The sequence below is a fragment of the Melanaphis sacchari genome, unplaced genomic scaffold, assembly GCF_002803265.2.
Source record: "Melanaphis sacchari strain LSU unplaced genomic scaffold, SCAv2.0 Contig305_pilon_pilon, whole genome shotgun sequence".
NCBI classification, from domain to species: domain Eukaryota; kingdom Metazoa; phylum Arthropoda; class Insecta; order Hemiptera; family Aphididae; genus Melanaphis; species Melanaphis sacchari.
This window is the reverse complement of record NW_020271179.1, coordinates 1-72,089: the sequence shown is the minus strand read 5'-3', so window position 1 is coordinate 72,089 and position 72,089 is coordinate 1. Positions and strand designations below refer to the sequence as shown.

Here is a 72,089-nt window from a genome sequence, read left to right as displayed (position 1 = left end):
GTATAATATATTATAAATATTATATGGTTTAATAATTATATTAATATTAAATAATATGATAAAAGAAAGTTTTTTAACATTTTTTTATAGTGTTTTTCGCTGCTACTAGACAAATTTTTTTTAGTGCGATTACTACGTTTAAGCTATGTAAGGAACGGTCTTCCTGACTTTTTCCAAATTTAATTTTTTTTAACTGTGTGATAATAATATATTTACTATAGCAACTCTAGCATAAAATTTTGTATGAAACGAGATGTAATAGAAACGCGATGAAAATAAATAAACAAAATATGAACACTGTCCGGGCAGCTAATTATTGATGTTATATTACGTTAGTTGAAATTTTTTTTGTTTCTTTAAAAAGAAAATAATACAAAACCGCCATCATAACCTAACCTTCTATACACACTACGCGTACAGGAGAAAGTGCAGCGGTCTTTCGCGCATTTCGTTTTATTCGTTTCATTATGTATTATTATTAATCGTTCGTTTTTGTACAATTCGCGAAACCGAAACAGGCGTTCCCCTCCAAAAAATAGATAAATGAATAAAAAATACTCGTCTGGGCTCCGTTACTTAAGTCTTCCTTTATTTATTTTTATTATTATTATTATTATTATTATTTTTTTTTTTTTAAACGTGAAATTATCAACAATATTTGATGAGTATAAAATATGTTACCCGGGTGATAAGAAATAATAATTAAATGATACAATTTTTTAAGCAAAAAATAATAATTGGTAAAACCGTAGTTACGTTTATATAATAATGAAATTATATGAATATATTTTATTAATATTATTACGATACGAATAAAAAAAATTATATTGTATTTTTTTTAGAGCTTTATTATACTGATGTATGAAGAAAAAACATATGTATTCGCTAATAGAAATTGTTTTTTTTTCAATTGAACATTACTTTTTTTGTGTAAAATATTGCGAATGATAATATAATACATTTTGTTATTCCTTAAAAACGTTGTGTTTTGTTTTTAATTTATTTCCACACCTTTTTGCAATAGCAAACATGAAAACTGTTGACTTTCCTCTCCTTTATTGATTTTTATTATATTTCAAATTTTTGCTGTATATTTAAAAGGGTTGAAATGCGAAACGAAATCGTAACCCAAAGATCAGTGATTGCAGGTTATTTAGGTCTGGTGAAAAAGAAGTACGCAATGATAAATATTACGATGTATAAGTAGATAGTACATATCATGCATGTGCATTAGACTACGTCCCGATGACGGCGGCGGATAAGTGCAAAAGTTGTATAGGGGATCAGCGGAGGACAATTTTTTTATTCGCTTTAAGTAGCACATCATACGATGGTTTTTAATATCAACTCTTGAATTTATCAAATCTATCATTATATATGATGCAATTTGACTAATACGTATTGAATATTTCTAGTTTTTAGAGTTTGAATATTTTATATGGTTTGTATACATAGAAACTAGAGTACAAGTATTGCGCAACAAGTACTTCGGAACAGTACCTACCTAAGTTGCAGTGATGTGGTAAACTTGAATTGGTCTTAATGGGCACTTGTCCGGAGCTTTGGAAAAAAATTATTGGTGTGGCGTGAGAAGAGGGTTGGTCCACGTCGCATATACTATTGTGTATGATAATTTATTGGCTATAGTCATTGTAGGTACCTATATCGTGAAATAACGTTTAATCTATTATAGGTATGATTAAAGTAAGTATTTAATGTAAATTATTTTGCTTTGCTCATTGAAAAAATATCACTTGCTACACCACTGGTACCGACGTGTAATAAAACATTGTCACAGTGTTCGACCTTCGTAGATATTGTTAGCTGGTACACACCGGTTGACAATTCCAGCGGTTTTATATAACGATTGTGCCTAATAAAAAAAATGAATCATCAGTGTAGTATAAGAATTAAAAACAATATCGGTGTAGTTATTAAACTTGATATAAATGAGTTAAAAAAATTAGCGAACGTTCGATCAAAAATATAAAATAATTATTGAAATATTAAAATATAACAATGCGTGTTGTTGCAGAATGGTATTGTTAGGAAGACGCAATACACTCATAGCCGTTAGTTATGTGCATTATAAATGATACATAAATGTGCGTGGTTCTAAAATTGATATTGAATGATACCTATTCTTTCCTTTAAATTTGATAACAGATAATATTAAAAATAATAGAGTTAAGAGGATTGTAAACAGACAGTTATTAAGGAGTTCAATATAGGCAATTTCCTAAGTGCATGCGTGATAGTATTTTAAATGCTAGCGTAGTAAGTGATCATTAGTATATTGTAATGTGTGGAGGGACTGTAAAATAACTATCGGATCGCGCACAGAAAAGTCACCACCCTAAAACTACCTTGTTTCTCGCTCGTCAAAACTTGAAACGTTTTTTTTTATAAATTATACAGAATGTTGAGTATCGATCCAACGTCCAGTATTTGTGTGTCTCGATACCTTGAAAAAAAATTCTCCTCCTCGAGAATAAGAAATCAAAAATAAGGATCCAAAGACAAAGTTCCTTGTGAAGAAAATTGTACTTTGAGAACTTTTTTTTTTACATTTTATTTTATCACTATTTTCGTGTTAAAACGAATTAATATTTATAAACAATTTCAGTCAACACAGAGTCGAGTACGCTCGAGTTAATATTAAAGGATTATATTAATCAATTTAACTTTAGTTTATTTTTATTGAAAAATTATTTTGAATCATTATTTTTAACCCAAGTTTTAATTAGTCGATTTTATTGATAGGATTACCGTAACCACCATCATTGATCTCATAAATAATTACTTTTTCATCAAAGAATATTAATTTTATTAAAACGTGTTATGTAAATCTTATTATGCCTTGTTGATAAAATCTAATTTTTGATACAAAAAAATATTATAAGAATAAAAAAAAATAAAGGACCTGTAAACAAGGCATAATCGACTACAATGAATTTTCATACAGGCAATATTTTTCTCAAAAAATGCGGAATAAAAGCATGCAAAATGAGTATAAATAAATACAAGATCTATATTATTATACTTAATATTTGAATAAGCAAAATACGGAGAAACATACAAATTACAAACGCGTATAATCCTATATAAAATATTGACCACGTGCTGTTTGTTTCATTATTTACTGTGGATACAAAACAAATACATTGATGATAAATCGATAAAATAATAAATGTAATAATTGCATTTGATAATATAATATTATAATGATATTGTATCCTACCAGTGGTGGGTAGTGGTGTTCAAAGTGAGTGGTGTGCAATTCTTGCAAAAGTTTATTAGAAAAAAAATTAAGTCTTTATCTAAAATATTATTATAGTACGATATGTATCAAAATATTTATACAAGGTTTTAAAAAATAATTTATGTACCTTCGAATATAATACCTAATAATATGCGTAAATTGTACCCTATTACAAATTGCATTAATTAACAAAAAAAAAAAAAAAAAATTAAACATTTTTATACACGAATTCAAGTCTTTTTCCTGTAAAATTGTAACCGATATGGAACGTTGTGGTTACCGTTGTGTGAAGCGACCACTGCACACCACGGTCCACTTAATTTTCGTTAACCCCCCACTCAATGGTCTAACATTTACACAGATAAACGGTGCTCTGATTGAGCTGCACACCAAATGATGTGTATTTATTACATAACTTCAATAAATTGTAGGAGTAATATTTTCAGGTATAATATAAGCGAATATAATTTTTTTTTTAATTAATACAATATTGTACAATAATTTATTATAGTTAAACTTAAATCGAATAAAAATTGTGTTAAAAATTGAAAATTAATTTTTACTATTTTATCTATATTAATTTATTTGGTGTGCGTACACTTTGCACACCTAGATACGAGCCGCCATTGTATCTTCTCTTATTCGAGTTATCGATCGCAAGTATCGCACTGTATATCTTTGAGTACCACACCTATTTGCATAAGGTGATACACTAATTATATTCCTTCTCAATTTTTCCTTTATTTATGTATTCATATAAATTTTGACATCTGTAATTTTTAATTATACTTAGGTTTAAATACTTAGAATTTTTATATCATTCAAGGAGTGTTTTGTAATTTATTTTTTTACCATTTTTAATCTAAATTGTTTAGTAGACGATTTCAAACAAGTTGCTTCTAAGTTATAAACTTTAAGTAAAGGGCACTATAAGAAGTAAGGATAATAGTTTATGATAATAGGAACGCCAGGGTTGTTTTAAAGTTATAGTAACTATATAATATTAATGTTAATTTATGTTATCCATGTACAACACATATAACTATTAACAATATATTTAATATATATAAATATATTTTAATAGAAAATTTGATAAATATTTATATTTTTGTGAAATCATTGTTAATAACAATATTACGTCTATACCTATAGACTATAATTTTTAATACACAATATATATACACATATAGTTCAATAGATAACTAAGAAACTGTGTACTTACGAATTTGAGAATTCGAATAAAAATTATTTGAAATTGAAATTACTAAAAAAAAACATTTGCTTAAAAATTTACAATAATGAAGGTGAGTTTTCATTTTGAAAAAGAAGATTAAATTGCCCTAAAAAACTTTTTAATATTTGAAATGGTATACAAAAATTTAAGTATTTGTAAATATTGTCATCCTTATAAGTTCTGAAAATCAGAGTTTGAATAAATGCATTATTAAAGGTTAGAACGGGGGTGAACATATTTATAGTGAAACACCCACTATATATTATATTATATTATGTTGTATGAGTACGACTGTGTAAGTGTAATGTAATGTACCTACACAATATGTTTAATTTGAATATGTCTAGTTTAAAATATAATTGCAACACTCACTACACTTACGAGTTTTTTTATTTTATAGTGCATTAATGGCGGCGAAAATTTTACGTTTCACATTGGCGATAATGTTTTGCAAATAAATAAATTAAAACGTGATTAACGACAACAGCGGCGCTGCAATGTATATGGTATTATAATATTATATACATTATTACGACGGTATAATTATTGAAATAATATTATTATAATGTATCTGACGGCAGGCCGAATAACAAATATTATTTTGTAATATTAATTAAACAATGGAAAATGAATAAATTAGCTATATTTAACATTACGATGATAATATAATTGTCAATACTATGCTAATAAATATAATTAATTAAAAATTTAAATATCATATATTTGTCAATAATACGACGCTGTTTTTTTGGTATTATTACTATCTTATTAGTATAGTTATATATTAGTTGATTTGACAAATACTTTGTTAGCAACAAGATTGTTGTCAATTCTAGATAATTTTTTGTTAATATAATCAAGGGTTTTTATCAGTGTGTTATTCGAGTTATCCTTGTATCATTTAATAATATGTTGGTCAGTTTGTGTATTATTATAACGTATTGTGTTGGTATATTGTATACTTAATTTATAAAATAATAAAAAAAAAAAAATAATAATAACAAGTATAAATACCAAAGTAATAATAATTATATTAGTTTATAAGGTATTTATGGCGTTTACACGGTACCTTATTATATTAAAAACTATTAAAATAAATATTACTTTTAAAAGAGTAGTTTATACTTTAGTATATTATATAATCTGAAAAATCCGTGCAATTTTTATGAAAACAATTTTTGAAACAACGTTCTGGTTGTAAAAATATATTCGGTAAAATAACTGAACAAATATTTATGGTGAGTGTTTTAAGCTTATAAACTTTGAAGATTACGCTGCCAAGAATTTCGGGCCATAAATAAAATATTTTAGTTTATTATATTTTGAAAAAAGAATAGTTAGTTTATAATAGCTTAATAAGTTTTTATAATATTATATTTGAGTGCATAATATTATATCTTATATACTACCACGCAATGTCACGGTGAGATATACAAATCTATTATTTAGACGTTTTTGACTCTCTTAGTTTTTATATATTTAGCAAGCGTTGTTTATAAATATCTAACGGATGCATAGTATACGTTATATACGTACAGATTTTAAATTAGTGATCGAGGTTAAAAATTGCATTTTAAGAAATCATTGAATCGTAGTTATTGCAGCGATCTAGTGAGTTCTATTTTACTAAGCATGTAAATTTGAGAACTTCCCAATTTTTTCATTAATGCTATTTTGCAGATATTTCGCGTATTTTTAGGACTATTTCAATGTTAACTGTTAAAAAAAAAAATTAATGCTGATATAAAATGTCGTGAAAATTAAAATAGTTTAATTACTTTTAGATAATTTAGTGGATAATTTGTTTGATTTTTGGGACAAAAAAAAAATAATTTGTTTTGTTAAAATTTAAAAATAATCCAAAAATTACGTAAATTAATGAAAATAATACCTATGAGAATAATTTTCGAAAATTCACAATAATGGAACTGATGCTGCCGCTGCGTGTATTGTTATAATACACTAAATCATAGAGTTGTATAAATATAGGTAAATATATTAGTACGAGTACCTAAATATTGTCATATATTTGTAAATCTATGTATAAAATAAATCTTATTTAAAAATGAATATAGATTTTAAAATTAACAAATTCTACAGCGATTACAGTAATGTACAGTATAGAGTGTAGTGAAACGGAAGATGTTTGAATATTAAAAGAAAAACAAAACCCATTTCCTTGATAATTTATTGTGTTATATATAAGAAACGATAAATACACGATTATATATCATTTGCATCATCTTAAATTTTATTTTATAGATTAGTATTCATTAAGCTGTCTGGTTATGTTGAAATGATCATGTTATTTATTGATAATTGACACGAAAGTTTTTTTTATGACGATTTAATTTGAATTTTTTTGGTTATCAGGTTAATTGCATCGCAAGAATATACTGCATTAGTATTTTTGCATTTAATGTGCAGTGAATGATATCGTATTCCTGAAAAACAACGTTATTTCCTTAAATGTGTATGAGTGTATGTTATTTTGTGTTATCAGCCTTTGCCTCATAGCTTGACGGTTTGTGATTTTTAAAACTTAAAATTCAACTAAAATACTACTTATATCTTACTATTTTGTGTATAGAAACCAGAAAAATTATTGTTTTTATTGAGTTATCGTATTTATTTGTGTTTTATGTTTTTGCGAAGACTAAACGACAAAATAAACAATAAATATGATGTATGATTACAGCCGGTGTAACATTGACAAAATGTATATATATGTGTACACGATATTTAAGTACATTATATTATTGAGTTCACGTATTGTAATATGATAACTTATAAGTATATTAAAATGAAACTTTTGAAATATGAAAATGGTTCAAGTGGACGATTTCTCATATATTACCATCGTTTTGTTGTCCGTCGAATTTCGATGTACCTATATAATCTCAAATCTGCAATAGTGCGTATATTATGAATATAATAATAATTATTGATATGTGTTTGAGATTCATTCAAAATTATTGTTAATGTGCTTATTATTATGATAAATATGATAAAAATTATATTGTCTACGTGGAAATAAATTGATTTTTCGTGTATTAGCTATAAATTTATAATGGTTTATTGATTAATTGATTTTTTATCAGTTCTCATGACGGTGTTTCGTGTTCAAGTGCAGTGATCCGAGTGGCACGTCGGTATTATAGTACTTACTATAAATTACAATAGTATAAATTAGAAACCCATCCAGTTGTCTGACGATACATTATATTAAATTATATGTGCATTTGCCGTTTTCAATTCGAAAGGCGACCTATTCTTAAGTGTAACCAGCCGCATTTGCCATCACAATGTTTGACAAGATACTATCGTCATTCAGCTACGTCCAGCTTTTTCTTCTTTGTTTGCAGCTATCGAACTTCGGTAAGTATAACTGTAAAGTTTAATTTTCATTCTTGGACTTTATACTGGTATTGAAGAACATTATTTTTTTTTGTGGCTGTTACGTAACGAATAAATTTCTTTTTTAAAACTGGTGATTTATTTTAAAGAGAAAAGGAATTATTTATTAAATCATGTATAATTTATGAAATCTATTGATGAGTGACGAGATGAAACATCAATTTCCCGTTAAAAAAATGTATGTATCTATCAAACTAATGACAAATACGGAATGTAAACACGATATTATTTTCAACGCATCGAGTCAACGAAACTGAATTAGTACCTACAATACTTATCTATAATATTCGTTAATGCGTGGCATATTTTTACTTCAACTCTTTTACATAACATGAATGTATATTATTCGCCAAAGAGAGATAAATCTGCGAAGGAATAACAAGTGGTGAGAGTGTGAGATTATCGTGTTTGTTTGTTGTACTATAGTAGGTACCTATAGCATAGCATGCGAGTAAATAATGTTTCTATACTTATAAATGCACTAGATTATACATGTGCATTACATTATAATACAACGTTTTTAAAATGTTAATTCCCCAAACGTTTTTTCAAAACAAATTTTCAAACCATTTTGTTGACCTCACAAAAGCCACTTCTAATATAGCAATATTACTGCTGGTTGTATTATAACTATAACCGTTCCGGTGCATAATATTATTATATTATCGGGTAGATAAATTGAATTATTCTGAAACAATAACGCGGTGGCGATTCGCGGTGTAGTAGGGCAAGAATAGATCCGGGAAGAGGTCATCAATTTAAAATGTAGATCACGCACAGATATTTCCCCATTCGGTTTTGAATAGTTTATATACAAGTACTTCATATGTAATACATTTTTTTCTTTTTTTTTTTTTTTTACATAGGTACTTCTTTTACAATTAATTTAATATCGTTGTTTCCTGGATTTAAGATAGTTTATTCAATTATTTCAAAATCTATTGACGTCACTGTTATAGTTTTTTAATTTACAAAGAAATCGATTATTGTATTTTTTGTTATTTATTAAGCACTTAATATGAATAATTATAATTCCTAATTATAAATTAGACACATAGTTAAATACTTATATCTTTAAATATAGGAACTTGAGTCTTATAACGTCATAAATGGAAGCCAGACGTTTGAGATGGAGAGTATATTTAGATAAAATCGTTAGTCACGTGAGCGTTCTATGCTAGGTAGTTTTTTTTATTCAGTTAAATAAAAAGGTAAGTTTCAAAACCTAAATAGTGCAATTATGAAATATTCGAATTAGTTCATGAGTATAACTGGTATCTGGTATAAACTTTAAGCTTTTAGTTTCTAGTACGTTTATTGGTTATTACATTATTTATGTTGTGCAATTATATGTGTATATAGACACAAGAAAAAAAATTATACGTGAATAATTATATTTAGTATACATTTAGTATTATTTAGAAATGTTAACTGTTGTTAAAGCTTATTTTTTTCATAGGTCATACTATTAAATTCATAATTAAAACTCCAATATATATATATATATATATATTTAGGAATAACGGAAAAAAGTGCTCAGTTTAAGATAGATAAAATCTAATTTTACTGTACGAATAGATATTGATTAATTATAAAATTCTAAAATAAATTAAATAAATAATACATTTTATTTATTAAGTTTTATTGAAATATTAATAGATAAGATGTTTGTTAATAATACATAATATGCAGAAATGAGCGGAGAAAGTGATTGACTTACATACAATTTTTTTTTACAAAATACAAAACAATTCTCGTTTTTCACAAGTCAGTTAACATTCACATTCAAATAAGTAATAAAAATTAAGATTAAATTACTTATTATAGTAAAAATGGTAATATTACTCAAATTGGCAACGTCCTAATAAATACGTTATTGATCATAGACATAAAATGTAGGCAACATTTATACTATTTAATTGTTAAATCATATTTTCTTAGAATTGACTTGAAGGAGTGTATCCACGATGTGATCCGCAGCCTCCCCAGCCACCAATATAGGTTTTGGTAAGGGCAATAAAAGGTGTAGAAGCATTCCTTAATTACTATTCCAAGCACATGCTCTTATCATGTATTATTTTTTTTTTTTAAGGTGTAATATTTATGGTTCTTATAGTAGAGATGGTAGCTAGGTGTATTTACAATATATATCTATACAGTATTTATATATTATATATTTATACTATTTATCGACTTTAAAATCAATTTTAAAAATTACAAGTTTATTTGATATTTATACATTTATACGAGTACACTTTTATATAGATGCTTAATATTATTTTGTGTCTAGTTCAATTTTTTATTTTCTATCATACCTAACAGTCACAAATTTGTTCCTGTAATTTAACTTTTTCGACAACGGTGATCTTGATTTTTCGTTACTTTTTCTCGATTTTTAAGTGATCTTACAAGCCTCGGAAATCTTTATAGCTATACTCGTAAGTACAACGTTTTTTTAAACCACTGATGCATATATAACCGTATAGGTTTTTAGTACAGATACTATTAATATATATATATAACATATATAATCACCATTCACTAGATAATCCGACCGCCATGTATTGTGGGGAAATTTTTAAGGATTTTTATAGGACTTAGGATCGATTGGGCCGAATCAAATGTTATCACTAAAAGCATATAGTATATTCCTATATTATAAAATAATTAAATTACCCAACTCCTCATGTTTCAGCATGAACTGCTCTAATGTACAGCTATCACTTGTCACACTGCTAATGATAACATAAAACATCACGATAACATTAGCTTTTATTTTGATAATAAATCATGATCGATATTCGATAAACGTGTTTTGTATAATCTACACTAATTCTGCTATCATTCTGACTGTGATAAGTTGCGTATATTATTATGTAAATATTACCAGTGCGTGACAAATGGCGACCGTGCATCGGAGATGAAATCGAGTCGGTTGTCTAGTTGCTTTATATTTGCCTGTGCGCATTCCGAACAAAAAGCTCTCTGCCCGGAATAAGTGAAGACCACTGTAATAATAATAATAATAATAATAATATATACCTACTACCTATATCGTGCATAATTATATGTACCCGCACACGTAAAAGCGAATACACCTATACAGTGTAATGTATCAACGCGATTTTTATTTTTCTCTACAAACATAATGTTTTAATGCCATCAGTATTACATATTATTACATTGTAAAGTTATCTTCGTTACATTCGTTTACATGCGCACGGTATTGGCGCTTCGAGAGTCGGATGTACACACGGTTCGGCAGATGCTGCGAGTTTTTGAATATAACTTAAATCGACAAATCGCGCGCGCGCCCGCTACAGCAACATACGTATTTGCAATCGAACACGCACTGCCATAAATTATGATAATATTATGGTATTAAAAAAAAAAATTAAAAATAGGCGATAGTTGTACCGTACATTGTAATATGTGTCGGTGTGGCGTGCGTTATTGATCTACCGAGCGGCGTGTGAGCGTAGTGTCGAAGGCTTCGACTCTCTCGTCCGCCGCCGTACGCATTAATACCACTGTATTTACTATAATATTATCATTTTATATATGCGCGTATTATTATGACGAGCTTGGTCGTATTTTATGAAAAAATATTATTACCGTTCGTGCGGGTGTAGTATAGTTTACGAATACACCGCATACACATAATATCCGCACAGTTTATATAGTACTATAGACTAGCTGTATCCATGTACATATGCGTTTAATACATTATTGTTGTTGTTATTATAATCTATTTTATTTAATTTTTTTGGATTTCCGCACGCGTAATGGGAAACTGCAGCCTTCACTATAGTTAGTTTAGATCTAACGACAAAAATTTAACAAAAACACACTTGTTTCGCAAAAATATAAAACTTGAAAAAAATAACCTTTAAATGTCTTTAGAAAAACGAGGAATTTTGCACGTCTGCCCCGAATGCGTTTATAATAATACCTTCCATTTATATTATTGTTTTCGCCGAAACCCAGAACTCTCTTCCTCTTCTATATCTCATAAAAAAACGTTAAACATATTATATAGGTAACCTCAACGCACGTAACCCGACGCCTTATCGACTTTTTAAAACGTAGTAAACTGCAGACGATAGTGGAAAACGTGTACATACATTATATTACTATATGATACCGAAGGTACGATCAAGTATACTGTGTAGTGCATACGTATCGTTTCATTTTCATTTTCAATTTTGGCGATCGATGATACAATTTTTATTTTTTTTATTTTGGAAATAACAGCTAACAGGATATTATTTATGTTTTATGTATATAATAAACAGGTAGTCACGTGTCAAAATAGCTATTATAATACAGAAAATTCTTGTAAAAATGCGACGAGTTGTTATTTTTACTGTGGCGTGCCATTAGTTGGTAACCAAGGCGTAAGACACTGCCAATGTATTTGTCACAAATTCTAACCGAATAATGTAATTAAATTACTATAGATATCAGCTTGATTTGGCGTCGATGGTTCAGTCGTCCGTCTGTGGTCGAACACATTTTTAGTAGAAAAATGTTAATATTTGAACTCATGGTTTTTGTGAAGGTCTCGATGACTGTAACAATGTTACTCTGGGGTTATACTCTGTTATTGTTAATTAACAGAATATAATATACCTTCGCTATTCAACACTTAAAAAAAATATTGTCTATAGGATTATATTATACATCAATACGAGAATTAGTATAAGCGTAGAAGTTTGAATGGTAAATTCATTAGAATATCGACATTTTTATTTTTTCTCAATATTACCCGACCAACAATTAATTAATTAATCTATATATATATAGATATATAATTTATACCTATATAATACGTAGCTATATAGCTTCTTACAACAAGAACTAATACATTATTACATTTCACATCGAAACATAAACAAAATGATCACGCTGCAAATAGCCAACGTGATTAAATAGTAATTATCTTGTTATGAACTAAAATTATGTATTTACGAGGTTCTATACGGGAACATTAAATTTGTTACTTATACTATTATTTTAATTATAAAAAAATTTATCTCAGCTTATACTATTTCGCCGTAAGTACATAATATAATAATATGATATTCGCCATATTAGATACTTGTTAATTGACCATAACATTTCACTTTTAACACATACGAGTACACGACACGTATAAATCCATTCCGGTAGTATGTAACCTTGACATAATCAATCATACATCACCGTTCTATGTATCTAGATAATGTATACAATTTATTTTTGCCAGCCGTGTTGACTTTCGACACTACATACAAGAGTATAATATGACATAATATATTTTTGTTACCAATGTCGTTGTCGATATAATCACAGTATCCATTATGTGTTTCAATGGGACTTAAAAATTGTGTCGTAGACACACACACACATTCTGTAGGATCTAGAAATAAAAAAAATAACGGGCTAGATACAAATTATTCACCTATACCTATTAAGTCATATATACAATATAAACATAAATAAAAAAATCGATTACAGTGCTCTAACAAGTGATGAATCATATCAGGTAATAGTATATAAGTGTTGTTCAAGAATATTGGGTATCTATAGGTTATAAGTATTTCATATTTTTTTGGTAAATAAACTAATATCAAATTAGAGAGAATCCTTCAAATAGAAGGGGGGCTTCAACCACAATTACCACCACTTGTGTAATCACCCCTGTACACACTTTAACATTTGTATACAGGTATAATTGCAGCGTTTTTAATGTACTTGCTGCTAAATACGTTTAATAACATGTATATATCGCACAGTAGAACAGTATAATTTTTAATTAATGTATTGCACATTTATTTATATTGTTATTAATTTATGTTATTACTTATTTACCATGCATACTTGTGTATATCGTTCCATATTAGCGTCTATTATAGCTTATAACATAATGTATTATATAGTTTGAACAGACTGAACGTATTGAATTCGATTGGGAAAATGAATAATAGGTATGTTATTATTATATGACGTTAATGGTTGGTTATAATATATCTTATCGTATTTTTGATTAATAAATATTACGCGTATGGAAACCAGGAAGTTGGAATGATTTTAGATTGTGTTTTTCCTCACTTCTTTCATGAGTTTTGAATAATTGCTATAATAATAAAATATGATAATGATATTATGATATCATACAACAATAAAAGATAATAATGCAAAAATCGTTTTTTTTAAATGAAAGAATTTGAGTGAAATACCCACGAAAACATCTAAATAAAGGTATGAATTCATAAATCAGGTAATAAGATAATTGTATTTTTTTTAAAAGATGATCTTATTATCATAATAACTTTGCCGATAAGCATTTAAATATCAAAGTTGAAATTTTTTGAACAATAAGGCATATGTCATAAATAAAATGTATAGGTAATGAAAGTCGTAACACTCGATGCAAAATCATAGCAGTGAAAATACCAAAATGTGTAACCTTAAAATATCGAAAAATAAAGCGGTGTACCCACGCATATTATGCGACATTGTGCTGTCATACGAATAATCATCGTGGGCCATCAACGCGACACATATATTTCCAATTATAAGATAAATATCGTTCACCATGAATGTGCGCATGTCCTTTAGACAAGGGAAGCAATACCGTAGTTGGGGAAATTCAAATAACCAAATCGTGATGTTTTTTTAACTGATTTGTTTATTAAATTGTTTTTTAAAATACAATAATAATAATACTAATTTGTGTTCAGTAGATTTGACCTAAAATATGAACCATTTAAAGTATAAACATTATCGTTACTCCTTAGTATATAACTCATTGAAATAAAGCGTACCTGTTATATGATCTGTTTAAATAAATTAATATTAAATAGTAAATTTTTTATTTTAGATATTTGTTCTAATAATATATACAATCATTTAAAAGGAAATGTACCTATCATAAAGCAAATGTAATAAATAATAATGTTGTGTTACACATTACTCATGTATAAGAAAAATTGTAACTGTGTACAATTAACTTAGCTTAGGGCGTACGTGTAAATCGTAGATACAAATTGTAAGCTTTTAAAGTTTTAATGCATTAACTACATTTAAACTTGTCAGGATTAGGTTTACGTTTAAAGAAACCTTGTAATGTTTTTGTTCTAAATTTATTTGTACTCATATTATTTACTAGCTGATAATAAAATCATTTAATACAGATAATTAATAAATTAATATTATGATTTTAAAATGAACATTAATAATAGTATATAAAATATAAATCATTAATAATAACTAAAATAACACAATTTAAAATATAAAATAACTACCATATTATAACTTTGTGGTTTTTCATTTGATAACAATATTCTGGCGCTTAAATTGCATTATCAAATTTGAGTGTTTGACTGGTTTGAGATTAGGTATACCGTATGTGTATTCGATATATTGAATGTGCTATCGGTTTTTTCATTGAGCAAACCAGTACAATCATACAGCTGAAGCTGTTTTATCATAGGAAAAAAAATACATTATAATTAATATATTATATTTATAATCATATTTTGATTGCACATTGAAATTTTTTCTTTAAAATAGCGATTACTTTAATAGATTTCGATGAGAGGGGAGAATAATCTAGCAGAGGAGCCAGCTGCCTCCCTTGCATACCCCGTGTGCATGCATATGCGTTCAATAAATCCTTTTTTTTGTCTACTAAGAAATCGTAAAAATATTTATATAATTTTTCAATGATGAATTATTATAGAACGGCTAGCAAGCTAAAACTTGGTTAACATCTTTAGGTTATTGACTATTGTGAATGAGTTAAATTTTTAAACGCATCCTCAAAAGAAAATGGTCACGTGATCTTTTCTTAAATTTACATTATACATTTATTCTTATTGTTTATGTAAAAAAAACAGAATAGAATATTTTCTACTGAAAAAAAAAATTAAAAATATCGCTTCAATGTATGATTTAAATTTATATAATTTATATTGGCATTCGTCATCGTTATATTAATGGAGGCGGTAGTGGGACGTGGGTGACGCGCATTGTCACTATATAATATCTTATATATTATGCACATTCGCACAGACTATTCATCGAATGCGACATTGACAATAGTCAACAAGTGTCGTTTACCATACGAGATAATATATTTTGTGTATAGGAGAGGTTTGTTTCGTTTTAAAAATGTCGATGCAGATACGTACGTGATGCAGATGTGTACATTTTCATAATATTAAACATAATATGAGATTTGAACGTGTATATTACAAAATACGAATGTATTATATTATTAATTATATTAATGTGACATTTTGTGTACGTACACAGTTGTGGTGGTACTATAATATTATGTAAAAACCATTATAGTGAAATGTTTATTTTATTCTTACAGTGTCCTCAACTCAAGTATACTCATATGAAAATTTGTTTCACGGAAAAATAACAGAAAACAACGAACTAGACCAATACTCCACGACAGACTCCCATCTAATCGAAGTAAACAAATCTGTGACATTCTGGTTGTATACAAAGTAAGGGATAGGGATGAAATTAAATCGTTGTTTTGTTCCAACGGCAGCTATTTTTTTTAAGTTTAATTTATCAACAATACAGTTTGAAGCAGTATTTGATTAAAATAAAAAAATTGTTCATAAGTAGGTACTTTATCTGCTGACATAGAAACAAATTTTTATCCAGATATAGTTAATAAATATATGCAATACAACCATTAGACTCTTTTCTAAACCTCTTCAAACCCCTTCAATTGCTTTTTTCATCTAACTAGGTCATTAACAGTTATTGGTTTTATTAAATTAAAAGGGAGTTTACTTCTGTAAGACTCCTGAATATATGATATATAATGATTTATATATTTATAATATTATAATATAATAATAATAATAAAATATAATAAATAATAATATTTATATTTATAATGATTGAAAGACTATAATAAATACAGTTTTTCAAGTTCTTAAAAATCAATATAAATAAAATGCTTTTCTATAATACTAATTTTTTTTTATGACTTTCTTCTTTCATGAAGAAATTTTGCATACGAGCTTGATTATACAAGATTGTAGAGTAATTTATTATTGTTTAGTTACTTATCACATTTTATCTAAATATTAAATGCATAATTATCATGCATTATTATACTTTATATCAACATTTAAGCGGCATATTTTGTATATTTAAAAAATGTTTCACAATTAAAAAAAAAATAAAGGAAGATTTGTGAAAAATGTTATTGTCCCAAAAGTGGAGGTTTACTGAACCAAAATTGTATTACACTTTAATAACGATTTATAAAAAATACTACAAAGTAAACGATTTGAGCGTATATGGACGAATTAAAAAAAATTATGTTGAATTCGCGATTTAGATCATGTTTTTTGAGAAATAATAATGAGATTTTGTGTCCAATTTCTAGACTTCGGCGAGATGAAATTTTTGAACCTCTCTTTCCATTTGCGTAATATGTATTATTTTAATCCTCTACATGGCAGATGAGAGCAAGTTTGAGTTCACTAACCGTTGCTTATACTGTTTTTAATACACCGCTTGAATTTCACTAGCCAATCGCGTTATCATAATATTTATAATATCCCATACGGGAAAGCTTATAGAGTGGTAGAGTGTTCTGTTGCACTGGTAGAGGATCGCCACCATTCCTCTTTTAATCTATAATATCCGTGGCCACACGATTTATTCTTGTACAGTATAGACGGTCGGTATTCATTATGCCGTCTTCATCACGGGAGCTCAGATTTTCAAAACGGAAATACGCGACAAACGCGTTTGACCTCTATAAAAAAATCTTACTCTCACTATTTATGCGTATTGCAAAAACAGTATACGCGCATCTCGTTGCGATACACCTATTAATAACCTGATTCGCGCATTTGACTAATTTATTATCCATCTCATTGAACCTAAGTTGATTTGCTCGTTGCTCCGTTTTTTGTTAATTAAGTCTATCAATAACGGAATCGTCGGATAAATATGTTATTAAGTTTAATATTTATATATTTACAGAGATGTGTGATTGAATGAAAAAAAATATTGATAAAATTTAACAATAACATATTTTGGTCACCTAGCCTAGTCTTTCTAGTCACATATGACAGTGTAATGCACCAGGTACTTCAAATTTGTAGAGTAATAAGTGTACGACGTAGTAACTTACCTGTAAACAGACACACGTGAACACGAAAGTATTTTTACTGTTAAATGTAATCATTTACAGAACAGTTTGACATTTCTTGGAACGGCTAGCGCTATCTACACGTTGCGGGCGTAGTTTCAACGCATTTAACGGTTTGTGTATTTTGTTTGTAGAGAGCACCCCGAATTCAGTCTCAGGCTGGTGCCCAACGACCCAACGTCGTTGTCGTCATCGGGTTTCAACGGCAGTAAACCGACTAAAATCTTGATACACGGTTGGTTGGGTGACAGTGAAAGCGAGCAGAGCGTCTGTTTGACTTTGAAGTCTGGTGAGTCCTTATAGACTAAAATATATGATATAGTTATTAGTTAACAGTGATGGTGCACATAAGGAGCCAAGCTTGAATTGGGTTAAAGATCGGTGTAAGATAATTCAACGGGCCAACGGTAGTTAAACGCTTAATCCGCTTAATGCAGTGCAAGGTTAGGTTAGGTTAGGTTAGTGTTATACACAGCTTATAGATACGGAAAGTACCTCTATTCGAATATTGACTAACGGAGAAACTAGGAAATTGTTTTTAAAGATAGTGTCGGTCGACATAGTGTGTTCAGTACGGGGGTGGTTAGTCGTCGGCATTGCAGTTCGTTGATCTTATGGTTTTTAGAATGGCTGGCTATGACGTGGAACGCGCGATTTCTCCCCTCGGATATAATTGGATCTCGAGTCAATATCGATTTTATTTGGCCGTCGATAATAAATCGCACGCCCTGTATCATAAATTAATAATTTAGATAGGTATCAATAACTATACTTTGTATACAGTTCCGATTTATTACGTTTTATTTCGGGTTTTACTTCCCACTGTAGGTTATAATGGGACATGGGTGTGTTGGTCGGGAAAATTTGATTTGAGTCGTAGTTTTCGTGATAAAACTAGATTATTTCGCAATCAATAAATTCAAGACTCTAGTTATAAATATATATCATATAATATATAGATACATTCGGTAAATTATGTCGATTAGTTCGATCATTACTGAGAATAGGCTGTCAGGCCATCCGGTCGAGTGCGCCAAACATCCAAGGTTATACGTTCGATGGAGATGTGTGTCAACAGCATATTATGAAAACCGTCAAACACTGCACAGTACCTATAGTATAATAATATATAATAATATGATATATAATGCGTTGTCCAATAGTATAATAAGCGATTACTAAAAGAAAACAATTTGACATGTCTTGATAAAATAATTATAAAAATATCACCTATTCTCTTAAGAATTTTAATGGAATTGTATTTGCTTATTGTACTTAAAACCAATTGGTGTAGATTACTCACAGTTGGTTAAGGTGATATTTATAAATATGACACAACTTATATCTTTGGCACTCGAATAGCCATTTGTACTAAAACAAATCGATAATTAAAACGGGTAAAATAGACAATTTATAAATTTATAATATTTCGACTTTGAAGTTTTTCTATTGGGAGGATACTTCATTCCGTAATGAATCGTATCCTTTTTTCATACACAAAATTATATTCATTTTATTTGATATAGATATTTAAGTAATAGATTGTGTAATTAAAATGTAAAAAAAAAAAAAAAATAATACCTACTTGCACGGAGCAATATTGAGTAGCGAATAATAAAATAAAAAATACAAATTGACCTTCTGATTTAGTTTTGACTTAGAAGTTTGGCTACTTTATCTTTTATTTTATTTTATTAATTGTCATGTATTAGGGCTCCAATTTCTGAATCTTAGTTATTATTTATTATGAACATCGTGCAATAGTACACTATAGATAAATCCAAAATTTTTATTTCTTTGGTTGTATTCATTTACAGGAAATGAGTGAGTTAAATTTACTGTACCATTTATACATCTATTCGAGTAAGGTATAAGAAGATATTGTTAATGAAATATTATATTAAGTTATGCTTAATGGTTAGCGTGGGTAGAAAAACAATAATTTATTTTAAGCGCAATGATAAATTCTAGGTAGCAATTCATCTATAAATTCACCACTGGTGGTTTTTAGTTTTGTCAGAATTTTTTTTCAAACAATGTTGATGAATTTAAAACTTTTCTAGAATATTTTGCATTGTTCGATTACAATGTGGTGTGCGTGGATTGGAGTGTTATTGCATTGGATTTTCCGTACTTTACGGCCTGGTTGCGTTGCAAAGAAATCGGAAACTATATAGGGGAAATGATAACGACGATTACGGAAAACACGTCTCAGACCAATGACCATATACATATAATAGGTTTCAGCATGGGCGCCCATATTGCTGGTTTCGCCGGTAAACGGCTCGGAGGAAAAGTACATAGGATCACTGGTATGTACATATAATAATTCTTATCTTATATCTAAGTTTATAACATATAACATAAATGTAAATTCAATATCAATAACTATTAATTGTTTTTCATGATATTAACAATTTTCGATGGAATAATAATAACAATGTAATATAAGACAAGAACTGACAAGTACTTATCTGCATAATATATAATACACTGCTACACTGCAGGCTACGTATTTGAACAAAATATGTATTTTTTCTAAAGAAAATAGATTTTTTTTTTTGAAAACGATAATTTTGCAGATTAATTTTACTTTATGTTTCGTAGTATTTTATTAAGTACATAAATACATAAGTATTTTTTTAACACATTAAAAGTCTCGAAATGATTATTTTTTTATCTAATAAGAACAGTCAAATGTGTTTGAATAATAATTATACAAATAAAAAACCTGAATATTTGAGGAAAATTTTGTGCTATAATATGTGCGAATATAATAGATATGTTGACTTAAAAATATCTTTAAAAATTATTTGATATATTGAGCGGATATTTGACAAAAGATTAAATTGTTTAACTCAATATTAATAACAAATGGCAAAATAAAAACAATAATAGCTTTGTAAAAGATTGGGTTAATGTGCATACAAAATTGAATATTTTCATAATTTTATTCCGATTTGTGTTTGAACGGAAATGTGCATATTGTAATTTTAAACAAGCCGTACATTTTCAAACAGTTATAATTTGTCATTGTTATACATAGACAATATATAACTTGAATGGGTTCCTCATAGATGTGGTTTGAGGTTTTAAATTAGAATGAAATAAATACAACTCTCACACACTCACAAATACTAAATCTAATTTACTGATGAATATTACTAGTAAATTACATGAAATACAAAATTATGAAATATTTAAATAACATTTTTTTTTAGACAAGCTTTATTTTTACAAATATAATTTGTCACTAGCGATTGTTTTATTTAATATTGTAAAATTATTTACAATTCTTTATCTTGATAAAAAGTATTTAAAAATATTTGAATGATACAGTATCATACAAAAATATAAAATACTCACGCTAAATTAGCATTAAATAACTTAATATTTAAATAAAGTATATAATACCTTGATAAAGTAATATGTCAACCGCGGTGATAAATGCATTAATATCATAAATACTTCTGTTAAAAAGTGTAATGTTCACATTTTTGTGAAATGTTTCTGACTTTATATAGTACAGTGATGGACAAATTACGTCTTGTGCTTGGAATTGCGTTTACATTAATTTTTACACACTTGCACAGCTATTATTTAATATAATATAGACATATTATAGTTTAATAGTAAATTAATTCAATTTATTTTTACTCTTACATTTTTAAAACAGGAAAATAATCGTGTTTTATTCCAAAATTGTAAACTGCACGTATATATAGGCGTTTCTAACAGTATACTTGTTTGAGATAGAACAACTTAACCGGTAACCTTTCGAAAAAAATGTGGATATCTACTAATGAATATTATATAATGTACTTCATTATTTAATTAATCATTTAATGTAATATATAAAAATTATAAACTTAATAGGTTGGTATATAGTAGTATGATAAGTCGAAAGCAATAATAAATAAATAAAACAACAATTTTACTAAGAATAATTATGTGTAATAATTGAAAATTTATATATAAGTAAAAGAGAAGTTTAAATTAGCTATAATGACATACATCGGTGATTATCCTCTCGGGATAGTGTAGGAGAGTCAATCGTATGAAATGGGTAAGTGATTTTTCATACATAGGTGACGAATTTTAAAACCTTAGGTTGAACGTTGAACACTTTGAATTTTACAAAGGCGGTATCGAAATCCTATAGAACAGAAACATATTTTAAATTTCTAAATAGTCTTACAATATTGTAAAATATATGGTACCATTAAACAGTCTATGAAGAGTAATGCATATAATAAAATCAGGTTCGTGTTGTTTTAAACGAGTTTTTTTCGTTATGTATGATGAAGAAAATAATAATCACATACTTAAACAACATAAAGTAAATAGTAATACGCTTAAATCAATGATAACGTTTATACTTTTACTATGAATACTATTATGAAAACATAGCATCGTTCGTTTTTCTGAGTATACAGTATCATTGTTAACGACATTTTTTTATACGTCTAAAAATTTGACTAACCCTGCAGCACTATATTGACTTAGTGCATGTGGAAAGTTTCACGATTGAAAATGATTTATTTTAAACACGTGTATACACGTTCCAGGCTTGGATCCCGCCAGGCCTTTGTTCTTCAGTAAACATCCTACCGAGAGACTTAACCAAACCGATGCGCAATTTGTGGATATCGTGCACACGACAAGTTTGGTGTTGGGGCAGCATAAACCGATAGGAAATATCGATTTCTATCCGAATGGCGGCATCACCAGACAACCGGGCTGCAGATACGATTACGGTATGAGCGTACAACAATATTAATGACGATAAATATTATTGTAACATTAACAAGATTATTTCGTAATGTCAAATTGCGCAAGGGGTGTAAATTAACGTTATTTTTTGGAGATTGATTTCCAACATTTCTTATCTGTGTTTATTGATCAATTATAATTTTATAGTTTAAATATGCATTGTTCCTGAAAATAAAGATACCGTACATATTATATTATATTTATTTATACACTATATTTAAATATTATAATATTTATAAACATTTTTTGCCAGTATTATAAATTGGAGTGTTTAAAACTTTTTATTATTATTACTAGATATTATATTTAAATTTTCGTTCACACTTTTTCAGGCTTAGAGTTGACAGTATTTTTACACGCATTTGATATTTTTTGATGTAATTGCATACAGATTTTTTTCTTCTTTTACATTGCAAATAACCGCGTTCATATAAGAGATCAGAATTTTCAATCTAATTTTTAAAATCTACTATTATTGTTTTGTATAATTATTTAAAAAAATATGTTGAACATTTTAATCTTATAAATAAATGTTGTTATTAAAATCTTGAAAACAGAAAAAAAATTAGTTGCGTATAAATCAGATACAGATTTAAATAAAACTGCTTGATGATAATAGTCAACAATCAATAATTAGAATAAATAAATTTATTGAACCACCAAAAAAATAATAATAATACTTTATTGTATTATAATATTTATAAAGAAATGTGTAATTTTAACTGAAATGAATATAAATTATATTACTATTGTTATTATAAGAACTATGTATAATAATAATGAACTTTTAAACACGCCAGTAAAAATTACTGCCAGTCATAATTTTTAAATCTTGAAAAGTGTGAAGGAAAGTTGAAAAATATATCCAACAATAAATAGTAATAATACACTTTTGAACTCACAAGTATACACATATATTTTAATGATAAATATTACATAATATTAATATAGTTTATATAATGTATCTTAGATTGCATAGATAGATACTCGTGTAGGTCGAAATAAATTAACTGTAAATGGCACGAAAAATGTGCTGTTTAAAAATAATATTTCACTACCTATACTAAAAATAATCAAAATATTCAAAAAATAATGTATACGATAAAAAATTGTGAATTGATTGGTGAAAGACGTCGATTATTATTATTAAACGTTAACCGGGAGATTTCTCTGTTCAAAATCGTGGTTTGTCGAGATTATCTCAAGTTTTATGAACTTATTTTAGTGTACGGCGAGGTGTGCAGTCATTTTAAATCCTATGAGTTTTATGCGCGGTCCATCCGGTCTAGAGACGAGTTCAAATCGATCAAATGCGACAAATGGAAAGATTACGAGCAGTCCAAATGCGAAGATTCTGAGAATTACACGTACATGGGTGAATACGCAAATTTCAAGTAAGTGTTTTGAATTTATGAAGTGATAACTACGATGCATTATTTTGTTTTATTATTCAATTGTCGAATTGCAGTTTTCAAACGGATTTTTTTTATTTTGCTACGATACCATTATTATTATTATTATTATTATTATTCGTTCTAAATATTTTTAACACATATTATAGTTTTATTGATACTATTAAAAGTAAATAATGGTGAATTTAACATATATTTTTTTCAGTTTTTCTGGCAGTTATTATTTATCGGTTCCGTAAGCTGCAGTAGTGCCGAATGTATCCGTTATAATCATACAAATATTATTAAAATTTTTTTTTTTAAATGGTTTTGTCTATACATTAATTAATATAATACGCATAATAACTACATCAGTTTTACAATGTTATGGTGTATGTTTTATATGTATATTGTTTATATTTTAATTAATATCTGTATTCTAATAGTTTTAATTTTGTATAATCATTTATCATTGTTTATTATATTATTATGATATTGTTCATGCAATTAAAAAAATATATTATACATATACTAATAAATAATTATTATTATATTAGTTAACATTTCAAGAAGCGTATAAGCTCACAGGTTATCGATATAACTAAATCTGGGATTTTAATGACCCAAAAAAATCTCCAAAAATGCGAAAATGATTTTAAAAAACACAAAATATGCAAGTTAAAAATGCATTTTTATATATTTATAGTAGCTAGGTTAAATATGTCGTACAGTATATGCTATATTTTACAGTCTTTGTAACAGGTGCACCAGTGAAACGTTCATTTTTAAATTAAAATTGATCAACAATTAATTATAAAGCACAATGTGTAAAAAAAAAAATTAAATGCACTTGGAATTCTATCTATAGAAAACGATCAAGCATATAAATTAAATTTAACAGAAGTAATTAATAATTTTGCAGTACAAAATATACGCATATGAAATTTTAATTGAACTGCATGTTAATTTTATTGGTTAAAAATTTAAATGTATAATATATACTAGATTTTCAAACGGTTTCATTATTTTAGAACAAAAATAGTTATTTGAATTTGAATTTATGGATCTATAATTATATTAATTAGAACTAAAAAAGAAAAGGGCCCATTTTTGAGATGAATCTCCACTGTTTACTAATTACCTGCACTAGTAAACATTTTTTTATGTGTTTTTGGTCTTTGATGCTCGGACCATGTATACTCATAATTCATTATATGTATTAGAGCAGCGGTTCTCAAACTTTTTATTTCGCGTACAACTTAAGTATATTATTAATCAGTCACATACCACTGATGATTAAAAATCCTACCACCATGCGGCCTTCCGCGTACCACCATGTAGTCTTTTGCGTACCACAGTTTGAGAACCGCTGTATTAGAGTCTAATATATTTTCCTAAATGTTATCATTGATTGTCATCTTGATTTATTAAGAATTTATAAATAAAATATATTTTTATAATTTACCTAAAGAATTATTTTTTATTTCATTTTTATCAAAAAAAAAAAATATATATATATATATATATATATATATATATATATAATCTGTAATTATTTGACACAGTATAAATGAATAAGATGATAATACAATATACATAAAAAAGATTATATGAACACATGAAAAGAGAAGTTATCCAATGATGAAACTTTTCAAAAAAATTGGTTTATTTATTAACTAATTTTAATCTCGCTTCAGTGAGTTTTGAGGCGGTGTGGATGGTTGTTAGGAAGAGTGCGTGATGATAGGCGAGAAACCAAAGGGTTAAGGTGGTGATGAAGTTTTAAGTGAAATATTCGGTAATGGCTTTTGGTAAACTGAACAATAGTTTTCATTTTAAAGTCTTTGTGTAAAGATTCATTTGTTATGTACCAGGAGGGAGGTTATTAGGCAAAAAGTGATAGACTGAAGGGCGCGTTTGACAAGGTTTGTCGCATCCCGATATTTGCATACCGTAAGCTAAAATAGGTCAAAATAAATAATATACGCATGCGTGTAATGTATATATAATATTTTATCAATTCTTTTAAAAATAAATACCTTTTGAAAAGTATTAAAGTTTTTGAAAATATTTTTTACATAACTTGAAGTTAGTATAAGCGGTAAAATACGATTGAGAACGCTCGAGGTTTTTTATTTTTTCTAACGTTGCCAAATGTAATCAATCGATAATATGAGAAAAATAATCTGTTGATATTTATTAGACTTTTGTAGGTTTAGTTAGATATTAATAATACCTAACTTAGATACCAGATACGAGAAAATTATATAATAGTCAATTTTACAGCTCTCATCCAGCAATATATATTAAATAGTTATTAAAGTTTTAATTAAAACTCAAGTAGAAACAATATTGAAAATTGCTACGATATAGAGTAAATAAAAAGAAATACCTAAAAAACAAAAGAATAAAATACTTAATATTCATAGTAAATATATTTGGTATGTGGGAAATAAAAGTTTTAATAATTTATTAAAATATTTAGTCTATTTAGAGTATGTTGGCTTACGCTATCCCGATATAACTGATATATAGGTAATTAAATTGTTATTACATAATATTTATTTATTTCATTTTTATAAATATATATTTCAAAATTTTATAAGTTCTACATATTTAAAATTTTTTATTTATATTATATATTACATATTATTAGGCGCTTATTTATATACGATTATAATTATTAATTTATGATTTTTTTCCAAAAATATTTATTTTATGTATACAAATTTTTTCAAAATCCAAATAAATGATATGACAACGTTGCACGTAAATTCGTTCTCAATCGTATTGTTTTTTTGGGGGTCAGGGGTAAATTCTTTGTTAATTTGAAGTGTTCTAAATCGTTCGGTCAAAGAGGTATAACGTTCTCAATCGTTCGATAGCCAGTATAAGTTGTATTTTTTTAAAACAGACGTAGAGTAAAACTAATACGCAATACTTATCTTAAAAAAGAACTTGAAGAAATAATATCTAAATTAATTTTTTATTATATTATATACGCATAAGTAATTAATAATTACTATTTACTACTATTATATGTATAATACAGTTATAATAGATTTCCTTGTTTGATCAAATAATGTTATCTAAATATTATCTTAATTGTATAAGAATTTAATAAGACTATGTATATTTTATTATTATTTTTTATAAATTCATATTATTGACATAAACACAAGTGTGTTTTAAAAAAAATTGTTTGATTGAGATCGGTGCTTTTGTATTTAGTCTTATTTATGACTGTTTGATTATCACCGACTACAATTTAATATTTAAACACCGTGAAAACGACTTTGTCGAAATGTTAGAAATCTTAAATCATCAAATTTCAGTAATAACTTTGTTATGCATGATTACCGTTTTGGTTTTTACCAACGATATTTCATCGGAAAGCGGTAAGTTGTTTAATTAATTTCACATTTTTACGGTATAAATTGTACTAGGTAGGTTCTTGATTGGTACTACATAATATATGTTATATAAAATAATATAATAATTTCAAGAATTATAAGAATAATTGTTAATATAATCTTATTGGTACCAAATAATTATTGTTTATATTAGATAATTTAAGTTTTGGCTTTAAGTTTTAGATTTTGAGCGGAGCGATAAATGTATTGATTGTATTTTAATATACGTTATTTTTCTTGTCATCATCTTTTGGTGCAGTAAAAATGTTTCAATTTTTAAGTTTGATGATAGTTTATGGTAGTAAATATCCAATTTGTAAATAATTCTTAATAATTTTCTTAATATTCGGTAAAAACAAAATAAAATAAAAATTAGAAAAAGGAGAATTTTTACGTTAAATAAGATTGATTTCTTTATTTTATTAGAATTCAAAAATCAATAATTTAGAATCTCGAAATTTTCTTAAATTTATTATAACTTTCTATGTATAATATTTAACAAATATTTTAATTTTTTGAGCAATTTATCAAAATTAGAATTTTTTTTTTCTATAAATGTCAATTAAACATTTTTCACTCACTTAAAAAGCTTGAAAATCTTAGTCAAGGTTCTTAATATTTAAGTTGTTAAAAGCAAAAAATAAGTATAAGATCTATGAAAATTAGCTGGTTCAAAATTCTTGAAAACTTAATATTAAATCCTACAAAATTTTTTTATATTTGTATCAGAATATTGAAAATATATAAGCATAATTTTTATAACTAAGATTTGAAAAATAAATGCTATGGAACTGAGACTAAAATATTAAAAAAAAAATAAAATAATTTTATATTTGAAGTTAAAATTTGAACGAAATTAAATATTTAAGCTTTTATTTAAGTTATTAAAATAAAATATTTATTATTTTGTCATAATTTAAAAATATTATTCATGGGAACTTAGAACTTATATGTATATAATTTATTTAATTATATGTAAAGACATTTTCAAAATATGTAGATTGATTTTAAGATATTACTTGTTTAAATCATAAACCTATTCACTTTGTTTTAATGTAAGGTGGTATTGATTCAAAAGTTGTTATAAATATATTTTATACAATAATTAAATATTAATATTATAATATATGTAATATTTTAGGCAAAAATTAAGTAAACTTATTATATAATACTAATAGTGAAATAAATTAATTTGATAAAAATATCAAAAAGATAATATGAAATATACTCAGTAATATAGGCTGACAGGTCCGTCTTCACTCAGAATCATTTTTCGTATATAATGATTTGTTATTGAATTCAAATTTAACACATTCATTTTAGTAACCTACTCGATACCTAATGTATACCAAAGCGATACCGACTTGTCCACCTTTTAAATGTTGCTTTAAAAAAAACTAGGGTAAGTCTTTTATTGAAGTATGAAATATAATATAGTCATTAAAATTAATTAAATATATAAATATGTTACGTGGAAGAAATAGATTATAATTCATTTTTTTCAATTATATTAAATTTATTACTATTAGTGAAAATAGTTATACTACTGAGCATGAAAAGATAAAATCAAAAACGGGTTTGACTTGGATTAAATTCACATGCGTTATATGCACTTGAATAATAATATATAACTATATAAGGCCCAGATTTTTATAGAACAATTGTTAAATATGCACATATTTATGCACTTAAAATTAAAAATTATGCAAAAAATTCTTTATTGTATGTAAAAAAAAAATTAAACATCTTAAAAAAATTACAAAACATATTATGTAAAAAAAAAGAAATACAATTTAAATATCAGTATACTTCTGCTTGTAAATGTATATAAACTATTATATCTACTGTTTAATTAAATAAATGCAAAATTAATTATGGAAAATGTAATATCTATTTTAGAGCAAATACCAGCGTGAAAATACAAAATGTTATTTTAAATTTTCGAATTGGAAATTTTTACGATTGTCATGTAGCATAAATTTATATTTTGAAAAACTTCTTTTTACGTCACAAGACACGATAGATATATATTTAAAACACGAAATTTCTTTAGGTGACAAATCTTCAATGCCTTTCTTATCGTTGCTTATTTCTTCGCTTAGTATTCAACAAATTTTTATGATTTAATAATATCCTGGATTCTTTGATAATACTTGCATTAGTTTAAGTTTAGTGAATTCCATCTCGTTTACATGACTTTAATATTTTGAACCGATGAGATGGTTTTTGTTAGTTTACGTCTGATTTTTATATTTATCAGATGGTTTCTGTGATGCATTGAAAATTAAATAATATTACTGCAAGTTAATTTTTATTGAATTCTTTATAATAAATCTTGAAATTTTTGAATAGATATTGCATCGTTTTCATTAAATATATTGATAATTTCTTTGACTTTATCAAAGTTCTTATCATAATAGTAAGATACATTAAGCTGTGTTCCTCAACTAGTAATAACAAGCTGTGGCAATAAACTTAAATTTTGAAAAATTTTTTTTAAAATATTTAAATTTAAAAAATAAATAAATGTATTTAGTGAATTAGAGCAAAAATAAAAAAACATCAATTATTTAAAAAAAAATTAAACTTTTAAGTTATTTTTACTAAAATATGCAAAATTATGCAAAAAATGTTTAGTCATAGAATTTGCATGATACAAAATGTTAACATTTTGAAATAAAATAATTTTAGGTGAATTGTAGAAGAATATGCATTTCCATAAAAATCGGGTACCTAATAATATAATTGAATATTAAAATATTGTATAATATCAAATATATTTTTAGAATAAATATTAATTTTTACATTTATTCAGGTTCAGTCGATAAAGAAAATGAATTTTATGTTGGCCGAAAAAATTATCACAATGATGAATTTTATCATAAGGAAGTCAGACTTTACCATACATCGAAACATGTATTTTACTGGCTTTATACAAGGTTGAATTTTTAAATAGTATAAATAATATTTAATAATAAATGGTTAAATTTGATTATTAAATAAAATTGATTGTAATTTTTTCAAATTTAAGAGATTTTTTTTTTTTTGCATATGGAAATTTAAGAGATAACACCAGCGGTCAACTTTTAAACAGAAGTGAGGAACATATGATCGAGTCGACGACGTTTAACGAAAATAATCCAATTAAAGTTATAATTCACGGTTGGCTTGGCACTACTCAAGAAAAAGAGGGCGTTTGTTCGTACAACGTAAAATGTAAGCTTTAAATTTTTTATATAGTAGTGATTGGAAAAATATACTTTTTGACTTTTTCCTAATACTTATTAATAAATAGCTTATACCTGATTTACCTATTATTATCAGGTATAGTCTAGACCATCTAGAATTTTACAGGATCTCGTATTTTTTTTTAATGATTTGTTATTACTAATTTGTATTTTTTTAATAACAAAATTTAATTTTTGAATTTTTAAATTATTACTTATAGATTATATTTTATAAACCATAATTTATGAATTTCAAATATAAGTTTTAGAAAAATAAATATGTCTATACAGTGATGTTCCTACCTACCAAATTTGTTGAGTGTATACTCGGCACAGTCTTAATAATTTCAATTGAAAACAATAGAGTGCTAAAAAAAAAGATTTTCCATGTACCGCATGGCGTTATTTTCTAAATAACAATAATAATTTTTTTTATAAAATTAGATTTGGTCTATTCAGTATAATTATGTCATCATCATAACATTGGATATACAATTTTATAATTATTATCGGTATTGCCAGTTAATTATGTACTAATATATTATGTTACTGTTGTTTCTAATCGACGACAAACAATGAATATCATCATAAGGTACAGCTTTCGTCAGCCTAAAATAATTTCCGTACTCAAAAAACAATATACAGTGAAACCTCTGAATAGCGGACACTCTTGGTCACCAACATTTTGTCCGTTATTCGGAGGTGTCCGTTATTCAGAGGGGATACATTTTTGAAATCTATTTGTATAATAATGTACTATGTATGTATATATACATACATACAGTGGCGTTTCCTGACTTTCGGCGTTAGGCGTTAATGTGTGAGGAAAACAATTAGGAAAACTCCCCTTACGGGAAATAAATTCGTATCAACTATTAACAATCAACATATTATTAAAATTATTTATTTTAAATACTTTTAAATTTTTAAAAATACATCCAAATCCAACATCTATAAAATTAAATATAATATAAAACTGAAAATGTACAAATTAATATAATAATGAATATATTATAGACTGATTTTTATTTGAATTCAAATTCTATTCTTCTCTCTTTCTCAATAAATTTGTTTATAACATCTTCATAAAATTTACTTCTATTTGCTCTTAATTTGAAAACCAATTCTTTTTCTATCGATATTATGCTTAAGTTGTTCATCCTTTCTTGAGTTTGAGTTGAACGACAATATGTATGGATTCTTTTTAAAGATGAAAATGATCTCTCCACTGAAGCGGTGGTTGTTGGTATAGTAGATATTAATTGTGCCAATTTATACACCTCGGAAAATCCACTAATTAAGCTCATTTCAGAAAGATAATTCATAATTTCAATAGGGCTTTTATCAGATGATTCGTTTAAGGTGTACCATACATGAAGTTCATTTTGTAGTTTACCATAGTTGAAAAAATCGCCATAAATGTCTTGTAAATTTTTAAGTAAATTAGATGGAAAATTATCTTTTTTTGCAAAACATTTAATTTTTGAAGGATTAAGTAAATTAAAATATTGCAATTTTTCAAACGATTTAAAACGGATATTAATTTGAGTTTGTATATTGTCGATTATTTCAAAATAGAGACGTCTATAATAATCTTTTTTATCAGTTTCTGTTTGTCTAACCCTGCGATTACTTACAAGTTCGTTTGAATTTTCAGTAAACGATGCCCATATAGTATCAAAATTTTCCCTTTCTTGGTTTAATTGATTTTTAAAATCAAGTATTTTTTGACTACAAAATAAAATATCAAAATTTTTTGATTGTAAAATATTGAACAATACGTCAGTAAAAATAAGAAGATTAGATAATATTTGTATAATAAAAATGTTTTTATTTTCTTGAAGAAAGTTTGCAAATCCTTTTGCTGTCATTCCAGTAACATGATCAAAATCACCACTTTCATAGACAAACATAAAAAAATCAACCAATGATGTTCGATGATTATGAACTGTATGAACTAATCGTGAAGTAAAGTTCCAACGAGTAGTAGCCAATGTGGGTAATTTTTTAGTCATAAATTCTGAAAGTGCTTTTAGTCTTTTGGGGGAATGAGAAAAAAAAAACAGGTAAAGAGTTAAGACCTCGAAAAAATATTTTAAGTTCCTTGTTGCATTCTAATGATTGTTGAAGTATTAAATTAATAACATGCGCATAACAATGAGTAAACATAGCTTTAGGATATTTCTCTAAAACTTTACTTTGCAAACCGTTTAAATGACCAGACATTACTGCTGCACCGTCATATGTTTGTGCCACTAATTTGCTTTCAATTTTAAATTTTTCTACTACTTGATTTACGTGATTAAATAATGAGGCTGCTGTTTTGTCAGCACTCATGTCATCAAATCCAAGAAAACGTTCAACAATTTTGTTTTCGTTTTGTGAAAAATATCTCAGTACTGTCGATAATTGCGATTTATTACTAATATCAGTCGTTTCGTCAAGCATAATTGCCACGTATTGTGTATTTTGAATTTCATTAAAAATCTCATGTTTAATAACATCAGCAACAGAATTTATTAAATCGTTTTGTATGGAAACAGAAGTGCCTCGAAAAATAGTAGATGTATCTAAATGTTCTTGTAACAATGGATCAAATTCTTGGCTAGAAATCAATAATTCCATATAGTTTCCCCTATTAACTGAATATTTGTTTTCATTATGTCCCCTAAAAGGTAATTCCTGTTTAGCTAAAAAACATACTGCATTTATTAATCTTTTTAATATTTCTCTATTTTTTGCAGCTTTTTCATTATGTAATTGAATATCTATTTTTCTTTGTTTATCTAATGATATATCAATTCTAGCAGTTGAGGATGATAAAAATGTTTTAAGTTTAAAATATGCAGCTATATGAATTTCTGATTCAGTATGTTTTTTAACAGCTGTATTTAAATGATTTAAATCATCATAACCTTGATTGTTCCAAACAGTTTTTTTGGTAGAAAATAGTAAACAAGACCAACAAAAAAATTTATTCGATACTTCACAACCGCATAACCAATCAGATATATTATAAAGTTCTTTACGAAAATGCCGAGTGCATGACGTATTATCAACTCCAGTCTTTTTAATTTTTACTGTTGTTAAAATGTCAAGATCTGGACACGGTCTACCATTTTCAACTAAAACTTTTTTTTCAGCAAATGAAAGTCTTGAAAAACATTTTTGTTTTAATTGATTTACAACTTCGCTACGGTTATACATATTGTTAATATGGAATAAGTTAAATTTAGTTAATAATAATTTAAACAATATTATACATTTAATTTTCAAGTAATTAAAACTACACGGGACGTATAGTAAATTAGTAACAAGTGTATTTTAAATAAAAATAAATACCTCACTGTCTTGAATTATCTAACCCATTAACCCAATAAAAATGCATAGAACCGATGTACGGAAATATACAATAATAATATTAATATTAATTAACATAAAAATATATTATGTTTTCGACGATCGGCGTTGCAGTCTTGCAGTACGAGTGTACGACGTAAACAGGATAACGTGCAGCCGCGACGATCCCCACTAACGGTCCAAACACAGTGTATAGGCTAGCGCTAGACTAGTGAGTAGTGGCTAGTCGTTAATTTCATTTTCAACGACTTGGTCTAGTATTAACATGGCACCGAAGTTATCCGAAAATATCACGACAAATTACGAATATGAGATATTAGATACCACAAGTCGTTGTTCGAAACATTAACGTCCTACACGGCTACACCCTACACAAACACAACATAATACAATATTATTCCGTAATCGGCGTAATCTTATTGGACGCCGTTGCGCGTCGTAGTTGCAGACGGCGCGGGCGAATGGTCGAGTTTAGAGCTTAAAATAGACAATAGTAACAATAGTTTATTATTTGATATTATTATTTTTACATGACAATTATTTTAAGATTTTGTAAATAAAATTATATAACCATGTAATATACTAATATGAATTACAAATTACAATATTACACACATGTATGACATCAATGTTTAGGGCGTTAACACACAACTTGCACACCCAGAGAAAACGCCACTGCATACATATAATGTTATTACTTATTATTTATTGTAAATTATTATTATTTTTATATTTTTACAAATTATTATTAATTACATATTATTATTTAAAGTATATTTTTACAATCAAAATCAAAATTATGTATATGTATTTTTAAATTATTTTTGTTTGAAAAAATTGGTGAGCTTTGTTTATGATTAATGCAGTCATCGCGTCGAAAACCGTCATGCGTCAATAACTGACATACTTTTGTCATAACACATAACCACTTCACCGATAACCGAATTTGTCGTAATCGTATCGTCCCATAACGAGTTTGTTATCGTAATTACATTATTACAAGAGTGCATTCGTATGTGAATACGTATTATTTTCAAATAATTATTAGGGATTTACCATCATTTTAAAAATTCCCTAATAAAATAATGTCCATTATTCAGAGATTTTCCTATTGAAAAATAGTGAAAATGTCCCCGTTCCCCAAAAATCATCCGCTATTGGGAGGTGTCCGCTATTAGGAGGTGTTCGTTAGTAGAGGTTTCACTGTATAATATAGTAATAACCTATAATTATTGTATTTTATCGGCTCATAAAATGTTAATATCATAATTCATAAAAATGTTTTAAAATAATATTTGAAAATATGATGTTTGTGACTCGTGAACAATCTAAATAAATTAATTTAGATGACTTAGTTTTCTATCTTAGATGGCAGTGAGAATGTGAGATACCAGTTGTATAATTTATCTAGATAAGATAATAGATACGAGTGTTTTATCTAGATAAATTTATCTAACTACATTTAACTATGGCACAACACTGAGCAGTATAGGTACCCATGATTTTATAAAAAAAATCTTGAGTAGGTATATACTGCGTATATGGAGAGTATATCTGTATACCCTATGGGAACACTAATGCTTATATTGTATAACTTAACACTTTTAAGAGAGTTTTTGTAGAGATAAGTGCAATGATAATTTAGTTGTTAATGAATAGATTAGTTCATTTTTCGAAAAATTTCAGGATAAGCATACAACATATTTGTAAGTTTTTAATTAAAAAGTATTGTGTGTTTTGTAATGTATATAGTTTTGTATAGAGCTACAATATTTTGAAAATATTTTTTTTATCAAGGTTTACTTAATAATTTAAAAATAGTTTTATGCATGACCTAAAAAGTTTTAAGACGTTGGTGCTTTTCGGTTATCATATTCCAATAGTTGCCAGTAACGACCGGAAAATATCACTCACTATATATTATTGTATTCTCGCTGTTTTTAAATATTACAATTTATTATATGGTGTTGCTATTATACTTTTTTTATTTAATAAAATAATTATTTAAAACATAAATTAACTATTACCATGTAGGTACTAAATATAACAATAATACTTTTTTAAATAAACTATGGATAAATGTACGATATAAATATCAATATAAAATAAAAATTAAGGAAACAGAGACATGCATTTAACAATAGTCTGTATTATAATTTGACTTTTAAGTAAACAAATAGTAATTAATTAAATGTTTTTGTCATCAAAATAATACATATATCTGCTATCATGTAAGTATTTAATACGGATCGATGAGTTACTGACCGATTGTCTTTTATTCTGTTTTTCAGTTAATACTCAATATTTTGAGTAAATATGTGTCCCGGGTTTACAAAGTTATATTTTTGATAGATCTGCTCATGTTAAAATGAATTTTCATTCTTTAAAAAATCATAGAGAACGACAACTGAATAGTACTAATAAATTAACTAATCTGATTGCTATACTCAGCTCTTAAATTGTGCAATGCGACGGTATAGTATTATATAGGATGTGACATAAACACATAATATAATTTTGTTTGTAATATTGTATAAAAATTAAAAATAAATATAATTGTAATCCAACAAAAACGTATGAATACAAGTTTATACAAGAGCCATTTATAATAGACACACCCATTTTATGTTTTTCAAAGTCTTACAATACTAAGGGTCTAAACTATATTATTATTAGTTATTACTGTAAAAAAAAATAAATATTTTTCAGCATATTTGAAAGTGGGTGAGTACAATGTGATCTGTGTGGATTGGAAACAATATTCGACTGATTTAACATACGCAGTCGCTAAAGCAAGGGTCAAATATATTGCTCGAGATATCGCCAAGGTGTTGACGAAGATAACATACAACTTGACGATAGCCTATGATAGTGTACACGTGATAGGACACAGTATGGGAGCACATATTGCCGGATTCGTCGGAAAAAATTTACCCAACCTTCCTCGGGTCACAGGTAATCAAAATGATGCATGCTAAAATAATATTTAATACTTTTAAATGAATAATATTGGTTTGAAAATAAATAAAAACAACTATAAATACGGCAAGAAGAGGTTTTCTTCATAGCCTGCAGGGTGAAAATGGCGGTGTCATCGATTTCGTGCAACCTTCAGTTTAGATCGGGTCAACAATATATTCTAAAAGTTAATAAAATAACAAAAACTATATTATAATATTAGATTATTACATAGTAATAGTTAAAAATTCAATGTTAGCTAAGTTCTTATTGTATATGAACAATTAAGAATTTTTTGATGAGGTGATCTTCAATTGTATTTAATATTTTTTACAAATACTGCAAATCATAAATTAAACATTCATTATTATATTTGATAAATTAATTGTAGTATTTTTAATTGTTATAGTAATAAATTACTAATTAAATATCTTTCAACAATTTTTATTAGTCATTTATGTTTATATTAATTAATATATTTCAGGATTAGATCCCGCAAAACCGATGTACGAGAAAAGTGATCCAGAAGATAGACTAGCTATTACTGATGCCATGTTTGTTGATGTAATACATACTAACGCTGGTCAAGACGGGTTAAGCAAATCTATTGGTCATATGGATTTTTTCCCAAATGGAGGAAAAAAGCAACCGGATTGTGAAAAATGTAACTACTTAAAAATTAAAATATTATTTAATAATTAAAAGGAAAATAATATCAAAATGTAACACGAATATCATTGATAGTTATCTTAAATTAGATAATGAAAACCGTTTCGGTCTATTTATTCTGAAACGTTACGCATATTTTCATTTAGGGTTTCTCTTAACTATAAATAGGAAAATATCTTTACTACAGATTGATTGTCAAATTTCGAGTATCAAAGTAACTTTATCTTATAACGGAGTTCGATAGTTTTCACTTATTATTAGATTTTAAATAAATGTCTTTAAAACCTATGTACGTATAACGTTTAAAGTTTCAAATAGTAATAATTGGTTTACGGTCAAGACCATTGACTCGTGTTTATGAGTTTACATATATAGTATCATTTTGCTTATCTAATATTTCTAAAAATCGCGAATAATTTTTATGTTTTATAACATATTTACTCTTGATACACATAAGATATTTTGAGCTCATTATGTAAATATAATTGATTTTTAAAATTTTATTAAAATGGTCCGGATGAAATCCTTTTAAATCGTGTGTCCTACTACCGATATCTTTTTAAGGCTGCTTTTATTTAGGTAGTTTAAAAATCTCTGATGTGTTAACCGCAAAGCCCGTAAATAATTATTAGTGTGTGAATGTGGCTTAGTATGTGTTCTCTAGCATACATATTACGTGCACAAACAAGTCATCCTAGACACGATCGAAAATATTTTTGACACGACGTGACAATGAATAATTTCTTTAAGAGAGCAAAAAATATATAAACTCTTAGTAATCCAATTACAATTTTGATAAATAATTTGAACTCGTTATCACCTTTTTATTTTTTTAAGGAGTTGAATTATAAATAGTTTGAATAGTTTTGAATTTAAATTAATTAAAAAGGTTAATAAAAAAAAAAATAAATAAAATAAGAAAGTTTATCCATCAAAATATATAAAAAAAGACTAATAAATTTAAACTTAAAAATTGTACTATTAGTATGTATGTTAATTTTTTATTAGTTTGTTGGTATGTATGGAAAATGCAGTAGCTTAGAACCCTTTTAAGGGTTTTGGAGCCGATGCATTTATTGTGTAAACATTTGCATCACAAGAAATATTCCCATACTTCGTGAATTCGTGATACAGTCAGATTTCATTAATTCTATTTTTACTGTGAAAAATGAACAACTTTTGCGGATTATGTGGATTCAGATTTACAAAAATATATTTTCAGAAATTATAATGATAACGTCTATTCATATTTTACAATTTGTTGAGTATTTTGAGATATATCTTTTGCAGGCATTATTTTAAATTGATTAAAAAAATTAAGTCCAATTCCATCTAAATAAAGTTTAACCATTACACAAAACAAAAAGTCTAATATATCTGCAAGGCTTAATCGATGTTCATGGAAAGTCATTTTTGATCACTGAAATAGTTTGATTTTATTTTTATTTTTTAGTATGGTATATTAAAGTATGGTTACCTTGTAACTTAATTAGAAATTGCCTGGAAACTTTTTCGTCTTAGTTAATAGCAGGCTTTAATTTCTTTAACGTATACATATACTACCATAGTGTTGGTGGCGACTTGTAGTGCATATTATTATATTTAAGTGATATTCTGTGTTAATAGCTACTTCGTGTAGTCACGTATCAGCCTATCATTACTACGCACACTCCATATGGGCCAAAGACGATTACATTGCATATAAGTGTTCCAGTTGGAAAGACTATGAAGCAAACATGTGTAATCAATCCTACACAACTTATATGGGCGAATTCGTAGATATAAAAGGGTTTGCAATCTATTTGTACACATTTTCCATACCACTGTTAAATAAATAGGTCGTAAAAATATGATAAATTAATTTTGTTTCAGGGAAAACGGTGATTATTTTTTAAAAGCGGCCACACGAGATTAGTAGAATAAAATGCTACGAGTAAATCCATCACTGAATAAAATGAAAATCTTTAATATTATTAAAACAAGTGTTATTTATTAGTTAGTTGAATTATGTATTAATATATAGTTGAGCTGTATAATATTTTTTATATTGATATATATATATATATATATATTTTATATTTTTACTACTTGCATAAATAAGTTTTGATTTTTTGATCGACTCGCTGTGGTTAAATAAAATTATCTTTATGCTACACTTCTATAATTGTACAACAGATATTAACATTAATATAATATATTATTGCTTTATACCATTGATAAAATATTTACAATTGGTCATCAAGACATATACGGATTGACAGAATTTTTCTATCTGGGAAAATTATTTAGAACGGCCTTTTATATTATAATATCTAATATTATATATAAAATCAAATATTACTAATGTTTTTTAAGGTAAAAGGTGATTCAAATCCCCCCCCTCTCCATATACAATTTTAAAAATTGCAATTTTGTTTACTGACTTTTATATGTATTAAAATAAAACTTGTATATAAATAATATAGCAAAAAAATTTAATATGAGAGTTCTTTATTAAGTAGGTAATGCACTTTTTTTTTAACTTAACAATAATTTTTTCTCTATCAATATAATTTCAAAAATGTTTCTAGCATAAAATCTTCTAAATATGAATCGGATAATGTGCTTCTCAATTTTATTTTAATACATTTAAGTACCTACAGAGAATGATCTTTCACAATCAACCTATAACAATAATAAAATTAATCTTATAATATTATAGTTATACCTTCCGGAAAAATTATCTTACTTGTGTCGTTAGCAAAGTAAGTAAAAATTTATAAGCTTAAGTCAATGTGCTATAACTATTACTTATTTCATAAGCAAAGTATAACAAAAGAAAGCATAATTTTTCCACGTATATTGTGTTGTGCAATTATTGTATTTCTTTAAATTGTATTCATTATTATTATCATTATCTTCATCATCGTTGTGATTCAAGGTATAGGTCTCCAAAATGTTTTTTTTTTTTTTTTTTAATGACTCCCAGTTATTAGAAAAGTGTATTAATTCTAACTTTAATTTAACAGTAGTAACTTCTGAATCAAATTTTATTAATTTAAAACAAGAAAATTGAGTGTTTTAGCTGAAAGACTATATTTAATGTCATTGAAGTTGCTTGAAGATAAACAATATAAATCGCATATATTTTTGAATTTGACAAAAATTGTTTTTTCATACTATTTATTACACTATCCATAACAATATTATATACTTCAACAAAAAATATCTTATAAGGATCAATTATTGGCTCATACTTTGCTTTATCGCCAAATTGCTTTTTATTTTTTCTTGATCTTAATGTGGGTAATTTGCTTTCAATAATAAAGTCAATATCACTATTTTATTCTTGGGTTTTTTTTCACCCCATTTAAAAATTTGGTATTTTATATAGGCATATTATACATGTATAATCACCGTAGCCTTGATAAAAAAAATTAAAAATCATTGACCAAGATATACTATAATTATTACTAGATATAATATAACTTAGTCCGTGTTAGAAATTAAAATAATTATTTCAATTATGATAAAAATGTGATAAACTAGTAAATAATAAATATTAATAAATGTAAAAAAAATAAATTCTAAAAGTCGTTAAAAATAGGTTAGAACGTTTGATGCAATGTCATTTTACATTTTTATTTAATCATTTATACAATTTTCGAAAATTTTAACAAAATGCCCCGAAAAATAATTTTTTTAAGTAAACTTGATTTCATGCGATAACTAGATGAAGGAATAAGTTTTGAATTTCAAAACTTCTTTTATACAATAAGGTGTAATGCCAAAAAACTATGAGCTAAAAAAAAGGAAAATATGCAATTTTTTTTTCTTTTACGGTCCACAGCCACTTGTTAATTTTTTTTTTTTTGTTAAAAACCTAGTATTACCTCTTTTTTAGAGTGTAAAGTGTTTTTAAATTTGTTTGAAACAAGCTAAAATGTTTGATGCACTGTTGTTACTTAAATTTATTTCACTTATAAAACAAACGTATAGAAAAATGTATAATTATTGGAATGACGTTGGGTGAGCGATTGAGCGTCGTGTTGATTGTCGTATCGAACTTTATTCTTTATTAATGTTGATGTGTCGCCTTTGACTATATTCGAATTTGCAGATTCCGGCATTACTCATTTGTGTATGTGTGTGGTGTTGTGTATCATTATTATTGTAATATGTATTACATAATTTGTGTTTATTTAGTTGCAAACATACTGTTCTATTCATTTTCTTAAATCTAAAGTAATTTAATAAAGTATATTATATTTTTTCGTTAATTTATGTTTATACAGCTACAAAGATATCGTACTATTTATTTTCTTTAATTTAAAAATAATTAAATAAATATTGATATATTGATATATCAGAATTTATATATCATTAAAATATTTTATTATTTATTTGAATAAATAAATTAGAAAAAGTATTGATTTTTTTTTTATAATTTTTGACATTCTACTTCATAATATTGTGGCTTGTTATGATGACGTATAATAATTACTATGATAAGTGTATTATAAGTAGTAAAGAAGGTGTTACCATTGGGTTTTTTCCTCAACACAATATTTATGTTACTTTATTTATAATATGCAAATATCAAATTTGCTTATTGTAATTATTGTGTACAGATTGTAAACTGTCTTTCTTAAAAAAAAAAAAAAAATGTGGTAAGTGACTTCAATAAAATCGTGAATTATTTAGTGGCTTACAGGGACAATCGTTTTTATTAAATAACCAATTTAACAATAAAATTAATAACCTTGAATGGTTGCTTAAAAACAATGCTATGAGTATAATATTATTTTGTTTAGGTACAACAGGTGAGAATACAACAGACTAAATTATTAAATTATAAATGCCTGCTCTGAGTGTAACCATAACGCAACACGTTACATCCTGTTTCTATGATGCACATATTTTTATGCATGTATTTGTGTGATAACCTAAATTTCTCCTCTATTGTTACTATTATTTATTTCTACCCAACTTTTGAGGAGAAAATGATAAAACTAGAAGGAATTTTAGTTTGGCCTACATTTTATATAAATTGCTCGTTACTTAATTTAAAATAAGTTTGGGTATGATTTTTCCGACGATTGTAAACTGTGCTCAAAATAAAGATAAACTCAAAATCAGACATGTAAACTGCGCCCGAGTAAAATTTTAAAATCAATAGTTATATTTTTGCAGAATTTTTTTTAACATATTCATCAATTGGAATTTGACCATTATTATATTTATTAATTCAATTTTTTAACTTTTCACTTTTTAACTTTTAAACTTTTTGTTATAAATAAAATCGATACCAACATCGATAGTAAACAATAGATTTAATATCATCATAATTAATATATTATTATTAGTTTGGTTCAATTCAATCTTTATATTCAAATAATTATTGATTTTTTTAGATGATCGTTATTAGCCTTTTATGCACACGATTGTGTATTACCCGATTCATCTTTGAATTATTAAAGTTTGTTTAAACAATTATTTTCTAAAATTGTTAGTTGCCAGTCAATATTCTATGTTCAAGATTTAAACTTTAAATAAATTATTTAGTGGCTAATAAAATATGTTTACATAATTATAATATGTATATTAGATAACTAAAATATTGATTAAAAAAAAGTATCATTTGCTGAAGAATCATATAAATAACTACAGTTATGTTAGGTCCAACGTTTACGATATTTTTTTCAACTGAAAGGTAGATTATATTATTATCTAAAAACTGAAAACAATTTCTACCCATACAAGTCACAGTTTATATTAGAATTTCCTCATTGAGTTGAACAATGTTTTATAAAAAATTTTAAAAAAAGATGTAATTTTAGAACACTAGCATATGTTATAAAAGCATAAGACTTGCGCGTTGATAGAGTTCGAAGCGGAACTATTTGTACCTATATATATGCTAAAATATTGTATAGCTATTTTTTCATAGTGCACCATAAAATAACGTGTCATCATAACAAATTATGTACATTTGGTAATATCATTGTATTTACATAATAATTAACTAATGGTGATGTATACCAATAGTATGAATAATTTATTGGTAGCTGATGTTGTAGATAAATTGATATTGCAGAAATAGACGATAGCTGTTCCTAAGACATTCGATATTTCGGGGTCAACAGTCAAAATCGATAAAATCACATCGCTAGAATCTCGTCTGAAGTAAATAAAATGTTTTTTTTTTTCATTCAGACACACGTACACGCGCACGCGCGAGCACACACACACACTTATAATTATAATTATATGATGTGTTTTTGAGATATGATTTTTCGTCATAATAAGTGCACGAGTTGGTTGTGTGCGGTGCCGCAAGCAGTACATTATGATACCATTTGACAACTGTGTAGATAATAGGTACTATAATATTATATAAGAATTTTTCCTTTATTTGTATGTTAAAAGTGGAGATGAAATTAAATTAAATTCGACTATCAAACACCATACAACGATCTTGTGTGTTCGAAGTATTATTGTGTAAGAATGATAACGACTTCAAAGTATTTCATGAGTAGCAGCAACGTTATGCTGTTAATTATTTTGCAATACTGCATTGTGTTACCAAGCGGTGAGTACTTTTCATTTATGTCGAGTCGGCATTTGCTACGTGTTTTGTTTGAGAACGCAACATCGTTTCGATCAAAAAATCTCGAATTTAAAATTTTACAGTCGAACCCATTATTACTAGGAGGATTTGATTGTTATTTCAAAATTAGTGAATAGTTTTTGTATCGATTTCGGACGAATGAAGATTGTTGTCATCGTTTATGACCGTCAGATAAAGGCATTTAGAGATAACTTTGGATCCTCTTTAATGACATTATTATGTAAAATGACGTAAATTAACGAATAGTTGGTACACCTTTTTCAATAATTGTATTTTCATGAACTAACGCATTTATAATTTATGTAAGAAAACATTTCGTACCTACCTGCCTTAATGCACTAACCTTATAGTTATTTAACAGTCAGTAATATTTTCCTAGTGTTAATTATACACTGCGATGACAAAACAAAGTGTAAAAAATATACAATAGTATTCTAAATGAATTAAAGACTACAACAAAGTTCATAAATTTAAAAGTAGTGAATTAAATTTTAATTTTCAAATACAATCCAACAGATTGACCAAACATAAAAATTCTCCGCGCGTAAGAAAGTTATATAAAACGATACACGATATATCAATTAAATATTAATATAATCAAAACACTGTATCATACTACAGAAAATTGCCCGATATTATAATTGTGTTAATTTTGTGAAGCTGTTACTATAGAGGCCAATACGCACAGTTAGGTCAATTGATTGCTCGTTTTATTATCTGCAGTCAGTTTATATAATATATATATATATATATACGTGTGTATTATACAGAGTGTATTTTATGTACATGTAGTTTTTTTTTTGTTTTTTAATAACAATTTAAAATTTCTTGAGAATACGTCGTTCTTGATTGTTTTTTTTGCCATATAAATAGATAATACAGCGAATTAGCGTTAAGCAGTTTTAATTTTATGTTGTTTGTTTTAAAATAAAAATAAATTGGTCTATAATTCAATGTAAAAATATTAATTTAATTTCATTCTCTTTTTGGGTTTTTTTTTTAAAATAATATTTTAATTTTTAAACTATAGATATTAGCATTTTTAAATATCAATATTTTACATACTTACTCCAAAATTGCTTAAAAATTCAAACCCAACTAATGAGATAACATAAATAATATTCTTACATTTTATAGCTTGTTAATTTGGTCAATTCATTTTAATATTTGACTTATAAACATAACATTGAAATTGCTAAATGTTCAATATTGGTATATGCTGCGTTAGTAAAATGAAGATAAACGTATGGGTACATGATGTCTTTATGAGTTCGTTTCGATTCATAGTCGATTCAATAATCAAGAGTTTGAAAAATAATCACTTTATCCTAGATTCACTAAAAATATAACCGGTATATAACAGCGTGAAAAAAAATACGATATGATAGTATAATGATCAGACAATGAATATTTAATCATAGTAGGTATGAGATTATTTATTTAATGAGTAACTCGCAAAATAGGCGTACATTCTTTAAATTTTAATTGCGAAAAAATTAAAAAACTGTTAGTTTTGCAAGCTTTTAAGAAAGTATTTGTCTAATCTAACCGATTGCTACGTTCATACTAAGCAAGTTACAATTATTATTAGTTTTGCATCAATTTTTTTTTCATTTATGTGACATACAGTATTGTGAACCAAGTGAGCCAATCATAGAATTGATCTATCGAAAATTCAATGCGCTCAACTCTATAACCTTACAGATTTTTAAACATTATAATTAGATATGATACAAATTTCTGTAAATCAATTATATTTCATAGTCTACTATTTATTTAGAGGAGGAGATGGATCGTCTTGTCAAGAGGTGCTTTGCCTCTCCTAGTCACCCCAAACTGCATCACTGTTGCAGGACGATAAATAATAATAATAATATATGATGTTTAATATTTCAAAGTCATGGTTGAAATCCTATTTAAATTAATTAAAATTTGAAATTCGATAGAATACAAAAGATTTAATGCCCATTTCTTTTGTCCCGGTCAAATAGCAGTTCAACAGTACTTCATAAAACAAGTCGATCACAAGGTTTACTTGTTACACTACTATATAATCTTTAAATGTATTTTTTTAATATCTATTTTAAAACTCTACTTCACACAATATTTATCTGATAGATTACTTATCAGATGATAATGATGGTGTAGATACGTCCATGAAAATCCTAATAAATATTTGTGCAGTTTTAAATTTTAATTATTTTATGTTTTGATCATAAAAATTAAAAATAGATCTCAAATAATTGTATGTAATAAATTATAAATTTATGTATAGGCAACTGTTTAAAATTTGTTCACACTGTTGATTATTCGATCAAAAACCAAGATCCAACGTTAAAAGAAATTCATTTTTCTTACAACAAACTTAAGATTTACAATATATCAAATCACGTATTTTATTGGCTCTATACCAGGTAATGTTTCATATGAGTCAAATAAATAACATATTTTTTGATATTTTTTATGACGCGCCAATTCAATATTCGTGTCCGTGTCATTTAATACGTTTGGCATGTTTAATTACTTTCAGAGAACAACCCAACGGTCAGCTTTTAAACATGAACGATCCGTCCATGATAAAATCGACAAACTTTAATGTCAAAAATCCGATAAAAATTTTAGTGCACGATTGGCTTGGCAGTTTCCAAGAAAAAGAATACTTTTGTACAGACGTAGTGAAAGGTTTGTAATTATTTCATTCGTACTGCAGTGAACAATTTTTTTAAAATTATTTATAGGTTAGCTTAAATCTGCAACAACTGTAACATTACATTAATACACTGATTTAACATATAATGAAATAAAAACATCCATTTCATACCATAAACGACTAATTATTGGCGAAATTATTGTCATTCTATACTCGTTGTTTACTACATTCATTATTTGTTCGCAGCTTATTTAAGCGCAAAACGGTGCAACGTGATTTGCGTGGATTGGATGCAGTTCTCATTTGAGCTAATGTATACATCGGCAAAAATCAATGCTAAACACATCGGTTATGATATAGCTAAGGTTTTGAACATTTTAACGAACAATATGAGTGTAGGGTCTGATAATATCCACTTGATAGGTCACGGTATGGGTGCACATATCGTCGGATACACTGGGAAAAAGTTAAACGGTCAAATTCCTCGGATAACCGGTATCTATACATCTAATGTTATTTTTTTAAGAAATACTCGTATAATAGTTATTATCGCTTACTTTATTGGGGAATAAAAGCCATTTTTCCTTTTTTTTTTTTTTACTGGAGAATAGTTATCATATCACTATACTTAACATTAAGGATAATAATATTATTTTGTGTTCGTTCGTTTTTATAAATACGCCTGACGTGATATATTTTTGTAATATTGCTTACCGCTGTATTATAAAATTAATCATCGCATTCTCGTTGTACAAGTAATACAGAAGATGTTTCTGTTCTGTATGTTTAAGGATTAGATCCTGTGATGCCATTATACATAAATACTGGTCCGAAATACAGGATCAATAAAGATGATGCGACATTTGTAGACATTATACATACAAATGGAAATAGCCTCGGATTGTTTGAGCCATTAGGTCATATAGATTTTTACCCGAACGGAGGAAAATCACAACTGAACTGCAAAATATTAGATAAAGGTATGTTATTACTTTTCAAGTAGAATATGTTGAATATCAATAGCTCAAAAATTTATATTGTAATAAATAAAAATTAATAAGTAAATATCTAATAACCATCAAGATTGTGTAAATACGTAATAAATTATACGAAACACAATATTCGATTCGTCATAGGTAATAGCGAAATTATTATTTTAAAATTTTTAATGTTTTAATTATATTTAATTTATACTCTGTTATTACTTTAGATTATTTGTCAGTTAAAAAAATAAAAAAAAAATAATAATAATATCAACATAATAATGATTAAATTATATAGATAATATTAACGTCTAATATTATAGAGAAAAAATCAGTTATTTAGATAGTTGTTTAAACTTTGCTGTAATGATTTTAGTATCGAGCGCTAGAAGTTTTTAGTATTTTCAGTTCTAAATTTTTTAATAGCCGCTGAAAAAATTTCAAACCAAAACAGTATAATACATTATTTATTTAAGAGCAATGGTGAAGCGCTAGTTTCGATCAAAAACTCGACCGTTATCGTCTAAATGATTGGAAATTTTTAATCGCAAATAAGTTTTAATACGTATAACAATATTATAGTTGTATCATTGATTATGTATACTACTGATACTAGTATTATTAATCAATGGTAGTAGATATGCATAAATATGTAATAATAATAGAGTATAGTCAGTATTCAGCATAGATGATCTAAACCGTGTAATAATTAAATTGTTGAGATTGTTTGTATAGTTACCGGTGGTGCGTGCAGCCATGCCAAAGCTTTAGAGTACTTCGCCTACTCAATATTGACTGAAGAAGTATGCAAAGCGTATCAATGTACCAGTTGGAACGAATATAAAACGGGCAAGTGCAGTAAATTCGTCAACAGTACATACATGGGCGAGCATGTGGACAAAAAGTACGTAGTTTTTTCGATTTTCCTAAATTCTTATTCGTTGTATAGCTATAGACGGTGAAAAGTGGTTTCAGTGATTTTCAACTTGTGGGTCGTGAAGCGCGTACTTTACTTGTATAAACTTTTAATAATTACAACAAATTTATAACATTTTAAAATTATCTCATGATGATTTTCAGTAGAAAAATGACAATAAATAATAAAAAAAAAAAAATGAAGCCTCAAACGATGGATACGATAATCAGAGATTTTCTTTCATTACTATTATCATTATTAAGTCTGCCTCAGAGAAAAAAAACTTTCTTTTCCAAATCCGGTCAAAATGTGTTGAAGGTCACTGGATTATACTGTGTATATTTATACCCAAAATAACGTTTTATAATACTATATCGGTTTTAATATTTTTTTAGACAAACCGGAAGTTATTATTTATGAATTTGAATTTCGACAGCGTACCGTACCATAATAATTATAGGTCGACGCAAACGTTTCGGATATGTTTATAGATTATAGATGGACCCGAATACTAAAACTGTATTGTCGTGATCATCACAATAAACCACAGCAAGTGAATAAACGCATTTACATACAACTAGGGCTCATCATTTGTAAAGTGTAATATACATTTTATTGTTATTTTTACCTGTTAAAAGTGAATAATAAATATCAAGTGTAAGTTGAAGTCTAGTAGTTTGCACGCGTATATTTTGTGGATCTACCCGATTTTGGTTTCGATTGAAGCTTTTGAATATATGTACCAGTCGTCATCACTCTCACACGAATTAAAAATTATCTTGTTTTTAATCGGTGTGTTTATTTCTTGAGATACAAAATTGAAACTATAGTATAATAATACAAAGAATAGAATAATTTGAAAATTTTTTTTATATACATAAAATATTTTAAATTCGTTGCATTTAAAGATGGAAATAAAAATGTAAGATAAAAATGGTTTTTATAAGAGATTCAGTATATTATATAACATTTCAGAGATACAGTTTTTTATACATAATAATTAATATTTATGTTGTAACTAATATTTATTGCAGCATTGATCAAATTTCTATCTACATATAATTAATTATCAAGATCAATAAATACTTGTATCTTCTTTTAAATCCTGAAGAGTTATGTACCTAGATTATGAAAATTATAAGTTGATAATATTCATTATTTTGTGGTATAAGACAAGTAAAAATTTCATTTGTAAAAGTGTATTATATAATAACTATATTTGATATTTATGTAAAATAACACATTTTAAATCAACAAACAAATAAAAATTTCATGATAATATATATATTATATAGTCAATATCAAATATATAATGTATATTATACTAAAATCAAAAATAAACAAGATAATAATTTTAAAATTAATCATAAGTTAAAATACTTTATACTTTTATAAATAACAATAATATGAGTGTTAGTAGGGTTAATGTTAAATACGAAACTTAAGTAGATATATTATTTGGTAATAAGTATAAATGTTTTAGTTAACCTTAAGAAAAACAACGCTTTAATCATTTGTGATAAAACGAATTATTAATGATTTTTTTTTCTTATTCAATAAAAATATGTTTATTATTTTAAAAAGATAAATAATTATTAATAAATTGACAGTAATTTTAAAACGTTCAAATCACATGTGTTCACAATAAATTTTTATTTATATATTTTCAATAATGAATACAGAAAATATAACATATATGTTTTTGACTATTCGTCATTTATTAACGACTATATATTTTTTTTCGTACCCTGCACTTTGACAGTCTCGTATATTATTATAATATCATATTAGTTTCAATTTTGATTTAACGTCGTATATCATGATGATTAAAGTAAAAATCTAACAATAAAATTACTGTCAATTACACTATATTATAGACGAACGTGTCATACTAAATTACCAATAATAAAAACAAAATCGGCGACGGTAAGAGGTAGGTACACTGTATAAAGTACTTAAAGCACTTTATCTAAGGACAAACTTAGGAAATGTTTAAAGCGTTCGTTTTACATGACAATATATCTTGTACGTCTAAAATACATTTCGAAAATAGGCTTACAATAATCTAATGACATATGCTTTGTTTAATCACTGTCATCGCTATTCGTTCATTGAGACGACGGAGGTACAAGGTACATAACCTAAACAATATTACAAACGGCGAACATAACAATATATCATAAAGGATTTCAACTCGGTGATGTGTATGGGTGCGTTTAGAAATAATGGTAAAACAATAATAATAATAATAAGAATAAAAATTATAAAAAGTAATGACAATAAAGGTCCAAATATTGATCGATGTGGGTGATTGTGGTGGTGGTGGGAGGACGGAGACACGTATGATCGTGTGGTGTGTGGGTGACGAGGTGGTTATCGGGGTTGTTCTATACGGGTGGTGGTCCGCCAGGGTAGCGGAGCAACGGGTAAAGGCTCCAAGCGATGTTGTTGGACTCCATGCAGCTGAACTCCTCGTCGACGATCGGAACCAGAGAAGCTGCGCCTAGGACCAGCAGCATCAACACCTGGAATGGCAGAGACGCTCGCATCACCCGTCCGAAGAATCTGTAGCCACGTCTCAGCACCGTCTCATCTCCGCCAGCACTGTTGAAAAACCACGTATCGCGTGACATATAATAATAAGTTATCTGTGTATTTGCAAAGAACTAGTTTTTGCTACGGTCGTTTTTTAAATAAAATACCAATCGTCGAGTCGCCAACAGGTTATTTAGGACTAATGTATATTCGCCAGTGTCAGATTTATGGTTTTTATGATTGGGAAAAGGGGAGGAAACACTTTCCTGTATAACTTTTTCCAGAGAGTTCGCAGTTTATAAAATAGGAATGCTAATGATAAATAGTAAATACCTACTATAATAAAACATATTGTGTACTAACTATAATTTTTGATTACATTTTTAAACTGCTTTAAAAATAATTGTATATTTTACTAAAAGGAAAAAAAATGTTATAAAATGGGTATTGTTGAAATTTTTTTTGTTCAAAATTAATCAATTCATAATGATCGTCAATAATTCAAAATACACTAGAACATTTGCAGTTAATTATTACATTAAAAATAACATTGCCAAAAGTTTAGAATGAAATGATGTAATAAACAATTTTGCAATACAAAATTTATAAAGATAAACTTCTAGAAAAAGAAAACATCAGGTCGTTAAAGTTTTTTCACTAAAAATTAGAATATTGTGACTATACACACAAATAATAGGTACTTGTTAAGTATTATAATATAAATGTTTAAAAATATAAGCCCATTAAAATATAAATTTGAACTTTATGCATGTTTAGTTTACATTTTTTGGGATAGGAAAGGGGCAAAACTGCAAAAGTCATAATTTTACTCTTTGTCATGGGTAAAAAATCCAGATCCGGCACTAGGTATTTTTTTTATCTAAACCTACGTTATATTCAACTATTATATGAAACTATGGATTATATAAAATAAATACATATTATATTGTTATCCATTGGTAGGTATGTTGATTTTAGAAAACAGTTTAAATTATTGACTGTTTACAAAATTCGTAAGCACAGAAGACTTGAGTCTACGTAAAATGTAATGGGACAATATTTTGATTAGATCAAGATTTTTAAAATTTGTGTTTTAAATGTATCAAATAAAAATAAAATTTTCAAATTATCATTTTCAACACACCAACTCTGTGCCAGACCACGGTTTTGAGTCAATCCCATAGTTTAAGTGCTATATAATTAACAATTAATTCATTACAATAGACACCGACCTGTGAATGATGATTGACATCAGTATATTTTTTTTCTGGATTTTAATATCAAGTGCAAATATACATATACTAAGTACCTATAGGTTAAAAAATTATTATCACCACATGCACAACTAAATCTGTGTGTTTTTTTAGAAAATATTTTTTGGTTATTTATTATTATTTATTTGATATTTATTTATACTGTTAATACAGCTGATTTATAGATCTACCCTCAATTCTCCACACCATAACAACGTAAATGCTATGTTTATAAGAAACCACTGATTTAACTATAGTGTTGATCTATAATGGTAGTAATACAAAAATAGTTGAAATTAAGGAAGTTGGATTGCATCCAAATTCTAAATTCAGAACGTTTTCATCCCCACATAAATAAAATGTCTCTCTCTCTCTCTTTATATATATATATATATAGATATGTACGTGTAACTAAACGTCACAGATGTATCTAACTGCATAGTGTCTTTGGAATTAACACGTGTGAAAAGTGTAAAAGAAAAGTTCATAAATGTTTTAAAATATTCATTACTCAATAACTATACAACTTCAAAACAAAAGTTGTACATATGATTAAATTATTTGATTCAATCTATGTAAGAATTCAATTCAATTAATCATTAAGATATATATATATATATTTGGAATGATTCAGAGAAGGATTGTATCTCAAAAGTGTAATACAATCAGAGTATAGAGAATTAAATTAGGTATTAGAACGTATAATGTATTTTAACTACTTCTCCCTCTATTTTTGTTTACTCATTTATAGGCATTAACTGCAATGGTTATTGACATTTATATTAAATATATTAAATTTAATATTATATTTAAATTAAATTAAAATATTTGTAAACCCATTTATTTGCACTCATGTATAGTAAATATAAAAGTCTATCCAAGAATACATATTTGAATTAGGTTACGCGTTATTTATATTAGTTTTATAATTTGTTTAATTGTATTATACTCAGTATTATTAATTTGTCATTAAGAAATGCACTAAATAAGCCAAAAATAATAAAAAGTGTCATTGATAAATAATAAATATGTACTAATAATAGTGTGCAAAAATATTTACTTTGTGTTCAGTTCTTCTTCGTTGGATCGATTCATAGCAGTGCTGGTATCGTCCACCTTTAAAACGGGAACAACAAATTATAAAAAAAAAACTGTGCAGACTAATTAAGACAGTATATGTCGTATGTGTATCAAAAATAATATATATATATGTATATAAAAATACTTTAAAAATAATAGTAAAATAAAAGTAAAAAACAACGTTACGGTCTACACGAAAATACAGTATAATATATAATGTATATATAATATACGTACAACTGTAAAATATGTAGATCACGTCCTATGAAAATATTAATATGTTATAAAATATATATATATTAAAGTCTATTGGTGGTCCAGTTTATATATATAAAATAAAATAATATAATAAGCAATAATAATAAAATGTTATAATAATATAAGCGAACGTGTGTGAAAACGCGGTCCCGTCCAAATGCGTGTAAATAATTATAGTAAAAATAACGAAACATCTATTTTCAAAATAGTCATAAATAATAGCATTAGGTAAATAATTAACAATAATCGATATCGTAAAACGAATAAAAATATGAGAATAAAACTGGGATAAAAATAATATAAAAATGACAATAATACAAGCTGTCACGAAGCGCTGGTCGGGTCATCTATATAATTACTCTTCGAGAACGAAGAACTAAGATAAATATAGGAGCACTCGTTTTTGAATCGCGCTCGTTTAAAACGAGTAAAGTATAAAATGGATACAGAAATCTCTGTGTGCCACCAACACCCAATTATACACGCGGCGCAGAGATATAAAATTTTATAGAAATTCGTTCTTTTTAAATTGTCTTAAACAGGTATTGATATTTTAAACTGCTAATGCAGGTCACAGATATAACACGAGAATATAATGCGAAATTGTTTTCAAAAAAAATTCTCAAAAGAGGAAGCGAAATCATCCCCCCCTCTGCCCACCACCGACGAAAACGCATTGTTCTGCCTTTATTAGTATATGTATTATAATATTTTTATATGCGAAAAATATATTTGGCTTGGGTCGGATCGCCGCGCATCGTACCTGGTGGAGTCTTACGCAAACGTTGTCCGGCGACATATCGTAGCCCAAAGTTGTGCCCAGTTTCGTTGCGTAGCTAGCCGTCATGTTTATTAACACCGTGAGCCGGGCCCTGAGGTGTGACAGTCTTGCGTGAGAGTCGACGATGGTCTGATCGGATGCGGAGGCTACGACGGAAGCTGAGCGCGTCGCGGCGCCAGTCTTCTCGTTGGCCTGACGTAGCCAGTCGGCTGCTTCGAGCAGCGACACCACTCGTGGTTCGCACCTCTCCAGTTCCGCGTGCATGTTCTGATAAAAGAGCAAAGTATAAAAAAATTACGCTATTAACTGTTATTGGTTTATTGAATTTTTTAATATTTCAAACGTGTATCGATATACCTTAAACTTGTTGAATTTGTCCATAATGATAACTGTGTCTTCGGCCAGGTCTACCGGTTCGGTCGTCTTGATCGCTCGTTCTGTTTCGTCAAGCCAATCGACGAGTTCATCAATTACGCCGTAAAACTCATCGTTCTGAAATTGAAATAAACGCAAAACATAATTTATGATCGATCTGTACGTTAAATACAGTAATATTATTAAGGCTACGGTTATTTTTAGGTTGTAGGCTATATTAAAGTAATAAAGTATTAATCATAAATTATTATCGGTTTATAATATATTGAATTTTAATTGTATGATATTATTTTCAATGATTTACGTATGAAGATAAAGTACCAATTTGAATATCAAATACGTAAAAGATGTTTCTAAATAACAAAAATATAAAAATATAATCTTACGGATTTTATGACAAAATTGTGATCGAATTATTTAGACATTTAATTGTCATACAATATATTATAAAGTATTACGTTTAAATAATTAGTTACGATTGATACCTCCATAAGTGCAGTTTGCAATTTGGTTTGCCATTCAGTGCACGCAAAACAGACACGATCCCATCTAGAATTGGTTGCAGATAGACGGTTCTTGATTTGAGCTGCTCTTTCCTCATCATTGCTATGTTCGGCCAAATGGTGTCCAATTACGTTCAACGACTGCACAATATTGCGGTGACTGTCCAAGTACAACAGGAGTTCCTATTTATGAAATAGATCGTGCAAGCGTTAATAACTATGGTTCACGTTACTCCAATTATTTAGTGTACTATGCGTATTGCATACCCTGTGTTCTTGTATGACGTCTTCTAGTTGTTCAATTTTAGATGGTGGTACCATCGGTTGGACGCTCAGCTTAGCTTCGGTCGACTGTATCCAGTGTTCTAAGCGCCACATGTCATTTTCGAACTGTGACCAGTTTTGTTCGGAGCACAATGGACACATCGCCGAACTATTACTTCTAAAAACAAACAAGGGAATTATTTAGATTATCATGATTCATATCAATGGTGCACTGAAACTAAACTATCCGATTTACTCACTTTGGTGGACCGTCTTGCTGCTGTGATCGGAAATTTACAAGAAGCTCCTCGTACTTGGTCAATAACTCTTCAGACCTGATTATGGTTATGTCGGACTCGGAGACTCCACATTGTGTTTTTAATATGACGCTGAGATGTTTGATCAGGTCTATGGACATTTGACACGTCGCAATGTTTTTCGATAAGTTCTTGTCAGACTTTTGTATAGCTAATTCCAACTCGTTTAGGTTGGTAGCAGCGTTTGCTATCGCTGTTTGTAATTCGTAATGGAATGAGTCTTTTCTGAGTAATTCAGTTGGAAGAGTATCGACTTGTATTTGTGAATCTTTGCCAATCTTCAATGTTTCTACTTGAACTTCTTCGTTTACCGATCGCTGTTAGTCAAACATTTAATAAATGATAATTATTGAAAAATAATTAATTATTTTATGTACTAAATGCTTACCTTCTTTCTACACGAGGTTTCTTGAACACACGTAACCTTTAATTTTTCAATACGATTGTTGATGTCTTTCCATAAAAGTTGGTACTCGTCAATCATTTCTTGAATATTTTTTATATCACTAGGAGTACTATTAGTCATTAATTGCAGACCTAATGCATCTGCTTTCTCGAGAAGTCCTCCATATTTTTTCAACTCCATTTCTAATATCTAAATAAAATAAAATAATTTTAATTTTATGAAATCTCATTCACCCAATGTAATTAATATATAACAAAATTGTTTAAATTATTATTGAATTTTATAGTTTATTAGTATATAAATATGTAAATATGCAGTTACCTGTAAATTTCCAAGGTTTTTCTCCATAACATGTATATTTCCTTCATCATCATTGTCAGATTTATCTAACAACTCAAGTTGAATCAGTTTAGTATCGACTTGAGTTAGGGTCACTACAGCCCTTCCATGTGCATTAATGAAATCTTTCCATAATGTTAATGATTTTTTAAGAACGATAAGTATCATATTGATTTGTTCCAACAGAGATTCTCGTTTTTTACTTATTATTTCTATTTCTTCGTCAATGAACTTTGCAGTATATGTAGAACGAGATATAGAAACAGCGAGTTCTAACTTAGAAAACTTGTCTTTTGCGTTTAGTTGTTCCTGCTAATATAGTATTAGTAATTAAAAACTAATTTAAATTGTTTACAATAAATCACGTATGGTCTTGTTATTAACTTACTTCAAAATTACTGATTAAACCAGACAAACTTTTATGTTCTACAAATTTCTTTTTTTTATGTTCTTCGACGGTAATATTTAACCGATTCAACCATTTTGTATCTGCATCAATTAAGCCAAGTATAGTTTGCAGTTCCTCCCATGCACTTAATACGCGAATACGTTTATCGCTAATTTTATTTTCTAAACTCTTCCAGCTGAAAATAAGTATAGCATAAATTAGTTGAGTAGTTATGAAATAATTTATGAATTGTAATTATTGTAGTATTTACCTGATAGGTAAGGTTTTCGACGGGCACTGCAAATCTTGAGTAGTATCAGAATCATTTGTGTTCTCATCGCTTTTTAGTTGTTCATTACATGCAGCTATTAATTCGTTATATTCTCCTTGTTTTTCTTTGTATGTATTATTTAATGCCTTAAAAATAAATTTTTAAATATTAAAAATTTATGATTTATTGAATAAGAACTATAAACCACGACTTATTTATTTTTTAGAATCGCTAAAAAATTATCGTTAATTTTTTTTGAGAAGAAATTCAATTCTATTTGGAGTAATTTTAATCACAAATAAAAATTAAATATTACTTACATCTAAACATTTCAATTCTTCTTTTAAGTTATATTCTGAACGATTGTTAAAAACTATTGTGTTATTTATTTTTGATTCTAAGTCGCTGATCAAAATTTTGAAGGCATTGAGTTTATCAAACAATTTATTTGTGTTCTAAAAATAAATATTTTGACAAATTAGATGATAAACAAAAAAATAAATAATATAATTTAAATTTACCAAAATTGTTGTAGGTAATTCAACAGTATATTTATACAATGAACCATTTAAATTATTCCAGTTTTCATTGATCTCTTTTAAACAAGATTCAGTAGTTTTTGCTAGTTGAGGATTCAATTGGGATTCTGCTTTAATCAGTTGATTTCCAGCTCCATTTAACCAATTAAATTCTTTTTGTTTAGAATTAATCTGAGATTCAAATTCAGGTTTTAATACATCAATAGCAAATTGTGGATTTTTCAAAGATTTAGTTAAATTTTTCAACTGATTTTCGGTATCAATAGTCCAATTCTTAAATCTAGTGTATCTATTGACAAAAAAATATTGTAAATAAAATGTTAATAAAATATTATGTAGTATACATTACCTATAAGTGAATTCTTGGGGTTTATACAACATATTGTCTATTTGACAAGAGTACAAGAACAATTGATATTGTAAATCCTTTTGGTGATATATTAAAAATCTAAGTTTTTGGCCAAATAAACGAATTTCTTTAGGATCTAAGGAATCTTTTAACTTGTCCCGTATATCTGTAATAGACAAAAGTTGCGGATCTAATTGTTTTAAGCTTTTATTTAATTCCTGTATTTTTTTGGACTCCGTGTTCAATGTATCAGATGGTACTATATCCTCATTTGATCCAAATTCATTTTTCAGTGTATCAAGTCTAGTTTGCACATCTTGTAATACTTTATCTATTTCTGCGTTTTGAACTTCAAAAGAGGTAGTAAGCTTTTCTATGTTTTCTAGATAACCATTCCAAACTTCTAATGACGCTTGAATCTCATTGGCTCGTTGGCTAATCGCTATCAGTTCTTTTCTGTATCCAGTTTCCGTAGATTTATCACAGAATGCGAAGATGGTATTTTGACATTCTTCTAAGTTTTTAATTTGAGAACGTTCTACAGCCAACTTATTTAATAGACTCTGAAAAATAATTTTAATCAATAAAAACGAAAGGTAAACAATTGAAATAAAGTTATAAATAAATAATTATTTTTGTATCTTATTCAGGACAATATCAAGTTTCAAGTTTAGAAATGATATACTTACAGTTATTTGAGATTTTAATTGTGGAAGCCTTTTGGTATTGATAAACTTAAGATTTAAATTTGAATGAACTTTTTCAACTTTCCATAACCAATCATATAATTTTTTGACATTTGTTCGGTATTCTTTCCAGTGGCCCAGTTTAATCCACACTTCTTGATGAGTGTTTTCAAGTTCTGTCATGGTTTCGTTGTGCAAATCCATTAAAGATTTAAATCTTTCCATTGCTACTGGCTCAGAGATGATGTCTGGCTTATTCATACAGTTGGGTATAGTATCCATCTGACTGATCAATACTTCTTGGTGTACTTGACAAAGTCGTTCATGGCTTGTTAGCGAATGATAGTCACCAGGAACAGGAGATTTTAAAAATTCTTGTACATACATCAAATAGTCATGCCATAGTTCAAATATAGCGACATTGTTTTCATTTTCAAGTAAAGAACATGATAATCTACGATATTGATTGAAAGTTTCTTTGAATATTTGCTGCCAGAGCTAAAAGAAAAAAATAATTTTCATATACATTCTATTATAAAGTGTCGTCTAATCGATTTTACCTGAAATACTTCGATTATAGAGTATGTTCGTTTTTCACATAATGGTATTTCAAAGCTATCTATATCGAAAGATTCGTCCATCTCTTTTTTCGATTTGTTCAAATCTAATAATTTAATTCTTAATTCCTTTAGGTTCTCGTCATTGTTCTTGATAGATTTAGATGAATTCTAAAAAGATAATTAATAATTTATAAATTGCATTTAATATTATTATTTAAACAATAAAATAAATAATTTGAGTACAAAATTTTGTAGTAGGTATTATAAACAAACTAAATACATATATAGTGTGTATATAATTTTATTTGTTAAAGATGAGAATAACAGTAATTACGTTTAAACTTTTATAATACCTAACACTGGAAAGGTGCTAAAAGTTTTCGGAAATTGTTTTTGTTGAATATCGCACGCTTTTGTTTTTACTTCTAGGAACCATTAAAAACTTTTTATCGGATTATTAGTAAAGAGGGCAAATCAATAAGTGGTAAAGATACCTATAGTTTTTGTATAACTACTACATTTTCATCAAATGTATTTCATAATTTCTATTAAATAATATTGAGAACATACTTTTTCGATACTATGTAAAAGTCGTTTTGCATCTTCGATATTATCTGATATTTTGTTTTTTTTATCTGCAACATCTCCGAGTGCGGCGAGAACTTTTTGGACTTTCTCTAGTTTCAAACTGAGTTCTTCTATTTCGTTTAGCGGCACGTCATCTGGATTTAATCCAATGGTTTCAGCTACGTCTGTTATCATGTTCCGTAATTCGACAAGATTTTCTTGTTGTTTATCAATTGACTTTGTATTGTCTGGTACATCTTCTGTAGTTTCAATCGACAAAAGTTTATTATTCAACCAATCATTTGTAGACTCTTTAAGTTGTTGATAACTGTGTAACGTTTTCGATGCCTTTTCATAACGTTCTACCAATTGTTTTACAGCTACTCCGGTGTCATTCCATTGCGTTTGATCGCCATAAATTATTTCGTCGATTTGGTCTTTGTCTCCTTTCCTATGCAGGGTTTCAATATCAGCCAAAATAGCTTTATTCTCTTTGTCGTAAGAACTGCGTACATCCTAAAAATAGAGCAATGGTCAATATTAAATTATAAACGTTAAAAAAATATTAATGTATTATTGGTATGTATTTTATTTTATCGAACGGACCAATTACTATTGTGGTCAAATAATTCTCATAAGTAATAAATCATGTAACCAATACACGCACATGATTAAATTCTATATTAAATACTTTAATCATTAACTATAGACATATTCGTACGGTTCATATCTGTATAGCACGTTTTGCAATATAAATGCGAATGTATTATAATTTATAAAATTCCTACTTTCCAGAATTTCAAATACTCAGTTTAGTGAAAACGACGATAAATATTCAATTAAAATATACTGATTAAACAATAATTATATATACTATTAAACAACAAATATTTATACTTTAAAATCACGAAAAATGTTGACTTTAAATAAGTTTTTGCCAATGTTTTTCAACGTTCCCAAAATTTTTAAAAATTTTTATAATTTCTTGAAAACTACCGTAAAGTTTGAATAATTATCACTTAAAAAGTATTATGATATGCATAGGTCGATGTACAGCTTATTTGAGTAATAAATTCAACTTTTTGGTTTTTAAACGTCCCATAAACCATTTAAAAAAAGTTAATAATAAATACCTAGCTATCTCAGAATCCACACAAAACCATAAATTATGTTTAGTAACTGAGTTTGTATAGATTAAGAAATATTTAAATGGTTTTTATATTTATTAAGTTTATGATAGAGTAGTATGTTTTTATGACTTGAACCATGAGTTATTTATACAGTGAACTATATGGCATTGAATAAGTTAAAATAAAAGTGTTTTATTTGCTATTCATTAAGCTAATGTTGTTTAGTATGATCAGAATGCATAATATACATTTTAGTAGTCTTCGTGTGTATAATATACTGAAGTTATTATTTCATCAAATACATTATATCGTCAATACTTATTATGTAATTGAATTTATTAAGTGTTGTAAATAACTATGGAAAAAAAATATTTATGCTTTATAGTATCTAAAAAAAAGTGTTGGTATGCGAAATTAAAAATAATATTATAATATCTATTTGTTAAAAGATTATTAGGATTGTTATTATTTATATTTTGTTTCTGAATAATATATTATTATTGATAATTAGCTAGTATCTACCTAGTATTTAGAGCACATATAAATTACAATAATATATTTGTATAGGAAATTTAAAATTCAATAAAAATAATGTCTATCATTATTTTTTAAAGTAGTTGCACCTCAATATTTTATATTTTTTAAAACTTATTCAATGTATAATCGATTATACTTAACTATAATTAAATTTTGTGTTAATTTGAATTGGAATTTTTTATATGAATAATAAGACAGAAAACTCGATAAGAAAATATAAAACTATTATAGATATGGAAATAAATAGCCTTTTTTTGTTGAATTCAAAGAATATTAGATTTAAATATGAACCTTAAAATTAGTTTATACAGTTTTGCTATTACCTATCATAGTAATTATAAACAATAGTATTTTATCAAAAGCTATTTTAATATTTTTTTTTTAAAAATAACGAAAAATATTTAAAAAATTAAACACTTATAGCATTTTAAAAATGCTTATATTATAACACAGATAATAATACCTAGATTTCAATAATATAATTTTAATGAGTGTAATATATTTTTATATAAATTAATTAGATAAAAAAAAAAAAAAAAAAAAATGTTTTTATAAATTAATTATTTATTTTAAATAATATTAATAGTTTCTTTAAACAATTATTTTAATCAAAATATTTTTTCATGATCAATACTAAATCTGTACTATTATTTTGTTATTATTCAGTTACTATGTTAGTAATAAAATGAGTGATTGTTAACCATGATGTAATCAATATCGATATCGATTTATGATGTAGGTACTATAAAAAAAATATTACTGTACTTGAAATGTAAATAAAATATTAAGGTTGGTAAAAAGATAACAAACTGTATGAGAAAAACCCATTAAAATAAATAATACTTATTCTTAATGAGACCTTCGATTTAAATATTTGTTTACTTTGAACTGGAAATGACAAAATAAGATAGGATTTCAATTAAGTTAAGTAAAGTTTTAAACCTAATTTGTAATTCTGTTTTATTAGAAATAATTAATATTTTAAGGATATAAAAAATTTAAAGCTTGAAAATTATTTTTTATCACTTAATTTTTAAATATAGGTTATCATCGTTCTACAAATTGATATTATAAACAGCTAAATTGTGTAACCTAAAGTTTGTTTACTTAATACCATTTGTTTATGTTTTTATCTAAAAAATAGGCAGTAGGTATGTTAATCATTATTATACGGTTAAAGTTGGAATTATTTTTATACTCAAATATATTTTAATTATTAATATAGACTATGGAATAATATCAATATTACAATTTTTATTAAAATTAAAACTTTTAAATACATATTAATGTACGACATAATGTTCATTAAAATAACAAAAGTAGAATCTTATTTTACTCACTAAAATATTATTTGTATTAATATTAAATTTATTAGTTTCATAAATTAAAAAATTATTATTTATTACCTACTATGAAATATCATAGTATTATCACTTAATAAAGTGATTACGTTTTGTTATTAATTCAGTTTTTTAACACAATTATTTTGCAATAGTGGGTAAAATTATTAGTGTATACTTATAAATAAAAATAAATAGATTTTTGACTTCCTAAACGGAGGTTTTGTATTTATAGTTAATTATTATGCATTTTTTAGTATTATCAAAATAAAAATGTTGAAAATTTGATTATTTATAAATTAAATTATTTTTATCCAGAATCATATAATTTTACTTTATTAAAAATAAATAAAATATAATATAACGACAGTCATAAATGTTGAGTCAACTTTTATAGAAAAAATAATTTACCCATTTTATTAAATAAATTGACTGTGAATTTTTTTAAAACCGGTTACTATAATATAATATTTATATACCTTTATTTTAGATTCAATATCGGTATAGTACACTGCGTAATAGATAAATGTACGAGCCGTTAACTATTAACAATTAATCTAACCTCGCGTAAATTTTTTTTATTTTCTCGTCAGAATCCATCATCAGCGGTACTCAATAATTATTATTGTATTAATCGTTATTATTATTGTCGTGTTATTATGAGTGTTACCCAATCGTTTTACTCGGTCCTATAGCCGGGCTGCAGCGTTTGGGTGTACACAGCTGCCGAAAGCACGAATTCCACACAAAAACTGTGTCAGCGGCGGCGTTCACTACAAAAAATTTAAAAAAATTTTGACACGTACACACTGTACTACTGCCGGCACGAGACTATCGCGTGCGGCTGGCGGCAGCGTCGTCGCTGTTGCCTCGTCGCTCATCATAATACGAGTACACGGATAAATGGCGCGATAAACGAAGTACGGGGGCATTACGTCTATCAGCCACGTTTTATTTTCCGAACGCGTGTGTTAAAACAACTGTAATTGTAGATGTGCATCGGAGTTATATTGGCAATACATTTATGGACGTGGATACCTATTATACTAATTTTTAAAATCATACTTCTCGAATAGATAATTTTATAGCTCCGGTTAGATTGAATTTTAAAATATTTTTTCTCTCTGTATAAATGTAATCGAACTCATAGGTTTCAAATTAAGTGTTACGTTGGTGCGACAATAATATGGAAATGAAAATCCAATCGTTCGACTACAAATTAAAATATCATCTTTTTTTGTTATTAATTCAGTGATTATGAATTTAATGAACTAGAAATATTACAGAACCCATGAAATATGCATACAATAATAAACTCAAAGACAAATATGCAAAATAAACTACATTTTTTTTAAATCGTGTATATAATTTGAAAATTGGTGTTGAATGGTAATAAAGTGTAAACATATAATATAATAAAATTGTATACAAACAAATAAATATTCAATGAAATAAATAAATAAGTATATTATAAAAAAATCATGTTCAAGTTTTATTTGTCTAAATAAATCATATCAACCTTTCCCCCAAATACGCAAAATTAGCAATTAAGCAAGCTTTTATAATAGGTAAATGTATTGATGTCTAAAATATAAGTGTTCAAAATAAGAGATTACAATTTTAGATTGGTGATATCTTTCATTTATTCAGATCTCACATATTTTAAACTTATAATGAAATTCATCGAAATGCAAAACCATAAAAAAATGTATGATGTTTAATAAATAATATTCAATTAATTAAATATAATATCATGGGAAATTACATGTGTGTGTAATATAGGTATAGTGACACTTAAAGTATATTACAGTGAGAATTTAGAGATAATATTAGTAGGTATAAGGTTTATTGCTTAGTGACCAATTTTAAACATCTTCGTCAGCCCATTGATTAAAATAGCATACCGCCATCGCCATAAGCAATCGACTCCAAAACGGTAGGCTAGTGGGTACCATTCTACAGTACAGTAAGTGTCGAGTTGATTAATGAATGTAATCAATTTTCATTAAATTATATTATAAATTAATCTACATATTTTGAAAATTTAATCGCATACATATAGTAAAATTTATAGTATACATACTAGTAGGTAACAAATTCCTACGAATAATGTTATTGAATTATAATAAAATAATTATGAAATTTCTTCTTCAAATGCTTACAAAATAAATTGTACGTACTTAATTCTTTTAAATATTTTTATATAGCTAAAAATAAGATAATATGTGAGATCTTGTGCACAATTTTCAAACTTTTTTTTACCAAGCGTAAACATTATTATTATTGTCATTTAGAGAAATAAAATAAAAAATAAAAAAAAAATGTCATAAATAATTCAAAAATAGTCAAAATATTTTAACATGACATAATAATTAAAAAATGTTATTATACGTAAAAAATTATCATATAGGTACATTTTTGGTGAAAATTTCAAGTATCTACAGTTATTTGTTTTTGAATTATACGAAAACACAAAATTGATTTTTTTGAAAATTACTTATGTCTAGAGAGCAGATTTTTAAGTTTTTACATATTTTTATTGGTTTTATGCAGCTTTATGAGAGTGAAAAATGTGGACGATTTATCCATTACAGAGTTCGTAGGAAAAAATTTATTTAGCATATTAAAGCATATTTTGGACTGAAGAGAATATTTAGCCTATTTTTCATATTTTAGAATATATTCTATTATTGTTCATAAAAAATCATATTACACATTATTAATTTATCGATTTGTGATATTTTCCAGCAACAATTTTTTCTAGAAAAAAAATTATTTTATATAAGAATGATAAAAATTAAAAATCATTCAATTATATACTTGTTTGTAATCAAATTTCTAATGTTGGTCATTCTGTTACTCTTAATCCATGATTGTACTTACGATCCTATAATAACATAATAAGAATGATCCTAATAATAAATCTATTTTATTTTTACTTTTATATTGTTTATTATTTTAACTTTAATGTCTGACGATTTAGTTAAATTTGTAATATTCATTTTTGTTTTTTAAAATGCCGAAAATTAACAAAAGTTTAAAATATTCATATACCTATGAACTGTTTTGTATTTTTTATAATTAAATATTCTATATGTTACCAAAAAGGAACGGTACATAAGTTATTTATTGTTTTTATTGAATTATTTTGGAAAAAAACAAATCATATTATCTGCATATTTACAAATTTAAGGAATATTTAGAGAATATTTTAGGGTTTTTTTAAAACATATTAGCATCATATTTTAAGCTTTTAAGAACCCAAAAATCCGCTCTTTACTTATGTCTAAACATTTCATTTTTTCCTAAAAAAATATTAGGTATTTTTAATTTAAACCTTTTTAAATTACAAACTAGACCCAATTCATCATTATAAAGTATTTTTCAACTATTTGTCGTGTGTAAACATCATACACACACACACATATTATTGTGAATTAATACATTCATTGCTCCGCTTATCATCTAATAAAAAATAGGACACGTTAAAATATCTGTAGAATTAGCTAGGGTATCAAATCCGTTGGCACATGTACTCAATCGACTACTAGACTATGGCCCACAACTAGTGTATCAAATTTTGGTGAATAAAAAATATGTAATCAATATTATAAATCACATATTACGATTAATTAATAAACGTAATATTTATGAAGTGAATAATTCTTTATCGGCGTGCATTGGTGACAATTTGCGGTTCAAAGCGATGAAGTGTTTAAGGAGACCCGCGAGCAGCTCACGTATACTGCAGTTTGCGAGGGGCATCGTCGACGTTTTTCGAAGTGACGACCGACGAAATGTATACGAGCACCAAATACTTTAGCACTTACCCCGACGGTCATAATATATATGTATATATTATAACAGAACACGGGATGGGAACACGTACCGGAAATAGAATGGTTTTATTTTCGTACGCACATGTCGTTCAGTCTTGGCTAACGTTGGAAGAATGCGCCGTACATGACTGTCGAAAATCAGTGGAATTCATTAGCTGTCGTCGGTGGAAAACGTTTATGGAAATGACTCTTTAAGTCAGTAATATTTTTTTCAAATATTACTATTTGAGTTACTGCGTTCGACACTACGACGCTGCAAAGCATATACTTGTGTATCGGCGAATCTTCCGCCGTCAAATTATTGTCGTTTAACGAGGCAATATTATTGTTGTTAGGCAATATCGAAAAATTGTGTCTTATGGACCTCTTGCACAATATTAAAGTTAGGCGAGAGAAAGCATTTTTGTGTTCACAAATCGGTAATTCGAGACTTAGAAAAAAAAACCTATGTGAATGCCTTTGTACTCACGAATGATGTGTTAACATCTTAGCTGCAGTACGACTTTGATTGGGGAATATAATGTCATGGTTTGAGTGGGAATTTGTATAATAAGGTAACAATAATCATACAAAGATCGCATTCTCTTTAAAATTTATATTTAACTTTTTTATTTTTATTTATATATAAATATTTTTTTTATTATTATATATAATTTATATATTGTGACACGAGATTTTTATATATTAGATATTATATTATATTATGTATGTTGTGTAGCCTGCACGAATACCATGCGCAATAGCCTCACACACGCACACTCAAGCATTCACATCTACATGACTTACGCCTGACGCTCGATTCCCCAAGAAGGTCGTACTACAAACCGATAGCATAGATGTTTACACATCAAAAAAGTATATCACTAATTTAAAGATTTAAATTTTTATTTGGATACATTTAAGTCGTGGTTATATGAACAATATTTTGATATTATAATATTCTGTAATTTTGTAAAATGTTTTGAGACACTCATGTTACAATGAAATTTTTTTAAATACTATTATTTTTATTGTTAGATTAACGACAAGGTATGAACTATGAGGTATCTATAAATTTATGTTGTTATATTATAAAAAAAGTGTCTTTATATACATTTTTTTTTTTATTAGTTTTATCGATTTTTATAATATTTTATTGTGATTGACATTATTTAAACGATTTTTATAGTATAGTTTTACGAGAAAATTTCCTACTGAAAAGTGATAAAATTATTGTTATTTGTAACAAAAAAGTATTTTAATTCACATACATCGGCAGTAGTAAATAAATAACTATTTATAGATTTAAAGATCTATTTATATTTTTTCATATTATTACGTAGATAAATTTTTGAAAGTCAAAAGTAAACAAATAAAATAAGATATTGTTTACTATGGAAACCGTTATCAAAAATAATTTTTACAGCAAACATAGATTTTGATTAAAGTCACCACTTAATTTCTAAAAAATTAATTTAAACAAAATTTATAAAATCATACCATGTCTAATAATAATATGAATTAATATGTTATTATAAATTAAAACTCTTGAAATACATACCTTGAGGTGCTTCAATATTGCTTCTAAATGTTTTCCAGCTAGAGTATCCGAGTACGATGGGATTAAAGTTAAATTGTTTATATGATTATTTTTAATTTTAATTTTTAATAATAGCTCATCGACCATTGTCCAAAAGTTGCATTTATTTTCTAACGTTTTGAGTGTATTTTGATGTTTTGTTTTTAAGTGTTTATACTGTTTTTCAACTTCATTCACTTCGGATTCTAATGTTTTTCTGTCTTTTTTAAAGTGTTTAAGATTATCTTTTAATTGTTTCAACTGCTGAGAAGTCAACGATAGCGTTTGTTGCATATTTTTGATATTGTCCGAAATTTGCTGTAAGTTTTAAAAGCGGTTAATAATTTTTTTAAATTAAATAAGTATATAATTATTTCAACTTACAAGGTACGTTTTGAATATTGCTGTTTCAGAAGTGTGCCTGTCTTTATGCGATTCATTTTCCAATATCGAAAAAGTGAAATCAACATTGTTTATATCGTTAGTTAGTTCGAATAATGAATTACGTAATATTTCAGTTTTACTATTCAAATCTGAATAATCTTTTAGTTGACTATTACATTGACTTTTGAAGGCGCTCAATTGTTGGTTATTATTCTCAAGACTCTCGACGGCCATTATTTCAAATGAAATACCCTGAAAATCGAACAAAATAGTTTAATTTAATTTAGATTAAATTAAAAATTATTTATTTTTACATACTTTAAGTGCCTTAATATGGTCCAATAACGTTTCTTTTGGTTTTTCTAAAGCGGTTTCTAGGTGTTTAAATATTTTTGAAATATCACTATTGTCCACGGTAAACGTTGTTTTATGTAGTTTATCTTTTAATGTTTTACATTCTGTTGCAAATGTCCTCATGGTTTCAATTTCACTTTGCCCATTTGAGATAGGTAAGATATCGAGTGATTCATTTAAACTATCGGAACAAGTTCTAATAGATTCTTCTAAAATCTCCAACTCGTATCGAATTATCTAATAAAAAATTTTACAAATAAATACATATAGTACAATTATTAATAGTTATAATTCTCACATTGTTATCGATGATTTTCTGATTTGCTGTAATATCTTTCAAACTTGATTCAATATCGTTCTTGAGATCGCTGTACTTGTCAAATTTTTTCTTGAAAGTTATCAAACGCATTTCCTTTGCTTTTAAGTTATTCTTCAATTTGAATGTGTCATTGGTATGCTGCTCACATACATACAATAATGGTTTCATATCAATTTGATTCTGGAGTTTTTCTATTATATGCTTCAAATATATAAGTTTGTCGTGATGAATAGTCACATTTATGATTGTATTCTATGAACAAGACGTCAAAAATATTACCAAATTAGTCCATAAAAATATAAATGTTTGAACATTTTTTAGTAATATTTAAAAACGATAATAAATACTGAATTTAATTATTTGATTTAATATTTACTTGAGTGTTGGACAGCGTTTGAACGTAATTAATTGATGTTATTTTCGTTAGATCAAGAATAGACACTCCAACTTCATCTAACCATTTTTGCTCAGCTGTTAAAGTATCTTCTAAACGAGTCCACTCATGTTGAATAGATAAAAGTTGTTTTATATTTAACAGCGTATTATTTAGTTCAACATCCAAATGTTTCATGACATTTTTATCGGGTTTCTGAGATTCCAATAATGTTTTTAAGTTTACCAGTTTTGTAGCAATATGGTGATATTTATCAAGATCCTCCTAAAAAAATATTGCCATAGGCGATAAGTTAATATTAAAAATAACAATAAATTATTTTAAAGTCTACCATACCAGAACATGTTTGATGTTGAAATATTTATTTGAATTTTTATTACAATTTTTTACAGGTCCGCAAACTAGTTCTAATTGTTTAGAGTTCATATTGGTGAAATTATCTTTTTCAATTTCATCAATAAAAAGTTTAATGGTATTTCCTAATTCTTTATCTAGTTTAATCGCAGATTTTAAATATTTGTATGTGTCGTCTGGCAATTTATTTTTAAAGTTATATTTTAATTTATGAATACTTATAATATCATATAATTCTTCAATAACTAATTGATTATCAGTGAATAATATTCCCAATTTTTTGAGTTTTTCCTAAAAAATATAAATGTAATCAGTATTAAAGAAACAAAATTAAAGCTTATAAATAATATATTAAGTATTCTATTCAAAATGGTGTACAGTATTAATAAAATAAAATGTTAATAATTACTAACTTGATTTGATAATTTTCCTTTCTTTAACAGTTCAAAATCTGATTTATATTGTTCTAATTTCTTATAAACATTATCAATAGCTGAAATTTGATTTTGCCAATCTACTAAATCAACATCCTCATTGATAGTATCAATCTGACCTTTAACTAATTTTGTCTTATTTTGGAGTTTTTCTATTAAAGATTTAATTTTTTCATATTCTTCAGTAGTATTAATGTGTTTTTCCTTTATGTTAGAAACATCTTTTACAACTGATTCAATTTGATTTAAGATTTGTTTTGAATTTATAGGTACTTCCGATAAACATTCAACGTCAGCGTCAATGAATTTCTAAACAAAAACATTGAAATAATCAAATAATATCCTATAAAATACTAAAAAATACTAAATCTACAGCCAAAAAGCTGAAAAAAAAATTAAATTAATATTATTCAATTTCATACTTAAATATAAATATCCATATTAAGAATTCAAAAGAGTTTAACATATGAATAGTAAACATAAATTAAAATCAGTTATAAAATTTTGAAAAGTAAAAGATGAGACAAAAAATAACAAAATAATATTATAAATAAATATATAAAAATTACATTATTAATTGATTAATGATTGCAGAAAGCAAATTATACAAAAATAATGCATTATAAACATATAACATTAAAACTTTTAAAAAATATGATCAAACAAGCAATTATACAACAAGAAAATTGAATATAGTGATAAACAATTAAAAAACTTTGTAAAATAATATATCAATGTAAAATAAAACAATAAATTATGTAAATAAAATTTTTTTAACATGGATATAATTGACGATAAACAGTAAAAATATATAAAATCATAAAATATTAACCACTAACATAACAAATGTGCAAATACAAAAACCAATTTTCTAAGGCATATCAACAGCTTGTCATAAAAATAATATCTATAATTAAATTAAAAACTAAAAA

At 26.6% G+C, this 72,089-nt stretch overlaps 4 protein-coding genes across 4 annotated transcripts; 3 read left to right on the top strand and 1 right to left on the bottom strand.

Moving 5' to 3' along the window:
* The first annotated feature begins 7,664 nt into the window (after positions 1-7,664).
* On the top strand, positions 7,665-24,656 carry LOC112596175 (pancreatic triacylglycerol lipase-like). Its single transcript, XM_025341668.1, has 7 exons — positions 7,665-7,874; positions 16,279-16,417; positions 18,228-18,382; positions 20,157-20,405; positions 22,662-22,850; positions 24,092-24,260; positions 24,484-24,656. Exons 1-7 carry the CDS (start codon positions 7,802-7,804, stop codon positions 24,515-24,517), a joined length of 1,008 nt encoding a protein of 335 aa, XP_025197453.1. The 5' UTR covers positions 7,665-7,801; the 3' UTR covers positions 24,518-24,656.
* A 2,814-nt stretch (positions 24,657-27,470) lies between these two features.
* LOC112596172 (inactive pancreatic lipase-related protein 1-like) lies at positions 27,471-39,879 on the top strand. The gene is made up of 7 exons (XM_025341665.1): positions 27,471-27,655; positions 30,486-30,609; positions 30,735-30,886; positions 36,967-37,212; positions 37,700-37,879; positions 39,511-39,673; positions 39,757-39,879. Exons 1-7 carry the CDS (start codon positions 27,562-27,564, stop codon positions 39,797-39,799), a joined length of 1,002 nt encoding a protein of 333 aa, XP_025197450.1. The 5' UTR covers positions 27,471-27,561; the 3' UTR covers positions 39,800-39,879.
* Positions 39,880-44,180: 4,301 nt separating this feature from the next.
* Positions 44,181-49,710, top strand: LOC112596173 (pancreatic lipase-related protein 2-like). Its single transcript, XM_025341666.1, has 7 exons — positions 44,181-44,455; positions 46,770-46,908; positions 47,025-47,176; positions 47,391-47,639; positions 47,936-48,124; positions 48,863-49,031; positions 49,439-49,710. The coding sequence occupies exons 1-7, from the start codon at positions 44,371-44,373 to the stop codon at positions 49,461-49,463; spliced, it is 1,008 nt and encodes a 335-aa protein (XP_025197451.1). The 5' UTR covers positions 44,181-44,370; the 3' UTR covers positions 49,464-49,710.
* Positions 49,711-50,890: 1,180 nt separating this feature from the next.
* On the bottom strand, positions 50,891-70,886 carry LOC112596178 (nesprin-1-like). Its single transcript, XM_025341670.1, has 23 exons — positions 70,706-70,886; positions 70,352-70,633; positions 69,955-70,227; positions 69,621-69,893; positions 69,303-69,554; positions 68,901-69,236; positions 60,518-61,030; positions 59,948-60,115; positions 59,391-59,885; positions 58,702-59,264; positions 58,335-58,641; positions 58,134-58,268; positions 57,814-57,959; positions 57,543-57,738; positions 57,137-57,463; positions 56,798-57,004; positions 56,353-56,726; positions 56,096-56,270; positions 55,811-56,011; positions 55,308-55,442; positions 54,933-55,217; positions 53,892-53,947; positions 50,891-51,647 (listed from the first exon to the last, which is right to left on the bottom strand). The coding sequence occupies exons 1-23, from the start codon at positions 70,793-70,795 to the stop codon at positions 51,431-51,433; spliced, it is 6,006 nt and encodes a 2,001-aa protein (XP_025197455.1). The 5' UTR covers positions 70,796-70,886; the 3' UTR covers positions 50,891-51,430.
* Between the last annotated feature and the right edge of the window lie 1,203 nt (positions 70,887-72,089).

Coding starts and splice junctions, on each gene's coding strand:
- LOC112596175 (XM_025341668.1), top strand. CDS start 7,802: ATGTTTGACAAGATACTATCGTCATTCAGCTACGTCCAGCTTTTTCTT. Junction 20,406..22,661: donor AAAAGTACATAGGATCACTG/GTATGTACATAT, acceptor TACACGTTCCAG/GCTTGGATCCCGCCAGGCCT. Junction 22,851..24,091: donor GGGCTGCAGATACGATTACG/GTATGAGCGTAC, acceptor AACTTATTTTAG/TGTACGGCGAGGTGTGCAGT.
- LOC112596172 (XM_025341665.1), top strand. CDS start 27,562: ATGTTAGAAATCTTAAATCATCAAATTTCAGTAATAACTTTGTTATGC. Junction 37,213..37,699: donor CAACCTTCCTCGGGTCACAG/GTAATCAAAATG, acceptor AATATATTTCAG/GATTAGATCCCGCAAAACCG. Junction 37,880..39,510: donor GCAACCGGATTGTGAAAAAT/GTAACTACTTAA, acceptor CTGTGTTAATAG/CTACTTCGTGTAGTCACGTA.
- LOC112596173 (XM_025341666.1), top strand. CDS start 44,371: ATGATAACGACTTCAAAGTATTTCATGAGTAGCAGCAACGTTATGCTG. Junction 47,640..47,935: donor TCAAATTCCTCGGATAACCG/GTATCTATACAT, acceptor TGTATGTTTAAG/GATTAGATCCTGTGATGCCA. Junction 49,032..49,438: donor GGCGAGCATGTGGACAAAAA/GTACGTAGTTTT, acceptor ATATTTTTTTAG/ACAAACCGGAAGTTATTATT.
- LOC112596178 (XM_025341670.1), bottom strand. CDS start 70,795: ATGAACTCTAAACAATTAGAACTAGTTTGCGGACCTGTAAAAAATTGT. Junction 61,031..68,900: donor CAATATTGAAGCACCTCAAG/GTATGTATTTCA, acceptor CTCTATTTTTAG/GATGTACGCAGTTCTTACGA. Junction 53,948..54,932: donor TTTGCGTAAGACTCCACCAG/GTACGATGCGCG, acceptor CCCGTTTTAAAG/GTGGACGATACCAGCACTGC.